This window comes from Erythrolamprus reginae, chromosome 1 (genome assembly GCF_031021105.1).
Source record: "Erythrolamprus reginae isolate rEryReg1 chromosome 1, rEryReg1.hap1, whole genome shotgun sequence".
Taxonomy (NCBI): domain Eukaryota; kingdom Metazoa; phylum Chordata; class Lepidosauria; order Squamata; family Dipsadidae; genus Erythrolamprus; species Erythrolamprus reginae.
In genome coordinates this window covers 234,315,759-234,383,501 of record NC_091950.1, presented here as the reverse complement: position 1 = coordinate 234,383,501, position 67,743 = coordinate 234,315,759, and the positions used below count along the sequence as shown (strand labels likewise).

General features: G+C 39.0%; 2 protein-coding genes across 2 annotated transcripts in view; one reads left to right on the top strand and one right to left on the bottom strand.

Moving 5' to 3' along the window:
* Nucleotides 1–7,652: 7,652 nt before the first annotated feature.
* ACTR2 (actin related protein 2) lies at nucleotides 7,653–45,330 on the bottom strand. The gene is made up of 9 exons (XM_070732564.1): nucleotides 44,930–45,330; nucleotides 39,797–39,907; nucleotides 27,229–27,444; nucleotides 18,141–18,213; nucleotides 16,517–16,653; nucleotides 15,726–15,875; nucleotides 11,771–11,916; nucleotides 10,484–10,616; nucleotides 7,653–8,928 (listed from the first exon to the last, which is right to left on the bottom strand). Exons 1-9 carry the CDS (start codon nucleotides 44,975–44,977, stop codon nucleotides 8,758–8,760), a joined length of 1,185 nt encoding a protein of 394 aa, XP_070588665.1. The 5' UTR covers nucleotides 44,978–45,330; the 3' UTR covers nucleotides 7,653–8,757.
* An 11,522-nt stretch (nucleotides 45,331–56,852) lies between these two features.
* The window catches only part of RAB1A (RAB1A, member RAS oncogene family), a 16,307-nt gene continuing 5,416 nt past the window's right edge, over nucleotides 56,853–67,743 (top strand). Inside the window, exons 1-2 of the mRNA XM_070732563.1 lie at nucleotides 56,853–57,150; nucleotides 66,105–66,177. Coding sequence (XP_070588664.1) covers nucleotides 57,128–57,150; nucleotides 66,105–66,177 — 96 coding nt within the window. The 5' untranslated portion in view covers nucleotides 56,853–57,127. The remainder of the gene's footprint in view (nucleotides 57,151–66,104; nucleotides 66,178–67,743) is intronic.

The window sequence follows — 67,743 nt, the reverse complement described above, 5'->3', positions numbered from 1 at the left end:
AAGTTCTCCAGATGTAGCTGGACTGCAACTCCTAACATCTTTTGCAATTGTCTATTGATGATATACAGCTGAGGATTGTAATTTGAGGATTTTAAGCTTTCTGTTTTTGATTTATATTCCCTGTTTCGGAGGCAACCATATAAGAAGTGTGTGGGGTATGTGTGTGAATATTGAAAACTGGTTTGGAATCTCTATTCTCTTCCTCCTCTTCCTCTTCCCCCTCACCCCTAAACAATTAGAGGTGAAATTATTTTCTCAGCTTTTCTTCCTAAATCAGTTTGACTGCTCTTGGCAACCCCTGTCCTTCTGTACAGCTAGTGGGGATTCCCTCTTCAATTCCTCCTCTGGGCTGTTCCAGCCATCCTGCTTTGTACAGATGTGATGATGCCTTCCTCTGCATCTGTCTTACTGTTAATTATTTTACCAGACAAGTCTACAGCCTGAAGAAATAGACTGTCCATATTCTTTAACCCAACAGCTGCAGCTAGGGCAGTGGTTCTCAACCTTTCTAATGCCGCGGCCCCTTGATTCAGTTCCTCATGTTGTGGTGACCCCCAACCATAAGCCTAGCACCAATTTTCCCAACAGGGCTTTAAGCAGATTGGCTGAAAGGTCAGAGGGACCCCCCCCCATTGTAAACGCCTGATTGGTTGGATTGTAAAAATACGTTCCAAGGCGCCAGAATAGAAGCTTTAGTTCCTAACACCATGGGAAATTTGTCTTTTCCCATGGTCTTTGGCAACCCCTGTGAAATGGTCCTTCGACCCCCAAAGGGGTCTCGACCCCCAAGTTGAGAACCACTGAGCTGGGGGGACCTTTTCACAGGTTTGACAAGTGCACCAATTGTGACCCTACTTGGATCGAGAGACTTTTACCATGGTCGCTCATGCCCTTATCATCTCATGGCTGGATTATTGCAATGCATTCTACATGGGACTACCCTTGAAGAGTGTTCAGAGACTACAGTTGGTCCAGAATGCAGCTGCACAAGCCCACACTACATTCTTCAGGAGCTCCACCGGCTTCCTATCAGTGTCCAGTCGCAATTCAAGAGGTTGGTTATTACCTTTACAGCCCTTTGACCTTGCGGGGATGACTAGCAAGGTCGGCCCATGAATGTATGGATGGCTGCAATTATTTTAAATTGAAATATTTTTATACTGATTCATGTTCGTTTTTGTTGTGAGCTGCCCTGAGTCCCTAGGGAGTCAGGCGGCATAGAAATATAATTACATAAATAAGTAATATAATTACATAAATAAGGTATAACAAGCAGGAAGAGGGAGATTATGATCCCGCTATATCGAGCGCTGGTGAGACCACGTTTGGAATACTGTGTTCAGTCCTGGAGATCTCACCTACAAAAAGATATTGACAAAATTGAACGGGTCCAAAGACGGGCTACAAAAATGGTGGAAGGTCTTAAGCATAAAACCTATCAGGAAAGACTTAATGAACTCAATCTGTATAGTCTGGAGGACAGAAGGGAAAGGGGGGACATGATCGAAACATTTAAATGTTAAAGAATTAAATAAGGTCCAGGAGGGAAGTGTTTTTAATAGGAAAGTGAACACAAGAACAAGGGGACACAATCTGAACTTAGTTGGGGGAAAGATCAAAAGCAACATGAGAAAATATTATTTTACTGAAAGAGTAGTAGATCCTTGGAACAAACTTCCAGCAGACGTGGTAGATAAATCCACAGTACAGTAACTGAATTTAAACATGCCTTGGATAAATATATATCCATCCTAAGATAAAATACAGAAAATAGTATAAGGGCAGACTAGATGGATCATGAGGTCTTTTTCTGCCGTCAGACTTCTATGTTTCTATGTAATAAACAAACAGCACCTAAGTGTCATTTTCTCCAGTTCCTCTCTTTTTCCAGCAATGAAGAGCTTGGAAAGATAACAGACAACTGCTCAGTTCCTGCACTCCTCCTTTTTTTGGCATGTATTTTATTCATTTTCAGAGAGCAAAACATCAGCTTCTGAACATATTTTTTCTCTTTTCCCTGGACATGCAGAAATTCAATCTCCAGGATGTTGAATTTCCCAAATGTCTCCAGATGGGGGAGGAAAGCATGCAGATAAAGTGATTACCATATGCAAATGACAGGTAACAAACACATCAGCCGTGAGAAATCTGCTGACTTTACAAAGAACGGCTTTCTGGATAATTATGTATGGAAGAAGGAAGGAAGTATGAAAGAGCTCAACCAGAAGCAATGCCAAGAGGATACAGCACAATTATATGAGTAAAGCAGAACTGAAATACTTTACTGCCTAAAGTTTGATGTTATTGTCTTTAGGACAAAGGATAGAGTACCGCACATATCAATCGTTCAATCAGAAGAACTGGTTCATGTTGTGTGCTTACTCATCCTGATATTTCCTAACCTGAAGCTCAGGCCAGAATTTTTGTTAACAAGCACATTGCAAAATCCTTACACCTATGCATGAATTCTCCATAATCTCAAACACACTCCTCTGGAGCTGAGTCCCACTGAAGTCAGGGGAAGTTATTTCTGAGCAGAATGTTTGACTTCTGGAGATTACACAAACCATAAGTACTATTTGCCATTTTCTTCTTCTGTGTTTTTTTCCCCTACTTCCCAATTAGGCTGTGGTTCTCCCATGCTGGTGGATTCCCATCCAAGTACAAATCATGAAGATCTCTATTCAATTGAATTAAAGCTAATAGTTAATACGGGCTTCATCCCTTGTTCTTTGATGCCATCTGCAGATGGTTTTGTTTTTGCTTGCATTCAAGAAAACAGCTCCATGTGTATGGCCATGGGCGCTGAGGTCTGGGAAGGAGAGGAAGGCAGCATACTAGACCCTGTCTTTGATCCAATTGATGTCTGACACTCATAGAAGAGGGGACAAGATGTTGATTCCTCAAAACATTTAGTTTCTAAAACTGTCTATAACTTATTTTTTTCTACCAGCCTATCTTTTGTCAGTAGACAAAGGTAGCTGCAATAGCTAGACATGATACAGAATGGATGAAGTTGTCATGTCTGGATTTGGCTGGAATTTTTCATGTTTACATTGGGACGAAAAGAGATGGCTAATACTTGCCTCACGCTCCCTTTGCAACCAGCTCTCTTACAACCAACAGGCATGGACCAACTGGGATCATCGCATCACCTCTGCAATCGAGCACAAAATTTATGTTGTGAAGTGAGACATTTGTTAAGTGAGTTTTGCCCCATTTTACAACTTTTCTTGACACAATTGTTAAGCGAACCATTGCAGCTAGCAAGTTAGTAACCTGGTTAAATAAATCTGGCTTCCCCAATGACTTCGCTTGTAAGGTCTCAAAAGGTGATCACATGACCTTGGGACACAGCAGTGGTCATAAATATGGACCAGTTGCCAAGCATTTGAATTTCAATCGTATGATCGTGGGGCTGCTGCAGAGGTTTTTAACTCTGCAAAACAGTCATAAACCATTATTCCCCGTGCCATTTTAACATTGAATGATCACTAAACCGTTGTAAATCAAAGATTACCTATACAGTTCTAACCCAAAATTTCCCCCCATTCTTTCTAATCCCATGTGTATAATTGAGAATTATTCTGGATCATTAGATTTTATTTATTTATTTATTATTACATTTGAATGTCGCCCCTCTCCAAAGACTCAGAGTGTCTCACAACAGCAAAGCACAGTACAAATCCAATTATTAAAAAGAACAGTTAAAAACCCTAAATATAAAAAAGAGTCATACACCCCAAACAATCCATGCATAAAGCGAAACGGACAGGGGGAATCAATTTCCCCATGCCTTGTGGTAGAGGTAGGTTTTTAAGAGTTTGCGAAAGGCAAGGAGGGTGGAGGCAGTACTAATCTCCGGGGGGAGTTGATTCCAGAGGGTCGGGGCCACCACAGAGAAGGCTCTTCCCCTGGGTCCTGCCAGACAACATTGTTTTGTCGACGGGACCCGGAGACGGCCAACTCTGTGGGACCTAATCAGTTGCTGGGATTTGTGCGGCAGAAGGCAGTCCCGCATTTATTCTGGTCCGATGTCATGAAGGGCTTTATAGGTCATAACCAAAACTTTGAATTGTGACCAGGAACTGATCGGCAACCAATGCAGACTGCGGAGTGTTGATGTGACATGGGCATATCTGGGAAAGCCCATGATTGCTCTCGCAGCTGCATTCTGCACGATCTGAAGTTTCCGAACACTTTTCAAAGGTAGCCCCTTGTAGAGAGCGTTACAGTAGTCGAACCTTGAGGTGATGAGGGTGTGAGTGACTGTGAGCAGTGACTCCTGGTCCAGGTAGGGCCGCAACTGGTGCACCAGGCGACCCTGGCCAAATGCCCTTGCCACAGTTGAAAGATGGTTCTCTAATGTTAGCTGTGGACTGAGAACACCCAAGGGTCAATAATTCCCCCCCCCCCCGGGTGATGGATGGACAGATGGAATTGCCCTTGGGAGGCAAAACCCACAGCCACTCCGTCTTATCAGGGTTGAGTCTGTTGACACCCATCCATACCCTAACAGCCTCCAGGTACCAGTACATTACTTCCACTGCTTCGTTGACTGGACATGGGGTGGAGATGTACAGCTGGGTATCATCAGCGTATTGATGATATCTCACCCCATGCCCCTAATGATGCTAATGAGGCTTATCTCTGTTCGTGGTGATAAATACATGTACACAAGTATGTTCCAGAGTCAGCCTTTTTCTTTAAGACCAACCAGTGTCCAACCTGCTAAAATACAAGAAAACGCCAGTAGAGGGGAAAACCCCAGATGTTGCTGCGAAATACCATTAACCATTCTGAGTGTAGAACTAATTCACACCATTGTGTATCCTGGACAGTGCAAGAGTATGAACCAATGGACTAGTAACCTTAGGCAGCCGAACAACTACTCCCTTACTAACACTGTAATCTCTCGACTAATGTACCATATGCTAAATAAATATATACCAATACAACTCGTCATGACCTTTAACTGGAAATAGTGACTCATAGGGCAACACTTTTTGAACCAAGGTACCGCAAATCAGCGAATATATCTAGAATCTGGGACCCATGATTCCCTAGGAGATGAAATTTGTGGAAATTGTAGCTGTTTCAGTGCTACTTCTGCTGTGCTGCCCTTGCAGTCACATATCTAAATTTTCAATGTTCTGTGACAGTTTCCCAGCCAGTCTCACAATGTCTTTCTTTCTCCCCCACCCAGCAGCCACTTACCTGCCTGCTGGGAAGGAAACAGAAGGGGAGATTATCAATGCTCCTTGTCAGATTTCCACAAGGAAACTCAATGGGGAAACCAGCAAGAAGTCAGAAGACACTCCTGCTCCCACTGCTTTCTTGCCCACTTTTAAGTCATTCTGTTTCTTTGTTTAGGGAATGAAATATCTCTGAAATGATGGCTCAACCAGGTACAGGTTGTCTAGTCATGATATATAAATAAAATTCTTGATTCTATATGGGAAGGGTCTAACTATTTTGAGGATGGAAATTTTGGAAGTCTAACACACAATAAAATAAAGCTGTAGTAAATTCTATATAGGATGTTCTTGAGGTTAATTTGAGAACTTAGAAACATGATCATTTTCATTATGGTGACAAGCCCTGAACTCTCCTTTTTGAAAACATAAATTTATTATATACTCCACAATTTCTATTTCTTTATTTTTATATTAATGATTTAATCTTTTTTTGCAAGAGATTTGTACCTCTGTTAACTGTACAGATAAGTAACTTGTTTGTTGCATATTATTTTACATCACCAAAAGGCATTTGCTCATTAAAAATGCTACTGACTGGAAAGTAACTTTTTTTACTTATTCAGTTCTGTCTCCACTTAAAGGCAAAATACTGCTAGATTTGGCCATCTATTGTATAATGAAGTCTAGGCTCTAATCTAAGTTATTTAAAACTGTTTCTTATCTTGGTAAAAATAGAAATCAGCAGCTAAATGTCTCAGACTGGAGCTGGAGTGGGGAGGAGATACATGTTATTTTGTATGCAATTAGTTTCATTCATCTTTAACAGATCCTGGGAAAATCAAAGTCATTTCTTAACCCCTTAGCCCTTAATGGGACTCCTAATCTTTAGAATGCCTATGTACAATATTGTCTGTGGCCACAACTCAGTATAACAGGTCATTGACTTTTGCAGCCTTGAGTAACACAAAAAAATGACACGGTATCATTTTTTTGCAGCTTTTTGGATTTTAAAGAAATTAATAAATACCATTTTTTAAAATTTAAATATATTTCTGCAAGCTTTGAATGCAAGTTAAATATAAAGGTCTTTTTCCCATTTCTGATTGAAAGCTCCATCCACAGAAGAGATTCTATTGCACATGCAAATTTTGGGAAAGTGCCTTCTGAATTGTCATAATAGGACAATTGTGTTAACCTATGGTATTGTTTTTTACTTTGCTTGTTATCATGCAATTAATATACACTGCTCAAAAAAATAAAGGGAACACTCAAAGAACACATCCTAGATCTGAATGAATGAAATATTCTCATTGAATACTTTGTTCTGTACAAAGTTGAATGTGCACAACAGCATGTGAAATTGATTGTCAATCAGTGTTGCTTTCTAAGTGGACAGTTTGATGTCACAGATGTTTGATTTACTTGGAGTTAGATTGTGTTGTTTAAGTGTTCCCTTTATTTTTTTGAGCAGTATATTTTGAAGTTGGTTGTCTTTTTTTTTTTACATACTGACATACTTTTCTGCTTATGCTGTGTTTTATTTTAAAGATGACTTATTGTCTAATTTCAGTAGTAGGCTCTATTATCAGGAAGCTCCCTCTAAATTCTTTAAATACATTTATTTAAATATGCGTATATCATGTAAAGTACAGTAGTACCTCTACTTACAAACTTAATTCGTTCCGTGACCAGGTTCGTAAGTAGAAAAGTTCGTAAGAAGTAATTTTTTCCATAGGAATCAATGTAAAAGCAAATAATGCATGCAAATCCATTAGGAAAATCCCAAACTTCAGAAGCGAGGCGGAGGGCGGGGAGGAGCAGTGAAAGGGGGTGGGTAGAGGAAGCAAGGCTAGCGGGATGCTTGGAGAGGCAGTGAAAGGGTGTGTGTGAAGGAAGAAAGGCGGGGGGGGGCTTGGAGAGGGGCCCCCCTCGCCTTTCTTCCATCCCACACACCCTTTCGCTGCCTCTCCAAGCTGCCCCTCCCCTTTCTTCCTTCACTATCTATATATACAGTGTGTGTGTATATATATATATATATATATATATATATATATACACACACACACACACACACACACACACACACACACACAAAGACATTACTTTTCATATTTCATATGACAAATTCCTTCAATTATCTGTTGTTTATGCTGCCTGAAGCTACTCCAGCCAAATGTTTAGAGGCTTGTATTTTATAGGCATATATGGTTGAAAGGATCATATATTGACCAGGAAGAGCTTTGTGAGAAATAACTTTGTTTCTTGTTGTCTGATAGATTTTATACCATTGGGTGATAGTTTTCAAGTGGTATGTTTGCCTGTAATGACACAATATTTCAAACACTTGCTTTAGTTCTCTTTTTTCCTAGTCAAGATTGAGCTGAATACTTACCAGACAAACAAAAAGCCTACATTTTGAGATTCTCCTCCCCTCCACAACAAAACTGCCACAAATTCAAGATTCCTTTTTTAATAACCTACAGACATTTCCATATATAAATATGTGGATGATTTTAAGTAACATTTAATAGTCATATAACTTTTTTTTTTGCAAGAATTACTTGGCACCATTTTTTTTACTGTGTTCAAAATTTAATACAATTCCATTTTTTGTAATGTACCAATAATTCAAGTTTACAGATTTTTTTAAAACATATTACTTATAATAGATAATATCCAGGAAATCCAGTCCCAGATGACATTCTAATGTTGCCCATTTAAAAAAAACAATAACCCTTTATGCCCAATAGCAAAGAAAGAAGAAATGGTATCAAAACAACAAAAGGAGGGTGGGGTGGCAGGATCTAATTATATGTATTCAAGAACATAAAAAGATTTCCTACTGCCCAGGGTAGGAAAATACACTTCCAAGAAAAAAATGCAAAAAGTTTGGGCTACTAATTTGTAGCAACAGCCAAGCAAATTATTGACTTTTTAAAGGAGGAGTAATATTGATTTTTTTCCCCCTTAGCTTTTACTGCCCGATTCCATCTGTTCATAGCCACTTATCATGGTACTTAAGCTTAAAAATATTCTGGGATATTTTTTTTAAAAAAGATGCTGGTCATTTGACTTAATTTCAGAATTCCTATGTAAGAAAATAATTCACCAAACAGCAAATAAGGATCAAGGCAGAATCATAAGAATCAAAAATAAATCACTACAATCACATGATAGTCAAGAACTATTCGTTTTTTGAGTCCTTATGCTAATAAAAGTATTTGATCCATGATGAGCTTATGGACAAAAGCTAATAGCATTACAGCAATAAAGCAAAGGTGGGGGGAAGTTTATTGGAATTATCCAACAGCTCACTGGGAAAGAAATAATGCAGTAAGCTGGCTGGTCTTGGCCTTGTTTTGTTTGCAAAGAAGTGGTCCAATTAAGTAGTTAAATATAGCCACGTTATCAAATATCTAACAAAAAGGAGCAGAACGAAACCTAGCCTTTGAGTCTAAGGATAGTAACAGGCCTTTCCACTTTGTGTAGTTGAATGACTTCAAAGATTGGAAATAAAGGAATGACCACAACAAAACAGTGATGGGAAAAGCCTCTGAGTTTATCGAACAGTCACACCAAGTTTCTCAAGCACACGCACTCCCTTTTCTTGATACTCTTGTCTGGTCATCCAAAAGTTGTCTTTGTCCTTCATGATGTCTGCAAGAACTGCACCACCTAGGAACACCATGTGCTTTCGACGAGGTGGATCTTCAATTCTAATCTTAAATTTCTTATAGGAAAAAAAGATACACAATGTTATTGAGGTTTGAGGGGCAAAATTGTCAAACTATGATGACGACGATAGGTTTAAATTACTTTTTGATTAAGTGGATAATGAGCTTATGTTCTTAAATGTTAAATAAAAACATTTATATAAAATGCCTTAGTTTAGTGAATATTGTTAAATTACAAAATAGTATAAGTACTATGGGACAAAGTAGAGTTTCAAGCAATTTCCACTTTTATACGTTTGGATCAATGTGTACTGCACACGATATACATATTGTCCTAACAAAACAAATATAATGGATCTATTAAATCCACTATATATTAAGCCGTGTAAATAAATAAATACTGGAGTATTCTTTTATTACCCTATAAATTACTTGGAGGTTGTTTTTTAAAAATCATTAATCCACTCTATTTGGACGATTTTTAACAAAATGTTCTCTTTAGGGTAAAGAGAACTATGTAATGTTGTACAAGCTGACTTCTACTAATGCAACAGGATTTTCTATGCTTGGTTCCCTCTGCCACACCAATCTACTCTTGATGATTCCACCACCCTATATGGACAGAAGTGGGTAACTGAAAGAGCAGAAGATATCTGTTCCTTTGATGGTTGTGGTTTTCCCAGTTACAGACCACTTCTTCCCAAAAATTATCCTTTAAATAAAATAATCTCTCATGTCATAATTTGTGGGTACAACAGGCAACAAATTCCAATTCTCTCAGTAACTGTGGGAAGGCTGGAACGAAACGAGGTTATTAATAAAAAAATGAAAATAGGTCCTATAAAGCAGATACTGCCTAGTGGGCAAGTAAAATTATAGGTATTTTTTAATTATGTAGATTTTATAAGCTACAGCGGAGCTCCCAACCTGTGAGCTACGGTCCAGGAGTGGGCCGTGAGAGGTTTGCAACTGGGCCGCAGAAACTGCTGGACGGGTATCCTCACTTGTGTGAGCAGCAGGCAAGTGTGTGCACTCTATTTAAGTGAATGGCAGGCACGCATACATGCTCACACAAATGGAGTTATATGCATGCACGCACCCCCTGCCATCGCCAATCCACAAATCCAAAAATATTGGGGAACTCTGAGCTACAGGATATTATAACAAAGAGATTTTTCTGAAACGAAAGATACTTATGTTCTGATTAATTCCTAAAGGCAGCATTGTTCTAAAGTCCAAAAGGAAAATATTATTTAATAAACTCAAATGTTATTTTAAGACATGCAATTCTCTCCTTTGAACCATTAGAAATTCATGACAATAAATGTCAAATTATGCTATGAAGAGGAAAGAAGAAAAAATATAGTTCTATTAAAGTGGTTACATTTAAAGATCATATCAAATCTATCATTAGATCATATACTAGATTTTCAAAATCTAGTATATTCCAAAGCAATTAACAGTATATAATTATTTTATATGGAATTTTAATACTCTCTATTCAAAGCTAACTTACTCAAAATTCAAACTTAATTCAGTCTGTCTGCTATATTAGTGACTATCTTGCTCCCTCTAGTGACCACCTTGTGTATGTTGCAATCAAGTACTTACGGAAAGTTTTTCCACATCTCCTTTCAAAACTCGCTCCAGATAAAGCTGCTTCAATTCACGTTCTAGGCGAGATGGTAGGCCAGGGTACATTGTGGATCCTCCAGATAATACAATGTGCTTATAAAATTCAGATCTAGAGACAGAACAGATACCTCGCAGTATAAACAATCAAGGTACAGTACATCAAACAAATCCGCTACATCAAAAGATGTATGCTATATTTATTTATTTAATTTATTTGATTTCTATAGCAACAAGTTATCCTGAGTGGTATACATCATAAAAACAATTCAAATAAATATATGGTTGCCCAGTAAAACTATTGCCACAGGTGTTAATGTAGAAGAACAGAGTCCCTTAACATACACGCCATAGAGTACATATACAGTAAATCCTCAATTTAATGGATCTCAGATATAACAGATAATATGTGCTTTGGCTGCAGGGTTTCTACAGTTGGCATCAATTGATGTCTACACTCTATCTTTATTGTTTTAACTTGTTAGAGAAACTAATCTGATCTCAGCATTGGTATGGATTGGTATGGGTATTATTCTGGCTCCTAGTATGTCATACTTATGGTTGACAGATTTATTTTCACAAGGCTACTGCCCAAATATCTGTGGATTGTCTTCCTTTTCCACCTAGACCAACCAACCAACCAACCTTCCTTCCCTTCCCTTCCCTTCCTTCTTTCCCCCTCCCGGCCTCTTTCAGTTTTGACAGGAAGCACGTCTACCTAATTAGTAAAATAAAGCATTGAGCTTAGAGGCGAGTTTCAGCAGGTTCTGACCAGTTATGGAGAACCGGTAGCAGAAATTTTGAGTAGTTTGGAGAACCGGTAATTACCACCTCTGATTGGCCCTGCCCCTATTTATTCTCTGCCTCCCGAGTCCCAGCTGTTTGGAAGAAAATGGAGATTTTGCAATATCCTTCCTCTGCCATGCCCACCAAGCCATACCCACAGAACTGGTAGTGATTTTTTTTTAATCCCATCACTGATTGAGCTTCCATAAAAAGAAAGATACATCCACTAATAAGCAAGCAGATGCTATAATAGCTGTAGCCGCCCCACTTCAATTCAATATCTACTCTGTAACAATGTTAAATACTACGCATATTACCATTTTCCTATAATCCGTGAACATTTTTCTTTTTAAAGAATTTCCATATCCAAGTAGAGCTACAAATCAGGACATGTCTTTTCTCGCATTAAATGGTTTCTGTGTATATGTGTTTTTAAAACCCCGTGATATAGTGTAAGAACTACCAACTTCCAACTCATACCTGGTATCAATATCAGCAGCTTGGATGGTGTTGAACAGCAGTTCAGCAACACCAACTCCTTCCACATTGATTAAGTGAGGCTGGAACAGGGCCTCAGGTGCCTCAAATCGCTCACCTCCAACTTTAATAATTCTGCCATCTGGGAGCTGTAACATAGAGACAGTCTGAAATAGTCCTATTATCACTATTTCTCTTAGATTAAACTAGGTCAAAAGTCTGCTGGGGAAATTTCTCTCTTACTAGCTGTAAACCTTGGATCACACTCCTTTTGCTACAAAGTTGATTTTGCTTATAAATGTCATCACTCTTTTTTTTAAAGGAAAATATTAAAATGTTTAATAACAATTGAAACTTACACGGAAAGAAACCTGAATATGCCATACACACACACACACACACACACACACACACACACACACACACACACACACACCTACCTACCTACCTACCTACCTCTCATTACTGGAGCCTCTTCATCTTTGCCAATAAAATTTTAAAATTTGAGAGGGAAAAAAGAACATTTTCAACTTTTTAAAAACTGATCTATATAATCAAATTGTAATTCAATTTTAAAAATACATTAACATATACCTTATGCAAGATATGTGCCCTATCCTCTGTAGTGTTAATGGTCACTGTCAAAAGTAATTCTCACTGCCAGTACTATTTCATTTATTCTGTGTAAATGTTATAGAAGTGGTTTGCCATTGTCTGCTTCTTAGAGCTAAAAGTGCATGGCTATCCCAATTCATGGTCTCTTAGTTTGTAGCCTGGTAACTTAACCACTATATCAAACTGGCTTTCTTATCTATATATTGTTATATAGATAGCTGGAAAAAGTATAGAAGAGGATGGGCAAAATGAACCTCCTTCTCTCCTAGAAAGGGATATAAAGTTTGGTAGACTAAAATGCAAATTAATGGGACATAACTTAGCAGTATTAAACTGTACATACTACACAGTATAGAGAATATGAATACAATGGGACGCTGCCCAGATGACTTAAACCAGGCAAAGGGAACATCTTCCCATAGCATAAAGTTAATCTAAGAAATTATAAAAATGTGATTATCACTACTAATTTAGAACATAGAACCGTGATGGTGAGCCTATGGCATGTGTGCCACAGCTGGTATACAGATCCCTCTCTGCGGGCACGTGAGCCGTTGCCCAGCTCAGCTCCACTGCGCATACACGCGTGTGCCTCCCAATGGCCAGCTGATTTTCAGGATGTGCGAGGGGCAGTATGAATGCAGGAGACATGCGCAAATGTGCATGGGTTGCAGGGGTCCCTACCAGGCCTAGGAGCCCCCCCCCCCCCCTCAGCAGATCCCAGGAAGTTGCAGGGAGGTCTGCTAGGCCCAAAATGGGGTGTGTGGCAGGGGTGGTGGTGTGGTGTGCCCCTCTCATGGCCGGTTTCTGGTCCCAGGAGGCCTGGTAGGCCCAAAACAGGCCATGTGGAGTGCGTCATTCCCCCAGGGCCCATTTTTGGTTCAGGGAGGGTGCATTTGGGTCTGCTAGGCCCAAAACAAGGAGAAGGTGGATCTTGCACATATGTGCGCGGGAGCGTGCATTGCATTGTGGGTGCTGTCGCGCATGCCCGCACTTTGAGCACACAATGAGGAAAAAGTTAGCCATCACTGTCAGAGAATATCAGGGTTGGAAGGGACCTTGGAGATCTTCTAGTCCAGTTATACCCTTCTGGAAAAATGATTGTCCAATCTTTTCTTTAAAACCACCAGTGATGGAGAAACCTCAATTCCTGGAGGCAAGCTATTCCTCCAAATTGTTCTGTCAGGAAAGTTCTCCTTAATTCTAAGTTGGATCCCTCTCTAATAATCTTTCACTTTGTCAAAGGAGGTGATAAGGTTTGTCTAGTATGATCTGTTTTTAAGAAATCCATGCTGGTTTCTAGTGAGTTTTCAAGTATTAGGAAGAATTATTAGAAGTCCAGCAAGGGCTTGCTAAAAAAAGGTTGTGCCAAAAAAATCATATTGCTCTCCTTGACAAAACAATTATTAGACTGAGGGAATGCTGTTCACACACCATTCTTAGTTTTCAGCAAATTTAATTCTTAGTTTTCACAAAATTAACTACAGCCTTATTGATAAAAATGATGTAACCAGATAGATTTGCAGCCACTTGAACAACTGCATTAAGTCTGTGGGCTTTGATGGTATTGTATCAACATAGAGAGACACATTTTTTATGGCTCAATCCCAATCAGGCTGACCTTCAATACAGTTTTAAAAATAAGATGTTTCCTAAAGAATTGTGCTGGGTAGTTTGATGAACCATGTTGGTTAGCTGCTACTGTGTATTTGTTAATGATTGGTATGGTGAAAAAGATGCATTAGATTTCTGGCGCACTGTATATTGATGGTTGTATAATTGCTTTAAGCTAACTAATCAATTCACCTGTCTGCCCATCCTTTGGTGTACCTGAGGAGTCCATCCTGAGCCCAGTACTATCTAATATTTTCAGGACCTACAGGAAGGGATAGAAATGTATTTGCATCTGCCTGAAGAGGTTGGGGGGAATTGCTAACACTATAGAAAACAGACTTGAGGTTTTAAAAAGATCTTAATAGATTGAACAAGAAAAGCAGGTGCGGGTACAAGACAAGTGGCTTAGTAATAATATTTGAAAGAAGGATATGCATTCTTCTAGACCACATATTAAACATTAACCAGCAATGTACTGCATGGCGTTGAAACCAAAAGAAGTGATTGTTCTGGAATATTTTCTCACGTTCTGATCATTACAATACACAAAAGAACTAAAAAGAGACAGAGAGGAACATGTAAGATACTAAGGGGTCTGGAAGCTAAATTTTATGAAGAACATTTAAAAAGACTGGCTATGTTTTAGCCAAAGAAGAGAAAGCAAAAGAGTCATGATAGCTGTTTTTAAATATTTGAAGGGTTGTCACAAGGAAGAGCTTGTAGATTTCTTCCCCCTGTATTATTTATTGGATTTATAAACTAATATAGTGACACTGGGCAGCTTAGCATATAAGTGTAGAGCAAGAACCAATGGGTGGAAGCTTTAGGGAAGTCTAAACTTGACATAAGGAAGAATTTTCTGACCATGAGAATTATTAAAAATCAGGATATCCTGCCTTCTGTAGTTGTGGGTGCGCTATTCCTGGAGGTTTAAGAGACATTGTCAGAGATGAGATTATTATTCTTGCCCTGGACATGGAATTGGACTTGTAATTCCTTTTCAATTCTATAATTCTACTAAACAACTACTATTATTAAATTATAAATACTGGTTACGAGTAATGATGGACAATTACAGATTTAGGTCGGTATCTGCTTACCTAAAGCAGTAATTATCTTTGATTACTAATATCTATCTATTATTTTTCAATAAAGTTTTTTAAAAATAAAACTCATAAAATTTAATTGAGCTGGTCATAGTTGTCATACCATAATGTAGCCAATCTGATTAATGTTTAAGGGTAGAAAGGAAAAAACCAACACATTTATATTTTTGTATTTGCCCTCTGTTAAAGCAATCAACCTTAAGAAAGATTTAAGTAAGAGTGGGGTAATAAACACTATCTGTATAGCATGATACCTATAATCCAAATTACCAGGGGTAATATTCAACTTGTAATGTCTACTTTGAGGGCAATTCTGGATGGTAAACTTAGTGGCTAAATCGTTTTGTCCAATTTTAGGACTTGTTTTTCCCCTTGCTCCATTTTTGTCTAAACAAGTATTCCAAAAATCTCCAATTTTTGTATCATCTTTTCTACCATTTTGTTATTCATCTTACTCCTAACATATTATTAATGTCTGAACAATTTTTACAGGTGCTCCAGATGTCTTAAAGTAACATCCATGTAATCCCTTGCCATATCAACTAGGATTTATTAGGGGTGAAAAATAACTGGCTATCTACTTTTGCATTATAATGGAAAACTGCCAATGCAGAGTTACTCACCGTGTAGGACTCAACTAATACAGTAGTTTCCAAGGCCAACTTCTGTTCCTGTTCAATATTGTAACCCACATAGCAGAGCTTTTCTTTAATCATGCGAACAGTTTCAAAATCAGCAGAATGATTGAAGGCATACCCTCGTAGTAAAAGCAGCTGGTATTGAAGTAAGATAGTTAATGGCGGACCGGAAATAAGGCTTTCAGACTGAGACATTTTATCTTCTATAGCAAAGATGATAAATTTTATCATTTATAGCAAGAATGACAAAGTTATATTGCATCTTGATTGATAGCTGCTGCTCACATTTTATTTTGAATTCAAACCTACTATTTGAGTTTCTCATCAGACATTAACAGAAAATATGCAAGCTGATCTGCCAATACTTCAATATACAGACTATACCCCTATTTTTGAAGAATGTCTCGAGAATGTCTTTCCTGCACATAAGGGGCATTTATCATCACACATATGCTTGACTCAGTTTTAAAACCCAAAATGATTAGGACCTCACATGTATCTCTGTGAATGCCTTCTCTCCAGATAAGCGAATGAATGAATGAATGAATGAATGAATGAATGAATGCCTCCTGCAACAGAAACCTGGACCCTCAAGACAAAGCAAGGAGGCCCTGCTCTAAAAATCTAGTGGTATCCAAGGCACAGCATTTACTGATAATAAAAACACTATTTTTAGTGATTTTCTGATCTTCCCCATTGTAAGCTTATGACAAAGTGAGCCAAAGACCTACTGAAACTAGTTGTTTTCCCCCCAAATTTAATAACTCTTAACTTACCTTGATGAGATATCTGGTAATATCTCTACCAGCAATATCTAGTCTCCTGGTGAGATGAGGAAGAGAAAAACCTTCATAGACTGGACAGATGTGAGTAACACCATCTCCAGAATCCACAACAACACCAGTTAGCAAACCTGAAGAAAAATAGCAACAACAACAAACCTCAAGAGACCATTTTAATTTGATTTCAAACTTGATTTTGGAACTCAAACTGCCTTGGTCTTCCACTGATCACTTAGGTTTGCTGAAAGTGACTCTGGTAATTTTCTTTAAATTATTAGTGGTATTTTAGCTGTAAAATTATATTAGTTGCAACAGACTGCTGGAAAAAAATCATCTATATACAGCATACTTTATTTCACTGGTTCCACTTCTACCAATTCTAAAAAGAGGTACTGTTCACATATGGTTTTCATATAGAATGCTATAATGTGCAGTTATTTTTTTTCCTAAAAATACTTGTCTCTGAGGCTTCAACATTAACATTTGCAAGATCCCAATAGTACCTTAATTGCATTGAGCCAGTAATGGCGAACATTTTTTTCCTCGGGTGCCGAAAGACTATCACGCATGCGCAAGTGCCCAAACCCATAATTCAATGCTTGGGGAGGGCGAAAACAGCTTCCCCCCCCCCCGGGAGGCCAGAAACGGCCTGTTTCCCAACTTCTGGTGGACCCAGTAGGCTCATGTTTCGCCCTTCCCAGGCTCCAAAGGCTTCCCTGGAGCCGGGGAAGGGTAAAAAACACCCTCTCTCAACCCCCTTGAGGCTCTTTAGAAGCAAAAAACACCCTCCGAAATCCTGTCTGCAAGCAAAAAATCAGCTGGCCAGCACACAAATGCACGTTGGAGCCATTGGTTTGTCATCACTGGACTGAGCTATAGTTCTTGTTAGATTAAGGTGGAGTGCTGGAAGTGATGAATTAATAACAGTAATAAAATGGGTGCAAGGCAGCAAAATCAAATTCAGTCCAGACAAGAAAAATGTTCGGTCTAGAGCTGACTAAAATAGAAAGGAAATGGTTTTTTAAAACTAGGTTTCTATTTGCTTAAGCTTTTAAGCATTTAATACCATTTGGTTCTGAGTTTTTCTATTTTATCTATTTTTCTGATGTATTTTCTCACTCTGCTGCACTTTGTTCCTTTCTCTTGAACAAAGCGCAATGCTAAAATATTTTTTCAGATACTTTCTATTTACATTGAGACAGACAGACAGACACACACACATATACTATATACACACATACATACTTACATACACATACACATACATGTATGCACAGTATATATATACAGTATATGTACATGATAAATACTCATAAATGCAAACAAAAAATAAAATAAAAGCAGAAACAATAAAAACAGCAACTAAAATAATAATTTATTATTGTAATTTAAATAAATATAATATCATAATTTAAAAACAGATGAATTTATACAAAAATGCATTTGGACTTACACTTTAAATTTAAGCTTTAAATTTTACTAAACCAAGCAAAATAAAATCTGTATGACTTAAATATTACCAGAAAGGCTGTCTGGTTTAAGGAACTTTTATAATTTGGATTTGGTTCAAATATATTTCTTTATGATGCCTTTAATTCAAAGTAAAACTTATTCTTACCTTGTGCATACAGAGTAAGAACTGCTTGAATGGCTACGTAAACCCCAGAAAACTGGTATGTTTCAAACATCACCTGAAAAGATAAAAATTGGTTTTTGTCAGCAAAACTGAAAATTACTTAGTTATGAAATATGGAAGAGGATTACAAGTTTGTCCTGAACAGTATGGAATATAAGATGCTTGTAAACTCTCTTTTCCTAAAAGCAATATAAGAAACAGCATAATACTTGTGTCTCAGAGGTGCAATATGAATTAATACCTAGTTTTGCAGGAAGTGAGCTTAATTTATTACTCAAACAGAAAAGTGAAAACTTCCTTAAATAGTTTCTGCCATTCTCTTCTTCATTTACTTTTTAGTGTGCCAAGAACTACTATTCAGTATATAATCTAATTTTTTTATTTTGTCTCGCATAGATGTATCACGTTTGGTTTATTTAACTGTCCATTACCAATATTTTAAAATATTTAAAATACAATATAAAAACATATCAGATATAAAACAGGAATATAAATTAACAATATAATGAAATTATACAAAAAAGCAACAATAGCATAAGGAAATCCCCCGATGGTTTTTATAAATCATGGCTATCATTAAAAAATTAGCAACCTTGTTGGCAATAGAGGTAGTCCTTGATTTACAGTCTCAATTGAGCCCAAAATTTCTGTTGCTAAGCAAGGCAGCTGTTGAATGGGTTTTGCCCCATTTTACAAACGTTCTTCCCGTTCTTAAGTGAATCATTACAATTGTTAACTTAGCACACAATTTTAAGTGAATCTGGCTTCCCCATTGACTTTGCTGGTCAGAAGGTCGCAAAAGGACCCCAGAACACTGCAACTATCATAAATACATGCCAGTTGCAAAGTGTATGAATTTTGATCATGTGCACATGGGGATGCTGCAATTGTTATAAGTGTGAAAAGCAGGCGTAAATCACTTATTTCAATGCTGTTGTAACTTGAAGCAGTCACTGAACAAATGGTTGTAATTCAAGGACTGCCTGTAGATGAAAATTGATCACCTAAGAGAAAAACAAGGGGGAACAATTAAGATTTTAACAATGGTTATTATGAATTTATTCCTCCATTTAGAACAGTGTTTCTCAACTTTGGCTGCTTTAAGACATGTGGAATTCAACTCCCAGAATTCATTAAGGAGCATTAGCTGGCTGCGGAATTCTGGGAGTTGAAGTCCACATGTCTTAAAGTGGCCAAGGCTGAGAAACACTGGTCTAGAACAGTGTTTCCCAACCAGTGTGCCGCGGGACATGGTCAGGTGTGCCGCGAGCCCGGCCTGGCTGGAGCTTCCCTGGCGGTGACGGCGTGAGCTTTTGGGGTCCGGTGGGAGGGCACCAGCCACGGTTGCTTCTAAGCTGCGTGGGCTGGCGCCCGCACAGCCATTAGGACCCACCCCCCCGGCAGAAATTTTTGAAGTGGCGCAAAGCCACGCAGTCCTGAATCGCTCCCTTCTCCGGCCAGCAAAGTCTGCTGCCTAGGAAAGCGGCGCATTTGAAAAACGTGCGTTTTAAAAGCGCGCCGCTTTCCCAGGCAGCCGGCTTGCTGGCCGGAGAAGCAAGCGATCCGGGACTGTGTGGCTTTGCGCCGTGATGACAACAACGGCGCTGTGATGGCTTTCAAGCGCTGCCCTTCGTGGCGCCCCACCACCCGTTCCTGCAGGTAGAAATCAGGTGGGGTACCGGGAGGCGGAGGTGGCACGTGGCTGGGCGCTGAGCGCCATGGACACCTGGGAGGGCGAAGGGGTGGATGTGGCTGCTGCCTCTTAGACGGAGGCGAAGGCGACGGCGGTGTCCGTGCTGGGGCTGCTGATCCAGGGGGTCACAGACCAGCAAGCCGCCCTCCACTCTCTCTCCGAGCTCTCTCTCTCTTTTTCTCTCTGTTGCTGGTGTGGTGCACGAGAGAGAAAGAGGGAGAGAGAAAAAGGAGGAGAGAAAGCAAGAGAGAAAGCAAGAGAGAGAAGTAAAAGCAAGAGAAAAATCAAGAGGGAGAGAGAAAGCAAGGAAGAGAGAGAGAAAGAGTGTGTGTGAGAGAGAAAGCAGGAGAGAAAGAAAGAAAGGGAGAGAAAAAGAAAGCAAGAAATAGAGAAAAAGAGAGGAAGAGCGAGAGAGAGAGAAAGAAAGAGAGAAAGAAAGAGAGAAAGAGAAAGAGAGAAGGAAAGCAAGAGAGAGAAAGAGAGAGAAAGCAAGAGAGAGAGAGAAAGAGAAAGCAAGAGAGAGAAAGAGTGTGTGTGAGAGAGAAAGCAAGAAAGAAAGCAAGAAAGAGAAAGAGAGAGAGAGAGAAAGAGAGAGAGAGGGGGAGAAAGCAAGAGAGAAAGAGAAAGAGGGAAGGAAAGCAAGAGAGAGAGAAAGAGAGAAAGCAAGGGAGAAAGAGAGAAAGCAAGGGAGAGAGAAAGAGAGAATAAAAGAGAGAGCAAGGGAGAGAGAGAGAGAGAGAATGCAAGAGAAAGAGAGAAAGCAAGAAAGAGAGAAAGAGGGAGGGAAGGAGGGAGGGAGAGAGGAAGAGCAAAAAAGAGGGGAAGGAAGGAAGAAAGAAAGAAAGAGGGATGGAGAGAGAGGGGGAAAGAAAGAGGGAGGGAGAGAGAAATAGGGTGAAAGGGAGGAAGAGGGTTTTTTGTCCAAACTTTTTTAATGCAAATATTACAATTATCCAATAACATAACAAGATACAGTAGTACAGAGGGTATTTATCAGTTAGAATCATAGAAATAAATATATTTTTAATATTCTAATTTATTTATTATTCTAATTCATATATATTATTATTCTAACCTCATATTTATGACTCTGCACAGCTTACAAAGTTAAAAAAAAAATAATTAAACAATATATCCATTAAAAACAATAAAGGATAATGCAAAAGCATATAAAACACATCATAAATATTAACAGAATTCACAGCTAAAGTAATTTAGTGGAACCAATATGTGGGCACCAACACACTCTGAAAACTTAAACAGAACTTAACAAAACTTTCTGAAAACTTTACAGAGTAGAACAAGATTGAGCACAGGGCAAAGATCCAGTGGAGGAAAACATTACAATAAAGTGACCAGACGTCCTGCTTTTCGTGGGGCAGTCCCAATTTTTAGCGATTTGTCCCGTGGTGTTTTTAAAAAGTTCCGCCACTTCCATGCTCGAAAATAACACCACTTAATTAAAAACGCTAAAGGCGATTTTTCCTATTTTTTTTTAAAAAAACAAACTATTTCAGGATTTGTTCCCAGTTTCTGCCTCCTGTTCTCTGCAAATCCTAGCTCTTTAAGTCAGATCTTCCCCCTCCTACAAGCGCGGCCCTTTTAAATGAGAGCAGGTAGGCAGGCAGGCGGGTGGGGGAGCAAGCTCCCACGTTGAGCTTTGGAGTCAGCCAGGCAGATTCCAACTTTGGAGCCACCCCAAAAGCCCCCAGCCTGTGAGCGGGGCGGAAGGAGAGAAAAACCCCTCTCCTTTTCAGCCCCAACTATTTCCCTCCCCGATTCCCTACACCGCCTGCCGGGTCGGCCCCAAACACCGACAGACGCACTGACAGAGCGATATGCTGCAACCCACACTCACTCTATTCTCCTTTCCACTAGATAGGCTGCTGGCTTAGCCAATTAGCATGCCGCATACTCTTTGGAGCTTTGAGGTGTCCACCACTCACAAGCGCCACCGGGATCGACGCAAGGCAACGAGGGTAGATTGTGCCACACTGGAGACAGGCAGGTGGTGGAATGAAACTGTGGATTGGATTTTGTAATCATTTGGAGTGGGACGGTGGCAGAAGTGGTAGCAAAAACCTATTGAGGCAAGAACTAGCCTTAAAAAATGCTGGAAAACTCCATAAATGAATTGTAAGGAATTTTAAAACTTCTTAATGTAATGCTCTCAGTTCATTCCCCTATTAGATATACACATGCATTCTCCCATGACAGAGGAAGTAGATTCTCAGTTGCTTAAGCAAAAAGAATCAATACTCTTTATTTTGCTTTTTTAGAATTCTTTATTAGACACACAAGGAATTCAGATATAATACTGAATTTATTCTATAATATTAGGGTGTATTGTATGGTAACAGTAGCAATTATTTTCATACTGTATATCACACTAAGAAGAAAGCTGCTTATACAAGTATTCCCTTTTAACATTTAGCATTAATATTAAAAGGGATGCTATTTACTGCAAAAGGAAGTTTTGAGTCTTTCTCGGCTGACACTTTAAATACACTCGCTCTTACTGTCACAGGTACTGGGGTACTTAAACTGATCCATAAAGTTTTCTGCATCTTTAAGCTAAAAAAATTAACTGCATGGATTGACATATTTATTTTTTTACTATATGTTCATATTTTGTATGAAAAATTCTCTTATATATTTTGTGCAGCATTTTAATCATTATCCCTTGACATGCACTTTTTAATTTTTAATTCCTTCTGAACAATGCAAACAGTATACAGTATACCTATTTAAGCATATGTTTATATTTATGTATCTTTGCCCAATATATATTGTTCTAGTTCTACGAATAGGTTGATAGTCCTAAAAATATGCTTTGGTTTACCAAATGAAAGGTTCTATTTGGCAGATCAAAGAAAATAATACTTTTATGATATTACAATAACCTTCCTTGATAGGGATTGATTGTCTTCAGAACTAGGAGATATAACAAAGATTATAAAACTCAGTTTTTATTATAGCTCTCACAGTACAGGATTCCCTTGGCATTTACAGGATGATTTGAAAAAGATAACTGCATAAGATCTTGGAAATCCTCTTCTTAGATACCATAAGAAAAACCTTTTTTTTTTTTTGCTAAATTTTTTTTTGCTAAACTTTTTAGACAACCCCCCTCCCTCTGCTCAATGGTGTCCCTCTTTACCAATGTTAAAATCTGGTCACTTTACATTACAATGGTGACCATGTGTAGAGATATAGAGTTGAGCATCATCAGCATATTGATGATATTACAACCCATGATTATGATTTACAGCTTTGTGTAAATGTTAAAAAGAGAGAGTATGAGATTTATGTCATAAATTAATATTATTTTACTTAGAAAAGTGGTAATAAGAATCAGTCTGTGACTGAAAGACAACTAATTTGTATAATGGAGCAAAATGTGCATATATTGTACATATACACTCACACAGAATTCTGTGGAAAATTGTCACAAGTTACTGCAGATTGCTAAAACTGTTGTGACAGGATTTTATTTTCAGAATAAACAGAGGCTATATAAAATCTTCATACAAGATTTTAAGATTCACAGTGGACTCAAATGGAATATATTTAGTTCCACTAAACCATTCATTTATAAATATTTGTTTTAATTTGCTAGCTTTATAGCCTGCCTTTCCTGTATGAAGCCTCATGCAGCCTACATGAGGATTGAGACTGAGCAGAGAAAATGAAAAACTACCTTAAAGTCATCCACTATTTTTTTATACTTTGAAAACTTGATTTCCTCAGCCTTGTTCAACATTTTAATCTAGGAGTTTGTAAACTGTAGTATGGAACCCAGTTTGTTATGAGGAATATTTTTACAACTATTCAAACTTATTTAGGCAAAGCAAGAGCACTCTGAGAACTTGTTCTTACTTTGCCTAGTGCAGCGGTAGGCAAAGTTGCTCTTCTATGACTTGCGGACTTCAACTCCCAGAATTCCTGAACCAATTATGCTAACTCAGGAATTCTGGGAATTGAAGTCCATATGTCATAGAAGAGCCAACTTTGCTTATCCCTAACCTGGTGTAAAGAATAGCTAAACCTATGTATGCATCCCATCTGTCAACTAAGGCAGTTCTAATATTTAGTTTTATTTATGAAGGAATGTCAAATAAATTCATTTATCCTGTTAAGAGATTGCAGTATTAAAGGTTATAGGAATCCTTGCTTTAAATATTTGACCAAGTTTCACTACAGAATGTTTATTCACTATAGACAGAATCTTGAATTATGTCTAGCTTGTCAGGCACTGCCATTTCGGCTCTGCTCAAGGGGAAAAAAGAAAGGATGCAAGATGCATTTCCATTTGTCACTCTCTCAATAAGACTAAAGCAGAGCAACTCAAGCTAATGATCTAAATCTACAGATTTCTTGTAAAGAAACAGCCAGGAGTGGTCAACTTGATAAGAGTAGGATTGCTAGGAGAACAAAATGAAAATGAATTCCCATGTAAACCAGATAGATGGGATATAAGCATTATTATTATTATTGTTGTTGTTGTTGTTGTTGTTGTTTTGTTGTTGTTGCTGTTGTTAATAATAATAATAATAATAATAATAATAATAATAATAATAATAATAATACTTGTATACCACCCTTCTCTGAAGACTCAGGATGGCTAATAATACAGTGTTCCCTCGATTTTCGCAGGGGATGCATTCCGAGACTGCCCGCGAAAGTCGAATTTCCGCGAAGTAGAGATGCGGAAGTAAATACACTATTTTTGGCTATGAACAGTATCCCAAGCCTTCCCTAAACACTTTAAACCCCTAAATTGCAATTTTCCATTCCCTTAGCAACCATTTAGATTATTATTCACCATGTTTATTTATTAAAGTTTATTTAAATTTTTTTTATTAAAGGCAGACAAAAGTTTGGCGATGACATATGATGTCATCGGGCAGGGAAAACCGTGGTATAGGAAAAAAACCCACGAAATATTTTTTTAATTAATATTTTTGAAAAACCGTGGTATAGACATTCCGCGAAATTTGAACCCGCGAACATTGAGGGAACACTGTACATAAATAAAACAATAAACAGAGTGCGGGGGGGGGGGTACTCTATGTCTTTAAGCAAGGTTTTAAATCTATTTAAGTTCTGAGAATTCTTCAATGTTTTATGTATTCCCAACCAAAACCTGATCTTTAATAAAATGGTATAAGCCATATGTACGATATTTTATGACACATATGTGATTGAGGTCTGTATTATATTATCAGAAAAGGATAGATTGGACCATAAATAGATCCAGATTCAGCAGCCATTTTTTTCTTTTTGGCTCCACTAAGAAGAGGTGCATTCATACATAAAGTGTTTAAAAGGTAGCACAAAATGTAGTAGCCTGAGTACTGATGCAGGAGTACAATATACTGTACATAAAAATGTTATTCAGTGCTTATTCCTCATTTCGTTTAAGCAATACAGGATATTGCTCAAAATCCAAGATCAAACAAGCAAAAATATAATCACCAAATTGGACTTTCTCCTCCTCCCATGCAGCATTCAAACTGTGCATTCAACCTTGAAATCTGTTCCTGACCCATTAACTAATTCTGGAAAGTGTATAAGGTAATAATTGCAGAAGGAAGAAGTTAAAACTTCAATTTGTTCTGCTAATGAAATTATTTTATCAAGATAATAATTTTATTTATTCTGGTTATAAAGATCTTTCAGAAGTTCTCTTTTCAATCTTATCACAAAAATCCATTTCCCTCTCAGCTTCAAATTCAGGAACTATTATCAATGTGCAATTCTTTATCTTTAGAGTTGATAAATCACAGCATTATTTTCTGAAACTCTGTAAAATGAGTAATTAAAGTAAAATTGTACTGCTTTCCAATACACTTTTTAAGTCTTCAATCAGTGCATGGAACCAGAATAAACTGAGATAACAAAAATTACATTTCATCTATAATATAAATTTAGCAGTGAGAGGGCATTTCATTTGTTGGTGGGATCTTCTCATCTAAATAAGAATTAGTAAGAATCTCAGGCCAAATTATCAACTGAGCCAGAACACTGAACTTTCAGTTTTTGAGTGGAACATCAGATCATAAAGTATTGCTCTATTTGGACATAAGCCTATTAAATTTAATGTGCTTTTCCTTCATGTTCTTTTTTTTTAAAAAACAAGGAGGTTTATTATTAATTTCTATACTAACTCTTCCTCAGTTCTTACCACTTTCTCAATTTGTTTACCACGCAAAGTAGTATTATAAACACTCAGGATTTCAAAGCTCTAATTCTATGAATTGCATTATGTCTCTGATTATTAGAATGCCCACTTACAGGTTTTAACAGAATTATTAAAAATATTTGCAAGTAGGTATGTTGACTTTATTTTAGAAAAAAAGATCGATAGTCCTCGAGTTACAAATGTAATGGAACCTGCCAATTACATTTGTGACCCGAGAATTCATAGGAGTGAATCACATAATTTGACCATTATCACTCCCTCCTTTTGCCCACGCATTTACTAGCTGAAAGTCTGGGTCATTAAGTGCACATGAGATATCTCAGGATGGAAAAGGCCATGGGGGTGGAGGGGAGTGAAGGTTTAGTGATGGAACAGGCCACTTGCATCAGAACATCTAAGCCCCCCCCCACTCCATATCTCATGCAATTGCTTCCCCCTCCAGGCAGGCCTGTGGAGACTCACCTTTTGAAAACCTTGCGAGCTATCTCCTCTCCAGCCTCTTTGTTTCTTTGCCTGCTCTGGTAAGAGCAGAACTAGCATGCCCTGCTTGCTTCTCTGACTCACTGAGCTTAGAAGCCTTTTGACGATGCTCACTGAGGCTGCCTGCAGCTTCAGAAGTGGCATGCAGCCTTGGTGAATCAGAGAAGCTGAGCAGAGCACACTCATCCTGCTTTCCCTCTACTATTGAGGGGAGCAGGCAAACCAACAGAGAGGCTGGAGGGGACCCAGTTTGTTAGGTCTTCAAAAGGTAAGTGAGTCTCCACTGGGGGTGGGGTGGAATTGGCAGGACAAATGTTGCAGTGCCTCTGTGATCGTTCACAAGGATGAATGATGGCCTTGGCGCTGCAACGTTCATAACTTTTGGATTGGGTCGCAAGTACTTGGGGAACCTATGTCGTAACTTTGAACGGTCGCTACATGAACTGTCATAACTTGGGGATTACCTGTATGCAAAACTTCACTGAAAATTCTATAGAACTTTACTTCAACAGTTTTTTAAAAAAATTCTGAATATAGATTTAATCTAATCTTGGATAAAAAGTCAGTTTGGCTCTTATTTATTGAAACTCAATAAAAGTTATTCTGAAGAACTAGTAAGGTAAGAAATGCTTTCCATTCAGAAAAACTAATTCTAAGTTGGATAGCATGAGTTTTTTTAAAAAGACACTTACCTCCACAATCTTTTCTCTGTTCTTCGTTGGATTCATAGGAGGTTCTGTCAGAAGTATTTTACAGTTTTTTGTATCAATGTTGAGTTTTTCTGGTCCAAAGGTGTAGTCCCAAAGATGTTTCATATCATCCCAATTTCGGACAATGCCATTTTCCATTGGGTAATTAACTTCCAGCATTGATCTCAACTCACTTGCTTCATCCCCAACCATAAGATCCTACAAGTGGCAAATGAATAGTAATAAAATATTTTCTATAAACTGTTATTGAATGTTTAAAAAAGAATCCCCTTGGAAAAAGAAATGGCTTTCTAATTTCCCTTTATAATAATATTTGAGAGGGAGAAATTTAGTTATATACTCAACTGAAAAGCATAAAAAGGCTTTAATAATGGAGGGAAATGCAACTAACACTCTTTAAATAGTTATGCCAGATACATTTTGTGGATTTGATTTCTTTTCATGCAGGTAAGTTTATGTCACCCGAGACTCATTTTAAATAATGTTAATATTATATGCCAGCTACCACTGAAACCTCAGGTATATTAGGCATTCTAGCTTTTGCTACCTTCAATGTTACGTTATCATAAATAGATACATACCTTCTTGAAATTCTATACAAGAAGAATAAGTGAATTTAGCAGAAAATTTTGTCCATGCATGTTCATGTTTCTGTGCACATTATTAAATGGTAATAACGAGTGCTGCATAAGCATAGAGAACAAGTAGCAAAAGCAAATAAGAGGTTGCAAATTTCACACTGATTAGAAAAAAAATGGATGTTTTTTATTAGTTTACAGGAACAAATTGGTATCTGAGAGCCATTTATTCCAAGCCTGGGTTACTGTTCTCCTGCACAAAAATATGAACTTCACTCCTAAATCTTAGTTTAAATGCTATCAAATGATTCAGGTGTCCTATCATTATTATAAAAATTACACAATAGTTTGTTCTATTGAATAATGATTTGGCTGTTTTAATACAGGAATACAAGATTATTTTTGTTCCATCCCATCATTATCCTAATTAATATATTAGTACATTAAAAATAAATATATTTGATAAGGAACTATTAAATTTGACTTCAGGCTTTGATGTTAACATTCCACATATATGGAAGCAGATTTTAAATATCTTCTAACAAAAAATGAAGAATTAACATTCAGTGACTAAACAGCACAATGTCTGAATCATTGGGGGTAATCCTAAAGACTAACAATATACTGAAGTCAATTAGCTTTTAGAAATGTAGTTTTCTTGGGGCTGTAATGTCAAATTATTTTTTAATAGAGCTGCAACAATTTATTTATTGTAAAAATATGCATACAGCCCTTTGTAATTCAAGGCAGTTCACCCTGTCATAAATCAAACTTTTTAGTTGTAATTAAACAACCTATCAAAAATCATTCATTAATCCAAGTAAAATTGTTTATGTTTCAAAAATATTCCAGATTAGACTAAAAAAAATCATTATCAATACACTAGTTTTATAACACTGCATTAAAATACTGTATTAATGTTTAACCATATACAATACCTGTTCACTTTAAACAAACTTTTAATGCATGCTTCAGACATGATTTGCTTAAAACTGAATTTCAGAAGCATGAAAAAAATTACTGAATTGTATATTTAGTTTTAAAAGGTATAAAAAAAAGGATCACCTATGTGGGAACATAATAATACAGAACATACTTAGGGTAGGTTCACACATATAAACCAAGTGCTTTTCCAATCCTGTTATAAGAATTTTTGAAAATAGGACTTATATGACGATTTATTTTGTTTTTACACAGATGTGTTTTTCCATAATTATTTTAGCTATACTTTAAGAGACAACTATTAATTGTCACTGCACTAAATAAATTCATTTATGAATAAATATGCCTATTTCATTAATATGAAACATGGATATGATCTAGGTATGAATATTAATAGAAAACTTTATAGAGGGGAAAAAAGCCAGTTTCTATGTGTGAACTATCCTACTTGTTCTAATGACCCCACAGAATAGGTCTTGCTCATACAATAAGTAACGTGTGGGCATTTTCTATATGTTTCATTTCTATTGAGTTCAATAAGTGATTTTTAGCATAGGTACGAAACACATACAAACCTGTAGATGCCTTGCATCTGCAGTTAACTACAAATATCTACAAGAATTTGATGTACTAGCTACCAAATCAAAATGATGAAGAAAGGTTGAAATAGGAATGTATTCAAAACATAAAAGTAGACAGGACAAAGGAAAAAAAGCACACAAAGAGAGAGAGAAAGAGAGAGAAAGGCTATGTCCCATGAAGCAAAAGAGTGGATGATAGTAGAGGGGAGCCTCACTTACCATCTTTTTGTTATTCTACTTCAACAGGTCAAGAAAGATGAAGAAAAGGCAGAAGCAAGAGAATCAGAAGAGGCCCTGGTGAAACCTTTATCCAAATTATTTCAAGTATACATAACAGAAACAAAGCAGAGAAACAGATGCAGAGATAGGTGGAAATGCTTTGAATATAGTATACTTCAAGATAAGAGACAGAAAGGCTACTATTCAAATAACCCAAAGTAAACAAAACACAGAAAAAAAGTTATTTCCATGCATACAGTGGCTGATGGTTTTACCAAAAATGCTATGCATATATCCTCATATATCAGCAAATTTGCTAAGAATGAACTTCTCTCATACCAATCTCAATAAAAAATATCTTAGCCAAATAAAAATCTATCTGTACCCTTCCCCAGAAACTGACAAAAAATGCAGCATATTCAGTATCTTGATTGCTCATTGTAAACATGAACATACTGGTATTGTGACAGACAAGCAAACAAGAAACCAGCATTTTCAGTTGCTCTCTATCCCTCCAGTTTAAGAATCCTGCTTCCTATCATTGAGGGAAACTATATATTTTGAATATTGGCATTAATATGAATTCTATATTTTAACTTACTTCAATTTTTTTAAAAAAAAACTCTACAATTTCTGTCAGTAAGAAGTAGAGCTTTACCTTAATAAAACTGATTTTTTAAAATTTAGAATTCACCACTTTTACTAAGCAGCTTGGCAAATGTTTAGAATATGAAAAATATTTTGAGATATGTTATCTGGGAAACTTTCAATCGCCTTGGCAATTTCCCTGATTCTATTTTAATGTTTTTAATATATTGCAAAAAACTGATATTCAAAATATATGACAAGAACAACATCACCATAGTTACAGGCTTCATGAATAAAATTTCACATTGCTCTACAAATAGATTATACTTTGACTTAGTAAAAAGTGTGTCCCAATTTGCATTTATATTAGCAATAACAACAGTAGTTTTTAAATTTGCTAACATAATCACAGCCAATATTTCTACATTAGCTCCTATCTTCCTATTCATATAATTTTATTTCATTTCTCAAACTACCTTTTGGCTTCCAAGAAACAACAGAAATGAAACAAATTACCGTATATACTCGAGTATAAGCCGAGTTTTTCAGCCCCAAAAATGGGCTGAAAAACCCGACCTCGGCTTATACTCGGGTCACCACAAGAGGGCGCCGGGTCACCACAAGAGGGCGCACCGCGGGAGCCCGGCAGACATTGCTGGCTTGGGCGAGTGTGGGAAAGGGCAAAGGGCGCTCCAACCAAAGCGGCTGTGGCAAGAGTGGGGCAGTTGCCTCCTCTCCCCGGCTCTAGCAAAGTTGTCAGCCAACTGCTCCGACGGCGTGCGAGAGAGGAACAGACGATGCGAAGCTGGTGAGGTCAGGGGGGGGGGACTCATGAAGCAGGAATCCCCCCCCCGACTTCCCATCGTCTTTTCCCCTCTCGCACGCCGTCGGAGCAGTTGGCTGGCAACTTTGCTGGACCTGGGGAAGGGAAGGCAGCTGCAAGATGCCGACAGGAGCTCCAAGAGGGAAGTAAAAGGGGGCTCCGAGTGACGCGGCTGTGGGAAGGGTAGGGCAGCTGCCTTCCCCGGGTCCAGCAAAGTTGCCAGCCAACTGCTCCGACGGCGTGCGAGAGGGGAAAAGACAATGGGAAGTCGGGGGGGATTCCTGCTTCATGAGTCCCCTCCCCCTGACCTCACCAGCTTCGCATCGTCTGTTCCTCTCTCGCACGCCGTTGGAGCAGTTGGCTGGCAACTTTGCTGGACCCGGGGAAGGCAGCTGCCCTACCCTTCCCACAGCCACGTCACTCGGAGCCCCCTTTTACTTCCCTCTTGGAGCTCCTGTCGGCATCTTGCAGCTGCCTTCCCTTCCCCGGGTCCAGCAAAATTGCCAGCCAACTGCTCCGACGGCGTGCGAGAGGGGAAAAGACGATGGGAAGTCGGGGGGGGGATTCCTGCTTCATGAGTCCCCTCCCCTGACCTCACCAGCTTCGCATCGTCTGTTCCTCTCTCGCACGCCGTCGGAGCAGTTGGCTGGCAACTTTGCCCTACCCTTCCCACAGCCGCGTCACTCGGAGCCCCCTTTTACTTCCCTCTTGGAGCTCCTGTCGGCATCTTGCAGCTGCCTTCCCTTCCCCGGGTCCAGCAAAGTTGCCAGCTTGTACAATTACTGCACTAATTCCCTGATTAGATTTTGAGGTAAGTTCTCTCTCTGCTTTTTTTCAAAGTCTCCTTTCTATAGAACTTTGATAAAGTTCCCCCCTCCCTCCCCCCTCTCTCTCAAGAGACACAGAGAGCGAGACAGAGAGAGAGAGAGAGAAGGAAGAAGGGTAGAAGAAAAAGAAAAAGGAATTGAGTACTTTTTAAGGGCTTTGTTGGATTCATTCTGTAGATTTGTTATGGTACAAGCAATATACAATCGTACTAATTTTAGCCTGCCAGTAGATTGTAAAAATAAGATACATTATGCTGCTTTCTTCTACCCCATAGAGATTCATGAATACTTAAGATGTTTAGCATTTCTGTACTCACTTAGCATTAAGTTTTAGTGTTAAAATAATATTAATATTTACGTCTTGGATTTAAATCTATTGTTATTTCTGTGTGGATTTACCTCAGAATAAGTCTCAGTTTTTTGGGAACTTGCTGATAGATATGCTTAAAACTGCAGTCCATCTGTGCAGTTGCCTGTAAGTAAGTCCTATTGAAATCTGTAAGGCTTAACTCAGAATAAAGAGTTGATTTAATATGCAATCCTGTACATAAATTTACTCAGTAATTAACTTGGCTGCATGGCTTGGGGTAGTTTGGTAGAATGTTATGCAATTTTTATGTCTCTGAAAATCTTTTATTCTTAGATGGGAAAAAGAATTTTGTGAAATTATTGTGCAATTTGAATTTAAAAAAATATTGTTTTGTTCTTCTCTCTACTTTATCATTGGATTATAGAGAGAGAAATTAAGTCTCTAAAATCCTGTTTTGAGGGATTTTGACTCATAGGTTTTAGCTTGGTTGCTGATTGAACTACTTTTTTTACTTTTTAATTTATTTAATTTAATTTAATTTATTGTAAATATCAGATTGCTTTTATTTACCCACTTTGAAATAAATATTGTTTACCCTCTTTAAAATAAATATTCTAAAACATTTAATCTACTGATGTCTCATTTAATGTAATTTTATTGGTTTCCATTTTTATAAGTTACCAGTAACCACTGCATTTTCTAGCCTCGGCTTATACTCGGGTCAATAAGTTTTCCCAGTTTTTGTGCCAAAAATGGTGCCTCGGCTTATACTCGGGTCGGCTTATACTCGAGTATATACGGTATGTAAAACATATGCTTCAATCTTTTTTTTCTTGCACATTTCTTGCATATTTCATATACTGTACATACAGTATATCTGATTCGGGAAACACTACTTTCGATATAGAAAATGAATAATGTATAATATAAAATAAGTCTATCAATTCTTTAGAATATGTATAAATATAGCAAACATATAGTTAATAATTACAGGTAATCCTTGACATGATGACAATTGAGCCCAAAATTACTGTTGCTGAGCAAGGCAATTGTTAAGTGAGTTTTGCCCCATTTACAATCTTTCTTGCCATAAGTGAATGGTTAAGTGAATAATTGCAGTTAGGTTAGTAACAATGAATCCAGTTCCCCTCATTGACCTTGCTTGTCAGAAGGTCACAAAAGGTGATCACATGATCCTGGGACACTGTAACTGTCATAAATACATGCGAGATACCAAGAAGCCAATTTTTGATCATGTGACCATGGGAATGCTGCAAGGGTTGTTAAGTGTGAAAAATGGGCATAAGCCACTTTTCCCAGGGCCATTAAAACTCCAAACAGTCCCTAAACAAATGTTTGCAAGTCAAGGACTACTCGTACATACCAGTACAATGATTAAAAACAATATACAGTACTTATGCACAGGCTTTAGGACATTATAAGCCATTCTCTTTATAGGGTCTTTGGGCTCAAAACCAATTATTGCCAAACAAATTGTACAATTTGTGCAGGACTGATTCTGTAAAATACCAGTATTTAATTGATTCCTAAAATATAGAAGACAAAGGCAAACAATATTGGTTTGCTTTTCCCCATTAGTTCCTTCAATTTTTCAGCAGAATCATACTACAGTATAATCATTTTGACTCAGCTGCTCTTGAAAATCACTTAACACTATTGCATCCTTCCTGATATAAATTTACAAAGCTGTCAGTTTGATGTTACATTCCGAAGGACATTCTATTGACAACGTAATTCAACAGCACACACACATATGCTGATACTGCTAACAAGCGAGTTGCCTAATTGACCTTATATTTTACTAATATGCAAACTTCCTCACTTACAAATGCTATAAAATCTTCTTAGACAGCTTTCAGGAGCGAATGTTTCATTATAGTGAGATAAATGAGATTTTAATCTTTGCAATCTTTAACAACCTCTTAAACATGTATTCTTAATCATCTACCTTAACACCTCCAGTCTTAAGAACACATGCATTAAGTCTGGTGGTATAGTTATTTAATCCTAGACAATAACAACCACCATGACATAAGAAAACCCAGTTGAATTGTGCTGCTACACAATTTTTTTGCTGACAATCTTCTACTCAACTACTTTCAACACCTAACTTTGGAAAAGGCTAATAAGTCTGGCAGTCCTAATCTCATGTGCTGCACTGAGAAACCACCAGGCAGAATTGCTAAAAAGTTGAAAGATTTGTTTAAAAAATACTAATTGATTGTTCTTTTAGTTTGTAAGGTAGTCAAAGCATCAGACATTCTTACTTCTCTGTGTTTGCTGGGTTTTTAAATTTCCAAACCCACTTTGCCTATTTGGGGGATGAGCAGAAATGTATCTCTAACAGGTTATAAAGTAGCCAAAATAGGAGAAAGAACACACATTTAGACCCCAAAATAGCATATCAGACAGGAAGAGTACACAAGCTCCTAAATAGAAAGAGAAGGGGCGTTGGCCCTACCTGATATGCCTCTTCAATGATGATGGATATAGCAGCCATGCATGGGTTAATTCTGTCTGCTCGATGATGGGACTGAGCCTGACAAAGCTTCTATTTATGTTGCTGACTTCCTTCCTGGCTCCAGTTCTAAATGAAGAAGCGAAGCAGCAGACTCCGTTGTGCTACAGCCACTACACTATCCAATCTCAACCAAAGTCAACTTACACACTAATACCAGAGAGGGGCTGGATGCTATATCCACCATCGTAGAAGAAGCGTATCAGGTAGGACCAACACCCCTTCTCCCTCATGGTGGATATAGCAACCATGCATGGGACATACCTAAGCTGAATGTCCACTACTACAGGAGGGCTTTGTAAGTTGGTGCGGACTCAATCGCTCACTATTTGCTGAAGAACCCTTCAGCTGAAGGCTGCCTCCATAGACATGTATGAATCTTCTTGAAAGGAATGTCTGGCTCTAAATGGACGGCCCCTTTCTGGTCTACCTTATTGTGGCTTGAACCGTTGGCCATAAAATCTGTGATCGCTGGAAATAGGCACCTGCACAGTACAGTTGACGTCTTGGGCATGGGACCGACTGTTAGTCAGAGCATCGGGTGGCCACTGGGAGGATCTTCTTATGGTCCCAGGACACCATAATTGGAAGTCTGAATTCGGGACGATTGATTCTAATCCAGTGTAGTCTGATATTTCTGACTGGGTGGGTGAGGCCACATTCTTACGCTTGGTCACTACTTTTCTACATATTTTGTCTAGTGCTTTGTGACAGCGCTTTTCAGCTACTTTCATTGCCCTTGTGTCTTTTGGTGGATGTTTTTTGGAAGAGGACTTGTGGGCCTGATACGTCCTGGTTGCTTCCTGGCTTTCATGAGAGCTCTTAGGCCTCTCAAACTCTCTGGTGGGAGAGGAGGACTTTGGTGGCTCCATCTAAAATGTAATTGGTAGTGAGGGTATTTAGGCTGAGAGCCCATATGAAATATCAGATTCTGGCTCATTCGTGCCGTGCCCTAGGAGTGTGGTGAAGACAATGTCTTGACAGGTAATTTCTGAAGGGTTTTTGGTTCACTTGCTGAGGGTGTAGCCCTGACAGTCATTGGTGATGTGCCCCAGGCAATGGCACGCTGCCGACTTGGGAGCCTGAGACTCCACTGGGTGATCAGCAGCTATAATAAGCCCACTATAATTTTGGCCCGGTCTGAGTAATTTGTCCCTTGATTTTTTATTTATTTAGTTATGTATGGGCCTGGATGGGTGTCAACAAACTCAAACTCAGCCCAGACCAGACGGAGTGGCTGTGGGTCTTGCCTCCCAAGGACAATTCCATCTGTCCGTCCATCACCCTGGGGGGGGGAACTATTGACCCCCTCAGAGAGGGTCCACAACTTGGCCATCCTCCTCGATCCACAGCTCACATCAGAGAAGCATCTTTCAGCTGTGGCGAGGGGGGCGTTTGCCCAGGTTCGTCTGGTGCACCAGTTGCGGCCCTATCTGGACCAGGAGTTACTGCTCACAGTCACTCATGCCCTCATCGCCTCGAGGCTCGATTACTGTAATGCTCTCTACATGGGGCTACCTTTGAAGAGTGTTCGAAAACTTCAGATCATGCAGAACGTGGCCGCGAGAGCCATTGTGGGGCTTCCCAGATTCGCCCACGTTTCTACAACATTCCGTGGCCTGCATTGGCTGCCGATCAGTTTCCAGTCACAATTCAAAGTGTTGGTTATGACCTTTAAAGCCCTACATGGCATTGGACCAGAATACCTCTTAAACCTCCTACTACCGCACGAATCCCAGCAACCGATAAGGTCCCACAGAGTTGGCCTTCTCCGGGTCCTGTCAATTAAACAATGTCATTTGGCGGGCCCCAGGGGAACAGCCTTCTCTGTGGCGGCCCTGGCCATCTGGAATCAACTCCCCCTGGAGATTAGAACTGTCCCCACCCTCCTTGTCTTTCGTAAATTACTCAAGACCCACCTATACCGCCAGGCATGGGGGAGTTGAGACACCTTTCCCCCAGGCTCTTTATATTTTATGTTTGGTATGTATGTGTTGTTTGGTTTTTAAATATGATAGGGTTTTATATGCTTCTTTTTTAATATTAGATTTGTTTCGCTGTAATATTGTTTTTATTATTGTTGTGAGCCGCCCCAAGTCTTCGGAGAGGGGCGGCATACAAATCTAATAAATTATTATTATTATTATTATTATTATTAATAATAATAATAATAATAATAATAATAATAATATTTTGTTTAATGCTCCTGCCTTGCTGCGCCAGAGGATTGGCTAGTGATCCTGGGCCAGTCTATAAATGTAACTGGTTGACTGACTGTTAGTGTCCCAACATAGATCTGATGCAGGCCCAATTGGTAAAAAGATGGCCGCCGTAGCCTCATGGTGAAAGGGAGGAGGGAGGAGGGGAGGTGGCCGTTGGAGGAAGATCTGATGACTATGCTTTGATCAGAAAGCTAATTGTCCACTTGCTGCAAATTATCTTTGGTTAAAGGTGAGGAATGGCTTCAGGCTAGAAGGAACACGCTTCCACATTTGCTTTGGCTCTCAGGCAATCGGCGAAATCCAAAATGGTAGGCTTGACTCCTGCTCACCTGCTGAGTAATTAAATATGCCCATATGGATTTAACGCTCACTAACAATGTGGATGAGGAGCCTTTTAGATGATTAACGCCTTAGGAGCCCCCAGGAATCAATTAGGGAGAGGAGAAAATTGTGATGATAAGAATTAATCCTATCTTTCCCCCCTCCTCCCAGTGAGGCGCAAGCAGCTGCTCATGCTCCAGCTGTTTCCCCAAGCAGTCAAGATGGAACAATTTCACATTGGGAAGAACAGTTCAATCCGAAACCTCTGCTGTTTCAGCAATAATTTTTAAAAAGACACTGCAACTAAGGATAGATGTAGCACAATAATCCTAGCTGAGTGACTGAGGAAAAAAGAACTGGAGCCAGGAAGGAAGTCAGCAACATAAATAGAAGCTTTGGCAGACTTAGCCCAATCACTGAGCAGGCAGGATTAACCCATGCATGGCTGCTATATCCACCATGAGGGAGAATGGGAGAAATTACTTATTTCCAAAAAAAGCACATCACTATGTTTTCTTTTTTTATTTTATCAAAAGCAAAGGACTGCAGTGATATTATAAAGACATAAACTGGCTAGATGCCACCTAATTCATTAAATAGCAATGTTTGAGATATCATCCCCAATGCCAAGACTTATTATTATGCTGTTTTAGAATGCAAGAGGAATTCCAGATTTGACTCGATTTATGCACTCAAATTGCTAGGGGACATGAAAGAAGCATCTCCAAATGAGGCATCCCCTGAGCAAGTGTTGTCACTAGCAAATCCTTTTAATCTAGAAATACCCTTCAGTTAGCTTAGTAGGTGTTTCTTACACAAATATAGATAGATTCAAATTGCCTGTTGCCAAAGCTAATTACCTCCATATGCTAGCTGAAAGGCAGGCTTTAAACCAAGCACTGCAGATTAAATGGTGCAATATGTTTCACCATAGCCTCTTTTTAAACCAATAGTTATTTCCTCTTCCCTCATGTTGTACACTTATCTTGTTCAGAATCCCTCCACCATACTGTACTCAGTTTTGCAATCTGAGTACAGTACTTTCACTATGCTTCCTGGGGAGATTTCAAGATACTCTCTTTACATATACCGTATGTCACAGAAGTGAGTATACCCCCTCACGATTTGTAAATATTTAGGTATATTTTTTCATGTGACAACACTGAAGAAATGACACTTGGCTACAATTTAAGTAGTGAGTATACAGCTTATATAGCAGTGTAAATGTGATGTCCTCTCACAACACACAACCATTAACATCTAAACTGCTGGCAACGAAAGTGACGGCTCATGTGCCCAGAGATGGCTCTCTGTGCCACCTATGGCACACATGCCAAAAGTTCACTATCAGGAGCCTAGGCCATCTTTATGTAGAGCAATAATTTATTTTTTTAGATTCTCAAGAGTTCATTGCCATGAGGTGACATATTGAACTTCCAGTGACCAGTGAGTAAGACCAACAACACCAAATTTAAAACACCTGCTCCCCCTTCACACCTGAGAACTTGTACCACTAACGAGTCACATGACACCAGGGAAGGAAAACAGCAATATCATTTAGGGGTGATCTCACTTTTGTTGCTGGCAGTTTAGACATTAATGGCTGTGTGTTGCGTTATTTTGAGGGACAGCACATTTATACTGTTATACAAGCTGTATACTCACTACTTTACATTGTAGCCAAATGTCATTTCTTCAGTGTTGTCACATAAAAAGATATACTTAAATGTTTACAAAATGTGAAGGATGCACTCACTTTGGTGACATACTGTACATCTTGATAGTAAGATAAAACCATTTTTAAATGTTATTTTATGGAATGATTATGGGAAGAACACATCCTATTCAAATGAAGCAGCCATAGGGAAGATCTGCTGGAGGAGGAATATATTACCTACCACAAAATAAATGAATTCTGCGTGGTAGAAGGTCCAAACATGAAACAGAGATAACATACAAATGTTTCTCAGCGTTTTGTACAGAAGCAAAAACAAAATCAAAGCTTTAATAATATGGAGACAGGTACAGAGCACACAAGTCAAGAAAAAAACCCTCTATTTTGCACTACTTCAATTTATGAGGTAACTCATCTAATTTCTTGACCTATGGAAAAGACTATTGGTTAAGCTAACAATTAGGAAGAGGCTACAGAACCTAAATTGCATTTATTTTTTTAGGCATTGGCCATTTCAGTTATGATCAATTCTAATTTGCCATATTATGTTTCTTTAGTTTTTAAAGCAGAATAAATTCCATGTATTTAATTCATAGGGCAACAGGTTGGAACTGAATTCAGAGTATAATTTATGAAGAAAAGTGAGGGCACTAATTGGTAAAAGATTTCATGAGGTACATAAACAAACAATACCAGAGGATTTCTCTTCTTTTTCAGTCAAGTAAAATAACAAGTTGTTAGAGGAAACACACAGCAAAAAAAAGGCCACATTCTATATCTTTCTCTATTAATATGCTAATGCTTTTGCAAATTAATAACTTTGCCTCATTACTTGATTATTACATAGTGTCTCAGAACAATTATTCAGAGGAAGGGAGAAATACCCCAAATTATCATGCAAGGAATCAAGTTTTTAAAGTATTACCTTGATTTCAATGTTTCCCACTTTAGCAGTTGAACGAATAATCGGTCTTCCAACCAACGCAGGGAAGATATGTTCTGGAAAATTGGATCCTGCATATCCACATTTCACAAACTATAAAGAAAAAAAAGCCTTTGTGTTAGCTTCCAGATATGTTATTCTATAATTTTATCAAACACTTCAACGATCAATGGATGTATCATTTAATAACTTTTGAAAGTCTTTTTCACTCATATTGTTTTGTTTCACAGGAACTAGCTGAAATTATTTGAAAACACACATACTTTACACACTCTATAGACAACACATGGTTAAATATACCCAAGCCATTATCTAAAACAGTGTTTCCCAACCTTGGCAACTTGAAGATATTTGCTGGCTGGGGAATTCTGGGATTTGAAGTCCAAATATCTTCAAGTTGCCAAGGTTGGGAAACACTGATCTAAACTATAACTAAATTCTCTAGTTTTAAAATTTATGCCAATAATTCTCTCCCCACCCCTCTCTCTGTGTATTCATTCATTCATTCATTCATTCATTCATTCATTCATTCATTCATAGCAAAATCAAGAAGTTTCTATTATTTCAGTCACTGGCTAGTGACCACACTAAAACAGCAAGGCTTTCTAATATTTAGAAATCGGGTGCGGTACTCTTGGTATGCATACAAGAGTAAAAATCTGCAAACCTTGGCTATCATTAAGATGTTTAGATATACAGTACAAAGGCAGGTATCCTTAATTTGCAAAATTTACACAGGTTAACACATCAGATATTTTATGCCATTATCACTCCCAGCATAAAAATTATGCCACATTTGAAAGCTGACTTTGATTTGCAGCATTGCAAACACTGACAGAGGCCCATTGAACAAGATTCCCAAATTCATTACCTGCAGATGTGTAATAATAAGCACCGTAAAGGCATATATTTAATAGAAAAATATGATGGCTGGAAGGGATCACTAGTCCAACCTACTGCACGGTATAAGAATCTACTACTGCAGCATCCCAAGAGATGGCCATCTAGCCTTTGGTTAATTAAACACCTCCAGGGAGGGAATCCACCATCTTCCAAAGTTTTCCTGATAGCCAACTAAAATCTACTTCCTTGTAATGTAAAAGCCATCATTTCATACCGTCTTCTTGATCTGAAAAACTTGAAACAATTCTGGCTGTCTTCTAAACAAAACCCTTCAGATAATGGAAGAAAGCGAACATGTTTTCTTTTTTGTAACCTAACCATATGTAACACCACCAGCTCCTTCTCAAGTTATTTGTAAATTTTTCCTTCCACGCTATTCTTCTTTGTGATCGCTTTTCTCGAGACACACTTTTCTAACTTGTAGAATTGGATACAATACTCTACACGTGGCCTGACCAATGAAGAACAGAAACTATGACTCAATCTTCACACTACACCCTCTCCTCATTTAGTAACCAAGTTTCACTTCTTAAATCGGAAGCAAAACGCCACTAAGTGATCACTTAGTGATCATAAGCAAACCACAAGACTGAGATGTTGCAAAGTTCACCAGTTTTTGTTGTCTCGTTTAGATGAAGTTCTTTCCTGCAGCAACATCATCATTATTTTCATTTGGGGGTGTTTTGCTGGGAGATGCAGTAATATGGTTGTACGTGTACCACTGGTTGGAAAGTGATTTTTAAAAATATATATCATTGAATTATTATTTGGATTTCTAGATCACCCTTCTCCATAGATACAGGGTAGTAAAATTGAACAGTGTGGATCCTAAAAGGAAGCCTTTCAGTATATCACTGAATACATCAAGTAAGGCCAGTAATACATATTTTGGGAGAAATTTATTCAATTGGTTCTGTATTCATTTTATGGAAAATGCAGTAGATGTTACACCGGATCAAGATCGGAACAGGAAGAAATCAAAGATGGAGTAGCTGTTAATTCAGAGATTACTAACTCTAAGACTGTAGCATCTCAATCTACACTAGAAGTCTGTGGAACCTCTGGTGGTCCGCAAAAAAATGTTGGTGGGCAACAGAAAAATTATTTGCATTTTTTATATTGCACTAAATGCTATTTCTCATTTTTAAAAATTTGTATTAGTGGTCCATGGGATTTAAAAGTATGAATTTAGTGGTCCCTGAGGTCCGAAAGGTTGGTGACCCCGATCTACACAATATTTGACCTTTGATAGGGGTTATGGACTGAGTGGAGTAAGGTAGAACACACTGACACAAGGTGACACAAAAATAAACTTCTGTTTCAATAAAGAGTGAAACCTAAATAGAATAAAATAAGAATAAAATTCTTTACAAATATTTTATTTTAGAAGAGTCTCTGTTTACACTGTCTTCTACATACAGTGGTACCTTTACCTAACAATGCCTCTACTTACAAACTTTTCTCGATAAGAACTGGGTGTTCAAGATTTTTTTGCCTCTTTTCAAGAAGCATTTTCCACTTACAAACCCGAGCCTCCCAAACTATAACCAGAAAAGGCAGGGAGAAGTCTCGGTGGGGCCTCTCTAGGAATCTCCTGGGAGGAAACAGTGCTGGAAAAGGCGGGAAGAAGCCTCCATGGGGACGCTCTAGGAATCTCCTGGGAGGAAACAGGGCCTCCACCCTCTTTCTCCAATCACAGGCATTATTTGCTTTTACACTGATTTCTATAGGAAAAATTGCTTCTTCTTACAAATTTTTCTACTTAAGAACCTGGTCACGGAACCAATTAAGTTCGTAAGTAGAGGTACCATTGTATTTTGATATTAGTAACATTGCATTTTGTTACAAACATTGTGGCCATACTTTTTTTTAGTACCCTACAACACTTGTATATAAATCACTATCGTCTGAATATAACTATTTTAATTAAAATGACAAACAGAGATAAAATTTTGAAGTGAAAGCTTTCCACTATCAACTTGATATCACATAATATATCCAAATTAATATGTTCCCATAAGAACATGTTCAATTTGCATTGCAAAATATGTTATTTCTTAAAGACCTTCTAAACAGTAAAATATGCACAATGAAAAATTAAGACAATATACACAGAGTGTCAAACTGGCTGGATAGGTCACAAGCAAGCCACACCCACCCCAGCTCCGCGAGAAAAGCATCATGAAATGTCACATGATGTCACATGATGGTAATGTGAGGCTGCGAGTTTGATACCTATGATATACAATATTGGATGGTTAGAAAACATTAAATCCTTTTTACCTGCAAACAATTATTCTCTTATATGCAAAGCAAAGCAAAATCATTCATACATTGTCCCAGCTTATCTCAGTGAAATTAGAATCATTCCAAATTAAGTTTTACAATAAATGTATTTGATATAAAAACAATGAAATATTTTATAGACTATGCTTATTTTTTTAGAAAAATGAACAAAACCTTCAATTTCCAACCTAACAGGATGGTTTCAGAAAAGGCAAAGGACACAAGATCAAAAATATAATACAGTATAACCAATAAAGCAACATGTGCTGCAAAAAGAATTAAAAAACCAATCCTGGTTCTGTGATTATCAGTAGCAACAGTTCAAATTTTGGACATGTGACAAAACTGTATACTAGCTACTGTACTCTGCTTGGCAAGGTTGAAAATAGATAGGGAAGATCTAATAGCTAATGATCAAAGTGCCAAAGCCCACTGTAACAACATTGCCAAAAAGGCACTAAGAGTAGTCAATCTAATCTTGCATAACTTCTTCTCTGGCAATATTGCACTCTTAACTAGAGCATTCAAAACATTCGCTAGACCAATTCTTGAATACAACACATCTGTCTGGAACACGCACTGCATATCGGACATTAATACAATTGAGAGAATCCAAAAATATTTCAAGGGACGAGTCCTCCACTCCTCCACTTGCAAGAGAATACCTTGTTCCCCCAGACTTGAGATCTTGGGCTTAGACAACTATGTTGCCTTTCAACCAATCTAAATGTAAAACTTCATAAAATTATCTGCCACAATGTCCTTCCTGTCAATGACTACCTCAGCTTCAACCACAATAATACACAAGCACACAATAGATGCAAACTTAATGTAAACCGCTCAAAACTTGACTGCAGAAAATACGACTTCAGCAATAGAGTGATCAATGCCTGGAATGCACTACCTGACTCTGTGGTTTCTTCCCCAAACCCCCAACATCAGTGTACCTACCATCCCTATTCTACTGTCCTATTGTCCTCATTTATCTGCATTTATGTTTATATCTATACCTGCTATCTTGTACATTTGACAAACAAAATAAATCAAATAAAATGTCAAGATAGAAATGAACTCATTGTCTGAAACGAGGATGATTTCAATGTGCTATTTCTTTATTGTGCATTTGCATTATGTGTTTAAAATCCCTTTTTTATTTTTACAGCATACATTTAAAAGAGAACACCCTCTTGGTACTTTCCTTGTCTTTTGACCGATTCATTTTTATTTTTTTCCAAATTAAAAAAAAGCCTTGAAAATCCCACTCATGAAAACTTCGCTTGGGTAACTCCAAAATTTGGAGAAGTCGTCATGCCACCGACTTTTCTTCCTTCTCTTACAGCCCCGCACACCCGCCCGCCCAAAGCCAAATCCTAGCGCTGCAGGGCTCTCTGTTGCGACTTCCGGTGTATAAAAACCAGCCCATTTGAAGGAACGAGAAGCACTAACCCATAAAACACAGACACACACACACACACACACACACACAGGAAATTGTTCTGCTCGGGGTTGTGTGGAGCAGGAAGGGAAGGCGCAACGGCCAGGTTTATAAGGCAGAGCTAAAAACTGGCCGTGCATTCGGGGTTGCAAAGGTTGACGGCAAAATAACAGAAGAGGGAGAGAGAATGACCGGCCTTCACGTCCCTGGGCCGGTCAGGAGGAACAAGGCAAAACCGAGGGCGCCTCCGCATCTGGGGTGGGAAAGGAAGCCGGTTTTCCTGCCAGCGCCCTGAAAGAGCTGCAGCTTCCTTGAGGAGGAAGAGGAAGGCGAGGCGCAGCGCAGCTTCTCTCCCGCCAGGAGGGTCGAGCTCTTCGCCGTTGCTGTTGGTGCCGTCAGGCCCACGAGGGTCTCGCCCACACCCACCCACCCACCCGCCTTCTACCGAAACCGGCCAAACCCCGGAAAGCTCGGGGCCCGCCTCTCCTCACCCCTGTGCCGTTGTCGCAGACGACCACTTTCCTGCCGAGCGCGTCCATCTTCCTTCCTCCTCCGCTGACCGAGAGAATGACTGAAGTGAATGACAGCGGATGCCCCGTCCCCGCCCGCAGCTCCACCAGGCCTTCTTCGCTCGCTCTCGCAGCCCGGAAGGGAAGCAAAAGGAAACAGGCGCCGACCACGCCCGGCCGTGACCCGCCTCCGCCATTCAAAACTCCCCTCTCCCTCTCCCCCTTCGACACGCCGCGGCCTGCCTGCCGCCGTGACTGACAGGCTCGGGGCTGTCCAATCAGAGACGCGGTTTTCCCCGGGCGTCCATATTTGTGCCGATTGTTCTCCCTGCCGGGGCGTCTTCTCGCAACCGCTTCCCCTTTCGATTCGGGTGTCTGACAGGACGGCGGAGCTGGAAACCTGGGCCTCTTCCTAAAGCAGTCGCTGCTTTAAAGGGACCGGCTGAAGACTTCAATCAGAATAGAGCTGGAAGGGACCTTAGAGGTCTTCGAGTAACTCAGGGGTAGGCAAAGTTGGCTCTTCTATGACTTGTGGACTTCAACTCCCAGAATTCCTGAGCCAGTCATGCTAGCTCAGGAATTCTGGTAGTTGAAGTCCATATGTCATAGAAAAGCCAACTTTGCCTACTCCTATGTCTAGTCCATCCCCCTGCTCGAGCAGGAGCTCCTACTAGTTCAGACAAGTGACTGTCCAGTCTCTTCTGCTGTTCTGTTCGGGTCGTATGTGACCCGAAGCCAAGTTTGAGTCCCTGTAAAAAAATTTCCCTGCATATCTGAAACTTGAAATTTCATGACTTTTCATCATTTCAGGGGTTCTCTCTATGAGAATTTTTTGTGGGGGGTGGGGGGCTTAGCTTTTGCTGGGCAAAAAAAGTTACACTTCTTCTGTTCCCGGGTCACCCTGACCCGGACGGAAAACTCTTCATTTGCAGTGCTTATGTTTGGTCTTTTTGAAAGCTTTTTTCACTTGGAAAGTAGTCTGAACATTTCTCCACACAATGATATGAAAATTGAAATGAAAAAAGTAAATCTTATTGGTTTATTTTGCTGCTATAATGCATGCCCCCCCCCCGTTTTTGTGAAAGTTTTTTTCAATTTATGGATAGTTTTGCTTGCAAAATGCATTCTATTTTACTGAAGTTGGTGTGGGATTGGTAGCTTGAACATTTCTGAATATAAGAAAAATATAAAGGAACTGAAAAAAAATGATTCTTACTGGTTTTTTAACATCAGAAATAAGCCCCCCCCCCCCTCGGCTGCTTGCAACCATTTTCACTTTTTATTTTTTTATGCTCCAAATCCGAAATATTCTTTAAACTCTTAGGCATTCATTTACTCAATTTAACAATGCTGATCATCAAAAAAATATTTTTGGGGTGGTGGCTAATTGTTTTCTGGGCAAAAAAAAATCATCACTTTGAGTCTGTTTCTGTTCGTATATGACCAGACCAAAAAGAGGCTTATATTTTTATTTTGATCAAAAAGCCCCTCCCCCCATGCTTTCTGAATTTTTTGTCAATTTATATTTTTTTAGGCTACAAATCTCTAAGGAATATTCCCCCAAAAGCTTTGATATACTAAACTGAACAATCCTAAACATAAGAAAAATAGAAATGAACTGAAAAAAATGATTCTTATTGGTTTATTTTTGAGTATAAAACCATATTGTCTTATACTCGAGTATAAGCCTACTCGAGTATAAGCCTATTTGAGTATAAGCATGGGGGCCCATTTTTGTGCAAAATAAACCAATATGCATCAATTTTTCCAATTCAATTTTCATATCATTATGTTCAGAAATGTTCAAGCTACAAATCCCACACCAACCTTAGTAAAATAGAATGCATTTTGATAACAAAACTATCCATAAAGTGAAGACTATTTCACAGAAACGGGGGGGCATGCATTATATCAGCAAAATAAACCAATAAGATTTACTTTTATCATTTCAATTTTCATATCATTGTGTGCAGAAATGTTCAAGCTACCAATCCCACACCAACTTTAGTAAAATAGAATGGATTTTGCCAGCAAACCTATCCATAAATTGAAAAAACGTTCACAAAAACGGGGGGAGGCACATTTATGTGCAAAATAAACCAATAAGGATTAATTTTTTCAGTTCAATTTTCATTCCATTGTGTGCAGAAATGTTCAAACTTGTTTCCAGGTGAAAAAAGCTTTCAAAAAGACCAAATATAAGTACCTAAAATGATCAATTTGCAGTCCGGGTCAAATAGACCCGGGAACATAAGATTAGGGAGTTTTTCTAAACAGAACAGCAGGGTTAAAAACCACATTGGTGAAGCGCCCACAACTTCTGGTTAATTGTCTTCACTGTCAGGAAATTTCTCAATTCCAAGGTTGCTTCTTTCTTTCATTAGTTTCCAATCATTGTTTCATTATCCTGCCCTCTGGTGCTTTGGAAAATAAGTTGACCCTCTCTTCTTTTTGGCAGCCTCTCTAATACTGGAATATTGCTGTTGTATCCCTCCTAGTCCTGCAACTGTTCTTCGTATGTTTTGGTCCCCAGGCCCTTAGTCATCTTAGTTGCTCTTAGCCTCAACATTTTTTTTGTAATGTGAGCAAAACTGGATGCAGTATTCCAGGTGTGGTTGTCTTACTAAGCATTTATAAAGTGTTATTAATACCTTATTTTATTAGTCAAATATTTTAAGATAGCAGGTATGGGAATAAACAAAGTAAATACAGATAAATGAGGACAATAGAAAGGATAAGTATGGTAGGCACACTGGTGCACTTATGCACGTCCCTTACAGACCTTAGGAACTGGGTGCGGTCAACAGTAGACAGTTGAAGCATGAAGTGCTCCAAAATCTGGTAGACCACTGGTTGACCCTGGACTTAATGAAACACGGTGGACAAACACCAGCAGATGACATGGTTCCCCAAATCAACACAAGACTATGAAATGTGTCATCTTTAGGGATTAATGCTATGTTTGCTTCCAGGAGATTTTGGAGCACTTCATGCTTCCTTCCACGGATGAGCTTTATGGAGATGCTGACTTCGTTTTCCAGTAGGACCTAGCATTTGCCCACACAGGTAGATATAACTGGTTGTGTAATCTCATTGGACAAGTAGAGACAATTGGAGGTAGCTGGTCCTTCAAATGGCTTGGTCCTTTGTTTTGAAGGGCTTTGTAAGAGAAAAATCCTTGTCTTAAATTTTACCTGAGAGCCTACTGAGGCAGAAATGGTGTTACATGTGCATGCCAAAATGTACCTATAACTACCCCCATTGCTGCATTCTGCATCAGCTGTAACTGAGTGATTTTCAAGGGCAGTGCTTTGAATGGCTGCAATAAACTAAATGGCATACTGTATAATACTCTTATCCAATATGCATTAGCAGTAATGTTTTTATCTCCCTTCCATACAAAGCTCTAATCTGTGTTCCATAAACCTAAGTATTATTTTGCCAGCACATTCCCTCTTATCCCAACCCACCTCACAGAATTCTTTTGGGGAAAATAGGAGAAGGAAGGAGTTATTTATAAAAATAATAAACGCAGGATGAAAATATAAATAAATGTAGTTGGTTTGCTAATGTACTATCTCCTTTCATTTGTATTATCGTAGTATGAAAACTGGCTATTCCCCCCTCCCCCAGAAAATTAGCAGTGATCCCAGCTATAAACTCATACAACTCAAGTTTGATGTCAAGAAATGTTTGAGATACAGTAATTGTTTAAATTTAATGTACTAAATGTATTATATTTAATAATTTTATTTATATTAACATCATACATTGATGGCCCAATAATTGTTTCTTATAAGATATTTGCAACACACACAGGTAGTCCTCAACATACGACCACAATTGAGTTTAAATTAAAAGAACTAGAGAGCTTTTCTTTTTGTTACAAAAAGAATAATAACTGCAGAAAAGGGAGAAACAGAGATTTGCAGCCCAAACTTTTCATGTATATTAAAATTCAAATCCCACTTATTAGAACATAATCCTGTATGATGAAAGACTACAGTCTTTTACTCTTCATAGTGATTGCTATCTTATTTATTTCATCATTTTTTCTTGTGATAGAAACTGCAGAAACATCTTTCACAAGCAATCCTATGATATTTACTGAAAGAACAGTTTAATTTGACTTTTCCCCAAGAGTAACATTGTAACATGGTTGTAAAAATCAGCTAGTAAATTAATTTTCTGTTTAACTAATTCTGCACATTTTAAAAAGTAAAGAACCATTTAATTTTCACTGTTTGAATCATCTGTGATAAGGAAACCAGTCCTTCTATATAGGCTCACTTTAAAATGTTCCTTTAGGCCTTTTGTATCTTCACCTGTAACTCTAACCACTTTTTTTTCCTAAATGACAAATCTAAGTGCCTGAAAAGTGGTTCTGGTATTATGAATAAAACCTCTGCATGTTTTAGGTCTTCACCATCTTGGTGCTCCATGAGTACTGGCACCAGGGTTTGTGCCATTTTTCCAAGTTTCATAGTGTCAGTAATAGCGATATGATCCAAAAAATTCTACACCATTGCATTTGTTTTTTGTTGAACAAGAGATTTATTTTTTAAAAGGCCAGTATTGTGCAGTTTCTATTTGGCTATGCCCTGAGTAAAAATAGAAGAATCACTCATTTATTTTATTCTTTTAGCATTTGCAAGTTAAGTTGTGATTTAAGTGTTTAAGGCTGTCCTCACAAATTCGTGAAACTTTTGTGTGAATTATAAAATATTTTTTGTAAATCTTATATAGTTCTAGCTATATATTAATTAGAGAGTATTTCTGCTTTTCCTTTTTTTTATTGTTTTCTAAACAGATTAGTATCTTGTCTTCAACCTTTTTGGAAAAGGATCATGTACTCTATTTTTCCAAGTATAAGACGCACCTAGATTTTAAAGGTGGAAAACAAGGGGGAAAGTATTCTGAACCAAATGGTGTAGTAATATACTATTTAATAAAATACTGTTTACAAACATCAAGCTTGACAGTTTTAAGACTTGTGGACTTCAACTCCCAGAATTCCTCCTCCAGTCAGGAATGGGAGTTGAAGTCCACAAGTCTTAAACTTGCCAAGTTTGAAGATCCTTGCACCCCTAACCCAGAGGTCTTCAAACTTGACAGCTTTAAGACTAGTGGACTTCAAGCCCCAGAATTCCTCCTCCAGTCATCCTACATGGATTAATTAGAAGGCAAAACCATCCCCATTTCTGAAAAGAAATGGGCCATTTTTCACCCAAGGTGGGTAAAATGAGGGCCCAGATTGTGGGGGCAGTATGCTAGCTCTGTTAAAAAGTGCTATTGCTAACATGTTGTAAGCTGTCCTAAGTCTAAGGAGAAGGGCGGCATAAAAATCAAATAAATAAATGTTGTGGGCCAAGGGTCTGGAAAGCCTGCAGGGAGCTCCTGGGGGATAGCAAAAATGCTCCTGTTTTTGTGAAATACAGGCCATTTTTCACAAAAGATGGGAGCATTTTTGCCTTCCCCTAGTACAGGGGTCCCCAACCACCGGGCCGCGGACCAGTACCGGGCCGCGGGGCATGTTGCACCGGTCCGTGGAGTCAGCAGCTGCCAGCCCTCATGCCGCCACCCCCTCCCTCCAGCGCTTCGCCTCCCACTGGGCAAGAGGCCTCGGGAGGCAGGTTCTGCCGGCCACAGGACGATGGACGGGACAGAGGGGTGGGAAGGACCGAGAGGCTCAAGCCTCTTTTGGCTTCTGCCGCGGGGCGCTTTTGCGTTTTTGGCTGGGGGGAGGCAGGAGGGCCAGCCTGACCCCCTCTCTCCAGCGCTTAGCTACCGCTGGGCAAGAGGGCTTGGGAGGCAGGTTCTGCCAGCCATAGAGCGATGGCGGTAAAGAGGGGTGGGGAGGACCAGCACCCCCATGCTTAATCCCGCCCCCAACCACACCCCTTTCCGCTCCCACCGGGCCATAGAAAAATTGTCTTGCTGAAACTGGTCCCTGGTGGAAAAAACGTTGGGGACCACTGCCCTAGTACACAGGAGCTCTCTGTAGGCTTTTACAAAAATGGGTGAAAAACAGCCTGTTTTTTTGCAAAAATTAACATTTTTGCTATCCTGCAGCACACAGGAGCTGCAGGCTTCTCAAACCTTCTGTGTACACCATTTTTGTGAAAAACAGGTCTACGTTTTTGCAAAAATGGGATGCGAGGAGCTGGGCTTTGGGACAGCCAAAAATAGCTGTATAAGATGCACCAATTGAATAGGCAAGTTCAGTGGGAACCACCCAAAACACATGTAATTTAAACTCTGCTCAAATAAGCCATCTTTATTTTCCTTGCTTCCTTTTACAAAGAACTATCTTGCTTTTTAAATCATTCAAATTATTATTATTATCTTCTTCTTCCCAGCATATTCCCACAGGTGCAGGTTCTGCGCTTTTTGGACCATTGTACGCCACTTTCCATGGGCAGTTGGGTCTCCAGGATGCAGGCCCATGGCATCATGTCTTGCCATCTCTCTTTTGGATGCCTGAGAGGTCACCGGCCATTGAATTCCAGTTTGTAGGCTGTCTTGGCAACAGTGGAAGGTGCTGCTCTCTAGACATATCCATACCAGTGGAGCCGGCCTTCTCTCATCTTCTCTGTATTTGGTGCCACACCAAAATGCTGTCGCATTTTTTGATGTGGTCAAGAAGGGAGATGCTTGCTACCCAACGAAGCATTCGCATTTCCCTGGTATGGAGATAGCATTCGTTCCCTGTTGTTGCTGCCCAGGATTCTGGGCACTGCACATACAATGCAACAGAGCAGATGGTTGTGTTGTAAATCTTAGATTTAAGACGAGTTGGCATTCATCTGTCACATAACACACACATGAGTTCTCACCAACTCATCCAGGCTGCATTCACCTTTGCTTGCACCTCGCCATTGATGTCGCCATTGCCTTGGAGATGGGATGCCAGATACTCAAAAAATGTCCACCTTCTTTAGGTTTTCTCAAATGATTTGAAACATTCCAGGTGTGGTAACAGCCTCTAAGTACAATACAGTACTCAGTTTTCTTGATGTTGAATCTGCAGTGGTTAGCAAACTTTTCATGTTTGGACTTGCTGCTGCTCTAGTGGTGGAAGTGAGCATAACATCAGCATAGAGCATAGTCCAGGGTGGATTCTGCTGCAGGTCATCTGTGATGGTATCCATGACCAATATAAGCAGAAGTGGTGACAGTGCAGAGCAGTGTCTGAATATACAGGTACATGGACATGCAAAGATGATGTGCTGAAAACCCAGAAAATATCAAAGTATGACTAATGGATCATCAGGACATAAACTTCCATGATCAAGAACTACCCAAGAACAGTTAGAGTCCTCCTCCAACTGTGTTCTCTATTGCACTTCATGATAAGATTGATTTATATCAGCTATTCAGAATCCAACACATTTAAGGTAAGACTAAGAGATTGAGAGTTATGTGCATCTTATCTAGGAGAAGTGAGTGAAATACCGTATATAAGAGTGTGATGAAGAATTCCTCTATTCTGTATCTCACCATTTTATTGCTATATGCTTGCTATATTTCTTGCTATCCCCACCCCCAATTGGGAAATCATTCTGGAATCAAGGAGCTATAAGATAACTTTTGGTAATTATCTGATTATTGATGTAGAATCATATCCTTGTTAATTTGTGATTAATTTAAAGCAATTAATGTTGGAGCAAAAAAAGGAATATTTTTGTCTGGTGCTGAAAGGACAGCACCAATCTTATCTTCCTCATAGGTTGGATGGGAGAAGGCAATAGAAGTTGACACAAGTTCTCTGCATAAGTGTTTACATTAGAGTATAGTTTTAAAATACCCCCTAAATTTTGTTGTTTTCTAAATATAGTTTCTCTAGGCAACCTTTCACTTAACTTTAATCTAGAAAATATAATGAGCAGGTAATAACTCTCATATCTTGCACCATCTCCATTTCTCAAATGCCATTCTTCCCCAGATCGTGTATGAAGACAACCTTCGCCACAATCATTGGGTATGTCATTCCCCAGAAAGACATGTAGTTTAGTGAGGGCTGTCTTCTGGAGATGGTGCTGGATATAGGATCTTACTTACTCCATGTATCTTCTAGAATCTAGGTTAAAGATAAGTGAAAGGTTGCCTAGAGAAACTACATTTAGAAAACAACTAAATTCTGCCTCTGAAGAGGCTGAGATAAGAACTGAAATTTTAAGATATACCGGTAATTGCAGCTTGAGACTCTAGGGAAATTTGGATTGTTGATAATTATGCATGGCTGTTGTTATTTTGATGTTGCTTTTGTTCTGTAAAGCAAACATGCTATTATTTTTGGGTCAACAGCTATTTCTTCCACCAGTTTTGAAATACTTTAAAAAAAATTAGCTTGAGATGTGCCTGCACATTATAATTACATTTATAATGGCATTTATTCATTTGCATTTGTTTATTCTGATGTTTTTCAGGAGCAGAAACTACAGTTGTTTCTGCTTTTGTTAGGTCTATTTGTTCATAGGACCCCTACATTGAAATCAGTGAATGTAAAATTTGGAACTTGGAATTTGACTTCCATATTACTGCTAGAAACTGCCAATTGTTAATAGCTTTAAAAGGGTGCTGAGCTATTGGCAGCTAACAAGTTTTTGCTATTATATCATTAAATGACTGTTGCATTCTTAACTATATTGGGTATTCTATAGGATTTGCAAATTATGGCTGTGTATAACTAGATAACTTCTCAGATTATCTTGATGAATTGAGTGAAATCAATCTCATCAATATACTTTCAAGCATATGATCTTTAATGTTTATATTTTAAACTATTTTGGGTTACTCTCATTCTATCTCTCTACCGTATCTGCTGCCCCGAATCTCCGGAGGGGGGTGACATACAAGTCTAATAAATAATAATAATAATAATAATAATAATAATAATAATAATAATTATTATTATTATTATTATTATTATTATTATTATTATTATCTGTCCAGATCACCCCACTTCAGGATGAAGATGCCTTAATTTGTTATGGACTGTAATCTATCCTATTGATCAAAGGGGCTGACTAATGGATAGGTAAACCTTTTTTTAAAAGCTGGGAGAGAACAACTGTTGCTCCGCCAATATCCATATATCTCTCCCAGCTCACAAACACATGCACACCTATATGCACACGTGCAATTGAGGTGCCCTGGGGTCATGTGATCAGCTTTTGCGACCTGACAAGCCATGTCAACAGGAAATCCAGATTCACTTAAAAACCAATTTACTAATTTAACAAATGCAATGATTCACTTAACAATATAGCAAGAAAAGTCATAAAATGGAGCAAAACTTACTTAACAAATATTTTACTCAACGACATAAATTTTGGGCTCAATTGTAGTCATAACTTGAGGACAACCTATAATTTACATTTAAATTTAACCTTTTAAAAAATAGGAACTAATGCATTAGATTCAGAAAAATAATGGTAGATTGTTGTGATTTTTTTTAAAAAGGCTAATCCATATTGATTGATTTGATTTGATAGCTGCAATGTATATCATAAAACCTAAAACAACAAACAATACAATACAAACAATAAATATGCATGGCCACTGAGTAGAATTATTGCCATAGATGTTAATATAATCAAGAAATGGTTATACAGTATTAACCTATTCAGGGCCCCAGGCCCAAGCACATAACCGTGTCTTCAGAAAAGTTAGAATCATCCTAATCTTTGAATTGTTCCAGAGGGTAGGAGCTTTAGCAGAGAAGGTATATCTCCTAGTCCCTGCCAGCTGGCATTCTTTGGTTGACAGGACTTATAACATGCTCAACCTGCTAAACCAAACTGCATCAGTAGAAACAACTCTAGAATAGGCAGTCATTTAGATAGCCTGGTTCAAATCCATGAAGGGCTTTAAAGGTGTATTTTGAATTACACCTGGAAGCTCACTGGTAGCCAATGCAGCTCATGTAGCAAGGGTGTTAAATATGTTGAATATCCAACACAGTTTACCACCTGTGCAGCCACATTCTGCACCAGCTGAAGCTTCTGAGTGCTCTTCAAGGCCAGCACCAGGTAGAGTACATTGCAATAATTCAGATGAGAGGTCACAAGGGTATGAACAAAGCCTCCTTGTCCAAGAACAGGCACAACTGGCTTACAACACTGGGCAAAGGTCTTCCTAGCCATAGCTGCCACTTACTCTTCTTGCAGGAGCCGTGAGTCCAAAAGGATCTCCAGTTGCACATCAAGTCTATCTGGGGCAGGGCCATCCCTCCGGGATCATCTATGGAAAAACCTTGTCACTAGAAGGTGACAAATACTCAATGCCACTCAGTCTTACTTGGATTGAGTCAAACCTATTGCGCTTCCTCCAGACATGTATAGCTTCCAGGCACTGGAACAGACATACACAGCATCAATCAGGCAGCCCAGGATGGAGATGAAAAGCTTTATATGGCAATTTTTCATCGTAAACCACTGTATCACTTCACCCAGAGGCCTCATGTAGATGGTAAATAGGAGAGAGAGAACTGAAGCCTGGGGCACCTTGTTTATACCAACTAAAAACCAACCCTGACAGAAGGAAGAAAACAGCATAATTCACCCATCCCCGTTTTTAAATATGAAGATGCATCATTTATATATTATCGAAAGTGCATTTGTTTCAACACGATACTTGAAAATGTTTTGGCAAAAAGGAATTATGGAAGACTACACGTCGGCTGGCAGGACCTTGGGGAAGAGCCTTCTCAGTGGTAGCTCCAACCCTTTGGAACCAACTGCCTCCAGAGATCCGCATTATCTCCACTCTACCCGTCTTCCCTAAAGCCGTTAAGACCTGGCTTTTCCGGCAGGCCTGGAATTAGGCTGATTGTAAGTATGTATGTTTTTTATATTATTGTTATTACTGATTTTTATTATGAGATTTTAACTGTTTTTATTGTTGTTGTATTTATTCCGATTGTTAGCCGTTCAAGAGTCCTTTTGGAGTGAGCGGCATATAAATACAATACATACATACATACATACATACATACATACATACATACATACATATTGTAAATAATTTTGTAATCATCTAATAATAACACACAAGGTGGAGTAAGCAAGCTAATGGTATTCCCCAAGGGTTTAGGAAAGAGGTCTTCAAACTTGGCTATTTTAAGACTTGTGGACTTCAACTCCCAGAATTCTCCAGCAAAGCCTAGTTGGCTGGAGAATTCTGGGAGTTGAAGTTCACAAGTCTTAAAGTTACCATAAATTGGGGATCCCTGGTTTAGGAAATGCTTGTGGAAAAGAGATTTTGACAGTTGCGAAGTTTTTGACATGTTAGTATGGAATTGAATAATGAAAACTCGATTATTTAAAGGCAAACAGCAGAATACTACCGACATTAATCTGTAAGGGTTTACTTTGCGTCAAAATTTCAGTTTTATAATCCAATTCCCCTTTACAGCGACGTTGGACTGGAAACTCTGTCCACGGGGTACTTAAAAAAAATCCGTGTTCCAATTGCTACGTCTTAACCTCCGTTCAAATTCCAATTCCACGCGATCGCTCCGCCCACAAAATAGCTCGGCATCCCTTATCCCTTCCATTCGCCGCTGCCCCGCCTTCTCCCGATCTTGTCTCGGAGAAATCAACGGCTCGCCCAAGCTGCCACGTTTCCCTGCTGACGTTGCCCGGCCGGCTGAACCCATCAGCCAATCGCTGACCAAAATATCAAAGTTGACTCAACCGGGAAACACGAAAGAAAGAGTTTCGATTACGCACGCGTCGACCTTGCCTGTAGGCTTGCTGGGAAAGCGAGTTTTTTTCGCCGCCTCCGCTCCAAAGCAACCCGAAAGCTGTCGCGGGACTTGAGAACTCCATTCCCCAGCATTCCTTGCCAAGGATTCCCCTCCGCCTTCTCACCAACATGTAAGGCCCAGCCCTCCACCAGAGGCTTCTCCGCTTCCTGGTTCGGAGGCGGCCGCCATTTTGAGTTTTAGGTGCCAGAGCGGAGACGGCTGCAGTCGTCGCTGTCGTGGGGAGGGGTTGTCCCTGTTGGAAAGGAGACGCCGCCGTTGCCCCCGTGTTAAGCTGCCGCCTTTGGGGTGTTGGGTTGACTAGGCAGTCCGACCGTTCCAGGAGCCGCCGGTGGTGGGTCTGACCGCCGCTTGCTCCGCGGAGAGAACTCATCCTCTACAGACCGTGTGACGGCTTCCCCCCAGCTGACATGTCCAGTATGAATCCCGAATAGTGAGTACTTGTGTAGGGGGGGGGGGGCTTTCTTATGCGTGCGGGGACAGAAGGGAGCGAGAGACGGGGACGACGGGGCGGGATGACATAAGTGGTGACGGGATGCAGCAATAGCTCCTTGCCGACGGGAAAAAAACGGGGAGGCAGAGGCGGCTCTGGGGCCAACAAGTCCTCGGGAAAACAGGGAAGGCTGCCGTGGCTATGGAGGGATCTAAGGATGGGCTGCTTCTGCCCGCAGCAAGTCAAGCAGAATCGGTGGCTTTGGCTTTAGGGTGGTTTTCAAAGATGCATTCCAAGATTCTCCCCACTTGAAAGAGAAGGCTTGGCCCGAAACGTTTCTTTTTTCTAAGCTGTAAATCAGAGGTCTCCAAACTAGGCAACTTTAAGACTTGCGGACTTCAACTCCCAGAATTCTCCAGCCAGCTTGGAGAATTCTGGGAGTTGAAGTCCGCAAGTCTTAAAGTTGCCTAGTTGGGGACCCCTGCTGTAAGTAATCATCCTCGCATTGGGGTGTGAAGGGTGTGGGTGGATTTCCCAGCCCTTTCTGATGGGTAAGCGAGTCGGTTCATTATCTGGTGGTATTCTGTAGTTGGACAAGTGGGGGATCTTGTAGGTTTCAGTTGCTCTCTCGGAGATTTCCCATCGACTTTTCTCTTATTTATGATTTAGACAAGCAATTCGGGATCAAGATCACAGCTTATGTTAAAGCTTATAGTGTGGAAATGATGTGCCATTTTTAAAAAAAATCAAAGATAAGTGTCTTGGGTTAAGTGAAGGAGAAAAGTGTGATTTCAACCATGGAATTTAAGGAAATGTACACACGGTTTTTTTCCCCCATTTAATTCTGCCAACTGGAAAATGAGCCAAGGTCATTTTCTAAATGATAGATTACACTAGAATATAATATCATTTTTATTGGCCAAGTGTGATTGGACACACAAAGAATTTGTCATTGGTGCATCTGCTCTCAGTGTACATAAAATAACAGATACATTTGTCAAGAATCATGAGGTACAACACTTAATGATTGTCATAGGGTACAAATAAGCAAATAATAAATGATGACTGGGACACTTAGAATACCGTAATATATCAAGTAGACCTCAATGTGATTTTTCTTCATTTAACCTGTTAATGTTGTCTTAAAATGATGACCAGTAACATGCATACGTATGCTATCCATTGGCTTATAGATTTCATTAGAAGTCTTTCTCTAGTGGTTGTTCTGTTCTCTTTACATGTTGCACTATTTTTCTAGTTTGCTTAAGTGGGTAGCCTTGACTAAAAAAAAATATGTATTTTTTAGGGGTGGGTGTGATGACAATGGGCTTTGGGAAAATTTCAGTTGCTTTTAATTTTAACTATGATATGACTGCAGTAGAGCTTAGTTCTTATCTGTTCCAGACAATTAATTGTATCATTGAAGTTCAGCAATCAGGGCCTGCAGCATTACGAAGAATTTACAAAGGGGGATTTAATGTTAATTGTTGCCTATCCCTATATATTATATTCTGTCTTTACCAGTATCCTCACCTTAATCTTTACTTTATAAACATATTTACCTCTATCTCTAGCCATTCCTGTTCTTGTTCATTTGTTCATTTCTTAACTCTGGACTTTTCCTCTTCACATGTATGTAGCTTGTTTCTCTTTATCCCTGCTTTATCTTCACTTGTTATTTTCTGCTTGGCAGCATTACTATTCTACTGCTCTTTGAATAATTTATATTGAAAGATAATTTGGCTGCAAAGGTCTGGAAAATAACTCATAGTTAGTTTTCCATGGTGCAACAGTAACAAAAATAGGGATATAGTATTCTGATTGATGGCGGACTTAGTGCAGTGTTTCTCAAATAGAGGGGCAGGCCCCTTGGGGGGCGTGGAGCAATGCGGGGGGGGGGGGGACGCAAGGACCTGGGAAATATGCTTTTTTTTGCCACAGGGAGTAGGGGTTTTTTGCACCAAACAATAGTACACAGCGTAGAGTAAGGGATATGAAGTGCATATAACACAACGTGGAAAAATATTGAACAAGGATGAAAAGAAACAAGGAAAGAGATGGCGATAATGTGACAAATGTAAGTCTCCCGAAAGATAAGATGAGGAAATATGACAAAGTGAAGTGTATGTAGTGCTTGGCTTCACTGTGACTATGGTGGGAGATAAAGAAAGACCGGTATGCTTGCTGTGTCTAAAAATGTTAGCAGCGGACAGCATGAAACCAAATAAATTAAAGCGTCACTTAAACACATTACTCCCCAATCATGCTGATAAACCGCTTGAGATTTTTTCAGTGAAAATGCTTCGCGAAACGCTATATCGCAATTTTCCCACCGATGACGTCAGTCTCTTCCTTCCTTTCTCATCTTTCTTTCTCTCTCTCTTTCTCTATCTTGCTTCTTCCTCTCTCACACTCTCTTCCTCCCTCTCTCATCTCTTTCTTTCGTTCTCTCTCTTTCTCTATCTCTCCCCCCTCTTGCTGGCGGGCGGGGGCGGGCGAGCGGGGGCATCAGCGAGGAGCCGGGGTTTCCCCTTTGCGTGGGCGGCTGGGAAACCCCGGGTCTTCGTCTGCTCGCTGCTGCTGCGCCCGAGCAGATCAGCTGCTGGGCGGCGCCGAAGGAACCTTCCCTGGGGTCTTCCCCCCTCTTGCTGGCGGAGCGGGCTGCGGCGAGCGGCGGGGCATCAGCGAGGGAGCCGGGGTTTCCCCTTTGCGTGGGCGGCCGGGGAAGACCCAGGGAAGGTTCCTTCGGCCCGCCCAGCAGCTGATCTGCTCGGTAGCGCAGGCAGCAGCGAGGAGCCGAATCGGGTTTCCCCTTTGCGTGGGCGGCGGGGGAACGCAAACTCCACCATCTACGCATGCGCGGCCATAGAAAAAAAGGCACGCGCATGCGCAGATGGTGTTTTTACTTCCGCAACCCTACATCGCGAAAAATCGATTATCGCGAGGGGTCTTGGAACGGAACCCTCGCGATAATAGAGGGATCACTGTATTGCAAACAATCGTCCCGCCATAGAGTTGGAGGGGAGAGAAAAATGTTTACTTCTTCGTAGGGCGGCGCAACAGAAAATAATTGAGAAACACTGACTTAGTGTATGGCAACCAGGGTTAAGGCAGCTACAGTTTTGAGGCCTTATTAATAGAACTGTAAATGAGTACTATCTACAAAGTGTAAAAAGAATGATTTTGAGGAAACAGTCTCCTAATGTAAGAAAAACCATAAATTGAAACCAGGAATGACTTGCGTAAAAGCCTATATCAGTGATGGTGAACCTTTTTTGGTTCATATGCCAAAAGGGGGTGTGAGCGCACACCCATTCCTTCCCCTCCGCACACATGCGCGCACACAGACACACACCCACAGTCCTGTACTCATGTGCAAAACCCCTACTCCCACCCCATGCGTGCGAGCCAGGCCTCACTGAAGCCTGGGATGGTGAAAAACGGGGCAAACTAGAAGTTAGGAAAAACATACTTCTGGTTTGTTTTTCACACTCTGGAAGCTTCAGGAAAGCTTGCTGAAGACCCAAAGTGCAGAAAACAGCACACTGGGGAAAACTGGAAGCCTGTTTTTCTGAATTTCTGCTTTGCCCATTGGGCCATTTTTTCGCACTCTGGGGTTCAAGAGGCTTCTCTGAAGCCTCTGGAGTGCAAAAAACAACACAATGGGCAAACTGGAAGTACATTTTTCTGAACTTTCGGTTGCCTGTTGGGACATTTTTCGCCCTCCAGAGAGGGCGAAACGGCCTTCAGCAAGGCCAAAAATCTGCTAGCCAGCACACACAGGCACACTGAAGCTGACACAGGGCAATGCCTCATGTGGCCTCTCGATATGGTTCTGCATGCCACCTGTGTCATGTATGCCGTAGGGTTCACCATTGCTGGCTTATACTGTAATTTGTTCTGAACAACTACTACCCTGTTTTTCCCCCAAAATAAGACATCCCTCTTTTAATAAGCCCAATGGGGCTTTGAGTGCATGGCAATAAGGCCAAGCACTTATTTCAGGGTTCAAAAAAATATAAGACAGGTCTTATTTTTGGGGAAACACCATATTTGTGAAGTTTGCCTTCGAAGTTTACTGAGAAACTGAAAAGTTGTACTAATATTGTCTGTAAGGACAGATTTGTGACCATACAGTAGTTGCCACAGATTGGAGGTGTTATAAAAAGTTAACATTTGGTTCTTCTATACTGAGAGTTGATTGCTTGTGTACTAGATTGGAAAGAAGTCCCCCTCCCCCAACTCCATTGCAAAATACATGGTATTCTCATTTAATTCTGTGGTGTGTGAACATTCAGTAGTGTTACTTTACAATGGATAAAGTAATCTTTACCATTTAATTTCTTTGAAACGGATTCACACTTTTGATCAGTTGCTATTGACTAACTGTTGTGGATGTTCATTTTAGCTGATGGTCATGTGCTTACCCCATGATTCTTAGAATGCTTTCTGGGCTTAGGTTGATTTTGCAATGTTGCTGCTGCATTGCAGTGAAACACTTTCTAAGAAATGAAAAGAAGAAATATGGAAGCAATACCAAATGATTAATGATGATTTTTTTCTTATTAAGGACTTTTGATTGCTCAATAACTTTTCTCATCATCCACCCTCATCCTCTGAGTTCTATAGCTTAAATGCTGAGTATCAGCGAATCTTGTTCTACTGTTTCCAGGCAACATTAGCAGTGACACTTTGGAACAGCAAGTCTAATTTTATCATGAGTTAAAGTTGCATGTGGTGAGAACTAGGGCCTGAAGATTAGGTTTGTGTTTGTTTTTAGCATTCAAAACAAATAATATTTGATATATCTGTGTTATAGCTTAACAAATTAAAACTATACCTTTCTTAGTTATATAGCATTCTGTACATTTCAAATTCTGAAAATTTAATAATTCCCAAATATTGATTAATATGACTTTTTAATAATCCATGGCTTATTTAATTAATCCATAATAAATATAGGGGGAATTTTCTCATCTATCTGATAGGAATCAAGTAATGTTGATATGACTGTGATATTTCTGAAGGATAGACCAAGAGGTGATTCTGGTGGCACTTGTGTTGCCTCATTGGCTCTTTAGGATTTCATCTTGCCCTCAGCACTTTGAATATGTACACGAAACGTTTTGGAAATACCTTTTACAGATTTAGACTAGAATATTGCTATAAAATCATGTACATAAGAGATTGAGTTGAAACTGAAATTAAATTAATTAAAATAGTGCATAGATATTATAGATAGGAGTAGCTGATTTGTGGGAGATGAGCAACCATTTCTGGACTGGATTGCATTCCTTCTGAAATATTACATTTGATGTTCCTAGATTCAGTGCACAGCAAGTAACGAAACCAAGGTTCCATAATTAAGTATTTTCAAATTTTACTGATAAGTCTGCAAAAACTTTTAAAGTTAACATTTTTAAATTTAATGCCTCAGTTTAGTAAAAGAGCAAAACAGCATTTGGTTTGATGCTTCAGTTATTTACAGTACAGAAAAAGTACTAAAATGCAGTTGTAATTATTAAAACCAACTTGCAGCAACTTTTCATTGATTTCCTTTATGAAGTAGTGCTAAGTTGTATTCATTAAAAAATATTAACCATTTTATTTTACAGTAGTGAAGTAAAATGTAAGATATGTATGTTTTGGATAGATAAAATGTTGAAAAGTAACAAATTCAATGAAGAATTTTGTTAATAAGGATGCATTTTAGCCAGGATATTTGCCTAACATAGCTTGGTTTTGGAAACTAAGTAGAATTGGCTTGTTTGATTAGAACCTGGATTGGCATTTTTACAAAGTATACCAAGGATGTAGGCGAGATTGGAAAGTTGAAAAAAAACAAGGTAGTGGCAAATTATTGTTGTATTGCTGCTAAAACAAACACAGTAATGGAAACCCTTTAGAATAATTCATAATCCTGAACTACTTGATTTACAATGTAACTGGAGTTTCATCTCACCTATTGAAGAGATAAAGAGCTTCTGGTTAAACAAAACACAAAATAATATACTGTGTCATATCTTTATTGAATACTAAGCCACCATTCTCTTAACAGGTCACATTGAGTTAGATCAGGCATGTCAAACGTGATGTATCGGGATTTTCCCCCCTTCCCTAAAATGGGGTGGGCATGGCCAGCATGTGGCCCATGTGGGCTGTGAGTTTTGACACCCCTGAGTTAAATGATCCAAACAATGATGATAATCACATGTAAACTTGAGGGGGGGGGGGGGGTCCTTCCTTTAACACAAGTTGATTGCTAGATTGAATCTGCTTTTCAGGACACAATTAATGGAATTGAATCTTGCCCTAATCCGATGAGATCTCTGAACTCTGAAAAGGATTATCAGTGCTCAGGAAACTGTTAAGAACTATGAAATCTTGTGAGCAGTTTGCTCTCTATGATGCCATGGTCAGACACATAGTATACACATGGAGAAATATAATAAGTTTTCCTCTTCCCATATGTAGTTGTCAAAAAAAGCCCCAAGAATTTCCAAGAATAAAGTATACAACACTGGGTGAGGTTGTAAGGATTTACACATCATGTTTGCATTGACTGATGAATCCTCCCAAGGAATATACTGTACTAAAAAAGAGAAGATAGAAAAGAAGAAGTCTTTGCTTCCAGAAAGCACATTGCAACCTGTTTCAAGTTTGCCAAAGACCACATATTGCAGACTGGAACAATGGGTAGGCAAGACACATATGGAACTTTGTAGTATTGATGAAAAATCAAAATTCTGTATTTCAACAAACAAATCTTAAATCCCATCAGTGAAACATGGCAATAAAAGTAGCATTGCTTGAAATTGTTTTGAAGCCTCGGGAATCAGAAAGCTTGCAAATGATCAGGGAGCAATAGATTTTAATTTGGACCAATAAATTCTAGAGAACATCAGCTTAGCCAGCCATGAGTTGAATGTGAGTGATGCAGTACATCACACATATTCTAGATATATAATGCATCTACAGCAGGTCCTAGATACCCCATTTTAGGGAAGCGGGGGGGGGGGGGGGAGAATCTCGATACATCACGTTTGACATGCCTGATACGGGGTTTTTTTGGAGTATAAGAGGTACTGGAGTATAAGACACACCTTAGTTTTTGGGGAGGAAAATAGGGGGGGAATCTGCCTACCAGGTATTTATCTGGCTAGCGTCCTTAGTCTGGTCAGCTTCAGCACATTATTTTATTCCCTGGTTAGGGCTTAAAAAAGCTTTATTCAGAATGAGTAGCAATGAAAAAAAACACGTTCTTTTTATGTAGCAATGCAGAAGTACTAAAATTAAGATTGTAATTTTGTTTTTAAAGAAATTGTTTAAAAATTAATAAAGTTTTCTTTTAAAAAAAGGATTTTCCATAAAGTTGTAACATGATTTATTTTCCGAGCTTTTCAGGCAGTTAGAGAACCGTGAAAGTCTTAGCATAGCTGATACTATTATTTCCATAATGTTTAGATCAGAGGTGGGTTCAGCAGGTTCTGGTCAGTTCTGGAGAACTGGTAGCAGAAATTTTGAGTAGTTCAGAGAACCGTTCAATATCACCTCTGATTGGCCTCACCCCCATTTATTCTCTGCCTCTCAAGTCCCAGCTGATTGGGAGGAAAAGGCAATTGGTAGTCTTCCCCTGGAGTGGGGAGGGAATGGAGATTTTACAGTATCCTTCCCCTGCCACGCACGTCAAGCCACACCCACAGAACTGAATTTGAATCCCATCACTGGTTTAGATGTCTGGCTCAAAGCTCCTTACTGTGACTGTTACACCAAAACCCATGAACATTTGTATACTTATTTTATGACATCTTTGGTCTAGCTATGGCAGTGTTTCTCAAAGTGGGGCAGCCCCCCCTTGGTGGGTGGGCACCTGACCTCAGGGAAAGTGGGTTTTTTGCCACAGGGAATAGGGGGGGGGGGGTTTGCACCAAACAATAGCACACAGCAGGAGATATGAAGTGCAGATAACAAACCCTTAAGAGACACCATGAAAAAATATTGAACAGGGATGAAAAATAACAAGGAAAGAGACAGAGATAACAAGACAAATGTAAGTCTCCCCAAAAGAGGAAATATGACGAAGCCTATGTCACGCTTGGCTTCGATGACTACAATGGGAGACAAGAAAAGACCGGCATGTTTACTGGGCTTAAAAATGTTGGCAACGGACAGCATGAAGCCAAATAAATTAACACATTACACCCCAATCACACTGATAAGCCGCTTGAGTTTTTTCAGATAAAACATTCCAAATATTGCAAACAATCGTCCTAGCGGAGAGCTGGATGCGCGTGAAATGTTTACTTCTTCGGGGGGAGGGGCAGAAAGTAAATGAGAAGCACTGATCTATGGTAATAGGTTGTGCTAGATGGGAACATATGAATAAAAAGCAAAATATTGAATCAGCTGAATATTGCCGAAGGGATTGGGAAAAGTCTCAGTAGTAAATATTGATTATTTGTAATTTTAACATTCTATTTGGATTGTTTAAAAAAATCCCACACATGAGCAGATTAGCAAAAGTAGTTCCATCTTCTGTGAAATGGATTTTATTAAAGATTGTTTCTTTCCAGATCCCTTATTCAAGATAGACTGCAAAAGAGTCCAGCAAAGACTGGAGGAGCAGTTATTTCCCAGTAACAGAATTCTCTAGTAGAAAGTACCAATTACTATATTGAATAATTGATCTAAAAAGATAACAAAATTGAAAATCTGTAAGAGTTTTATTATTTTCTAATTTTTATCACAATTTAGTTTCCAGGTAGCCACCGAATGTAGATTTAAATGTAGATTTTTTGGATTGCAGTATAAAATGTATTTGTATAATTCCTAGCATATCTTGACCAGAGGAAAATTGTCAATTTCAATAAAGATAAAACAGAATAATGTCACATAAATAAACAGAATTAACCCATCCTAATATTGTATGTATAATTGTGATTTTCTCTTTGTAGTGATTATTTATTCAAGCTACTCCTTATTGGAGATTCTGGTGTGGGAAAATCTTGCCTGCTACTTAGGTTTGCAGTAAGTTGTCTTGTGTTCTCATCTTTGGATTAATAAAAAACAAATTGTATTAATATCTAGGTGTTTTAGCCTCCATCATTTTTATACTTGCTAAGTATTTGTAAAATAAAATTTGCTAAGTATTTGTAAAATAAAGTTAGCAAGAAAACTTAGAAGGAATACTAATCTTGTGGGTGCATTCATAAGACATCGTAGTTGATTCTTTACAAAACTAAAAGCCCTTAAGCACATAAAAAGGTCTAGAGTTCTTAGTTTGGAAATATGGCTAAATTAGGGGGTATTGGATTTTGGTGGTCATGTAACTGGGTGAGGACAAACCAACAATAATTAAGAAATAAATCTTGCATTTCATGCCCTGCCCTTCACTAGTGTGAATTATTGAATCATTACATGTCTTTCCACAACTATCTACGGGTAGTCCTCGACTTACAACCATTCATTTAATAATCATTGAGTTACAATGACATTGAAAAAAGTGACTTATGACAGTTTTTCCCATTTACAACTGTTGCAGTTTCAAGTAATCAAAATTCAGGCACTTGGCAACTGGTTCATATTTATAACAGTTGCAATGTCCTAGGCCATGTGATCACCTTTTGCAACTTTCTGACAAGCCAATGGGGAAGCCAGATTCACATAATAATTTCAGTGATTCACTTAACAGCTGTGGAAGGAAGGCCGTAAAAATGGAGCAAAACTCACTTAACAATAGTCTCACTGAGCCATAGAAATTTTGGGCTCAATTGTGGCTGTAAGTTGGAGAATGCCTGTATTAAGTGCAAACTATAGAGATACAATCCTGTAGTTGGTAATGTTTGTGTGGTACACTAAACACATAAACAGTTTGATTGTATTAATCATTAGCTTAAAGTAGGCTACTCTCTCAAGAAGCAGAGAAAGCAGCTCTAATTAGTTCTTTCTCTGGCTCCCAAATTGACTCCTACAATACAGGTAGTCTTCAGCTTATGGCTGTTCAAAATTATGATAGCCTGTGAAAAAATGACTTACAGAAAAGCATGCTCACACTTACAGCCATCGCATCACCCCCTACGGCCATGTGATTGCAGTTCAGGTACCGTGTTGCCCTGAAAATAAGACCCTGTCTTATATTTGTTTGAACTCTGAAATAAGCGCTTGGCCTTATTGCCATGCACTCAAAAGCCTGATAGGGCTTATTATCAGGGGATGTCTTATTTTAGGGAAAACAGGTGGCAACTGGCTTGCCTCTACGATCGATTGCAGCAACCTGTTGTCATGTGCTTTTGGTTTGGTGCCATTTTTTGTCAATTTCTGGCAAAACACCCATTGGGGAGGCTGGATTCACTTAATAACTGTACGATTTGCATAACAACCACTGTACAAGTTGTTATAAAATTAGGCCTGATTCAGTTTACAGTCACAACAATTTACGACAGAAATCCCAGCTCTCCATTTTGTTGCTTAACGTCTAGCAAATTTATCCATCATTGTTTCAGTTTTATCAAGCATTAATTCTGAGACAGATTTTTCCTTTCTGTGTTGGTGTTTTGGAATACAGTATTACTAATGATTCTAAAAATGTTTCCT

Bases quoted from the DNA above. Each gene is read 5' to 3' on its own strand.
- ACTR2 (XM_070732564.1), bottom strand. From the start codon at position 44,977: ATGGACGCGCTCGGCAGGAAAGTGGTCGTCTGCGACAACGGCACAGGG. The intron at 27,445-39,796 runs GTAATACTTTAA...TGCCACTTGTAG, and splicing joins TGGGAAACATTGAAATCAAG to GATCTTATGGTTGGGGATGA. The intron at 11,917-15,725 runs GTGAGTAACTCT...TCTATGTTACAG, and splicing joins TATTAGTTGAGTCCTACACG to CTCCCAGATGGCAGAATTAT.